The 70939-nt window shown below is 46.9% G+C and overlaps 3 protein-coding genes across 5 annotated transcripts in view; 1 reads left to right on the top strand and 2 right to left on the bottom strand.

Moving 5' to 3' along the window:
• The window catches only part of DOK5 (docking protein 5), a 23828-nt gene extending 11277 nt beyond the window's left edge, over window positions 1-12551 (bottom strand). Inside the window, exon 1 of one of the 3 annotated variants that reach the window (XM_064729850.1) lies at window positions 12355-12551. In XM_064729850.1, coding sequence (XP_064585920.1) covers window positions 12355-12420 — 66 coding nt within the window. In that variant the 5' untranslated portion in view covers window positions 12421-12551. The remainder of the gene's footprint in view (window positions 1-12354) is intronic. The other 2 variants (XM_064729851.1, XM_064729852.1) reach the window with 2 other exon arrangements.
• A 29764-nt stretch (window positions 12552-42315) lies between these two features.
• PFDN4 (prefoldin subunit 4) lies at window positions 42316-44826 on the bottom strand. Its single transcript, XM_064729932.1, has 4 exons — window positions 44594-44826; window positions 43530-43637; window positions 42980-43123; window positions 42316-42738 (listed from the first exon to the last, which is right to left on the bottom strand). Exons 1-4 carry the CDS (start codon window positions 44615-44617, stop codon window positions 42607-42609), a joined length of 408 nt encoding a protein of 135 aa, XP_064586002.1. The 5' UTR covers window positions 44618-44826; the 3' UTR covers window positions 42316-42606.
• A 6572-nt stretch (window positions 44827-51398) lies between these two features.
• On the top strand, window positions 51399-64877 carry LOC135456216 (1,25-dihydroxyvitamin D(3) 24-hydroxylase, mitochondrial). The gene is made up of 12 exons (XM_064729948.1): window positions 51399-51595; window positions 51706-51896; window positions 52160-52253; window positions 52900-52996; window positions 54057-54148; window positions 55312-55423; window positions 56726-56871; window positions 58778-58944; window positions 59114-59192; window positions 60154-60348; window positions 61302-61413; window positions 63812-64877. Exons 1-12 carry the CDS (start codon window positions 51401-51403, stop codon window positions 63823-63825), a joined length of 1494 nt encoding a protein of 497 aa, XP_064586018.1. The 5' UTR covers window positions 51399-51400; the 3' UTR covers window positions 63826-64877.
• The last annotated feature ends 6062 nt before the right edge of the window (window positions 64878-70939 follow it).

The following is a 70939-nucleotide window of genomic DNA, read 5'->3' as shown; positions in this document are numbered from 1 at the left end:
TCCTCAATCTGCTGTGGAACCCCACAAGTTCATGGGGAAATCCTCAATCTGCTGTGGAACCCCACAAGTTCATGGGGAACACAAACCCAAGCTGTGGGGAGCTCCATCCTCCTTCTTTGGGCCCAGCCAGAAATCCTTGTGTGTGAGGAGGATTTTTGTGAATTCTGTATTTTGTGAATTGTGTATTTTGTGAATAAGGGTGCTCTGAACACGAGGAATAATGGTCAATGCAAAAAAGCAGATTATTTAAGTGCAGAACCCAGGACCTTCCTGTCACTTTGCTCCCAGGGTCTAACTGAATTTAAACCCATTTGGTGCAGGCTCTATGGTTTTAAATTCACCTTTTTCCATCTCTCCAGCTCCTGCCACATTCCCTGCAGCCCTCGCAGAGCTCTCAGCTGAGCTCAGCCTGCCCATAAAGGCAGAATCGCCAGCCCTGCCAACTGCTCACAGCCCACTCTCCATCATCACACCTGGCAGCTTCGAAATAAACCCAAACTGCCACCAAAATCAGTGGGATTTCAAGAGCAAAACAAAAAAAATAACCAGACAGGCCCTCAGCAAGTGGCTCACAGCACAAGTTCAGTGATCACAGCATCCCAGGCATCAAATACCATTTATTTTACTTTTTCAAGTCCAAAAAAGCCATTCTCAACCTATTTAGTCGGTTTATCAGTAAACAATTAACCAATACCACAAAATATCTCCCCAAATCTTTCACAATTCATTATCAATCCCACTGAAAACCAGAATATCTAAACCAAATTTCTCCCTGAAACACCCTACGAACCTCAACATTTAGAAATCCCTAATCCTTATATTAATCCTTAATATGGCCAAGTAAAGCAGAAAAAACTCTTCTGATTGTCTGAGTTTTGGGGTTTGAGAATATTCTCAGGCAGGGGGGGAATCTGAATCAGGGGCTGCTGCCCTGGGGGACAACCCAAACCCTGGAGCATCCTGGAAATGAGGGAGGCAGGGAGGCCTGGCATCCTCAGGGAGCACAGAACCACCAACCCTGCATTCCCAGAGCCTAAAATCCCCTTCCTCACCTATGAAACACAAATTATTCCACCCAGTGAGCATGGAACAGAATATTCCACATGATAAGAAACAGAAGGTTTGGATTTAGAAGTTAAAATCTGCATTAGTGTGCCCTGACCCATCAAGAAAGGCTTGAGAAAATCAGGCTGCTCCGGCTGTCTGTCATTTCCTCTAAGACAAGCTGGCACTGTGCAAGTGCCCAGTAAAGCAATCCTGGTGTGAGCAGTTGGTTAACATAACAATCTATTCCTGGGTGAAAAACAACCAGTTTTTACACCATTAGATAGAAAAATGAAAACTATCCCTCACAAACAACTTTTCCTGCATGTCCACATCAGAGTCTGAGTGACCAATCAATACAGAATAACAAATTGTTAATGACCAATAAAATAATTAACAAGAAAGCTCCTGACCAATTGGAGGTCTGTAAAACCGTGTAAAAGGAGTTATGTGAATAAAGAATGGGTTTGTGAAGGTTTGCTGGCTTTTTGGGGTTTTTACAGACCAGGTTATAATTCAGGGCTGCTCAAGGCCCTCAGGGGAGAGAGGAGCCATTCCAAAAGAAGAGCCAAGAAGCATTTACAGCAGAAACCCTCCCTTGGCAGGGACAGCTGAGAAAAGCCAGCCAGGCTGGGGCTCAGTATCAGATCTGGCTCCTTGAACATCGGCTGAGCTTTGTGCAAGGGCACCGTTAATGCTGGGCAGTTAATGAAATTAATGCAGTTAATGAAACTGGAGAGGAGAGAACCAGCCTGGGACTGCCACTGGGCAGCAGAAATAGCAAAGGCTTCCCTGAGGCTAAACCGGGCTCTGGGCAGGCAGCTGGTGCTGCCAGCAGCTGGATTTGCAGCTGGATCTGCAGCTGGATCTGCAGCTGGATGCGATGCAATGATTCACCATCCTGGCAACAGCCCAGTGTGGGGTCAGGGAGCTGCACTGCAATGATTCCTGCGTGCCAGAGCATCTGATTCTCCATGGGGCACTGCTGAGCTCATTAACACTCACAGAGCTCGCTAATTAGGGCGTGGGATGCTCTGGGTGACAGCCCAGCCCTGCCAAGGGCACTGCAGCCACAGCTGGGAGCTGCCCTATGCCTGGGATCCTCACAAACTCAGCTTTTCATCCCCCACAGCACACAAATATCTCTGCAGGACCTGCACTTGCTGTATTTCAGAGCTGGACTCATAATTTTAAGATGACACCTCAGCAGACCCCAAAAAAAGGGCAGAAGTTGCACAGGGACAAACCCTTTCTGCCAATAAAGCAATTTTTCCAGCACTGAGCTGCCACATCCAAAGCCAGCCAGGGGAGAAGGGCTGCAGCTGCTCCACGCTTGAGCAGCCCAGCTGTGCCTGAAAACAGGATAAAAACCTGCAGAACTCAGGGGATGATGCTTGTGAGGAGCTGCCTGCAGAGCCCAGTGACAAACACCCTGCCAGCATCCCTCAGCAGATGGGACAATGGGAATAATGGGAATAATGGGAATAATGGGAATAATCTCCCACTCCCGGGCTGCAGGCACCCTCTGGCACCAGCTGTGGGCTGCAGGCAGCACCAGAGGGGTTTCTGTGATCAACTTTTCCAGAGTTTCTGCCATCCCTGCAGACAGCTCCAGGCGTGCAGCGAGCCCTGGCTCAGCACAGGTAAAGTCACCCCATTGCTCCCCAATTCCCCAAAGCCCTGCAGGCAGAGCTCAGTGCCCGGGGAGCAGCTGTGGAACCCCAGGGATGGGCAGGAAGGAGCAGAGGGAGCTGCCAGGGGGTGCCAGCAGGCTGGGCTGCACCAGGGTGGGCCTTGGCACGGGGAGAGAGGGATCCTGGCACATCTGGAGGGATCCTGGCCTCCCCCAGCACATCTGGAGGGATCCTTTCCCTCTGCTCAGCACACCTGCAGTGATCCTACCCCTCTGCTGGGCACATCTGGAATGGTCCTGCCCCTCTGCCCAGCCCCATGAGGCACATCTGGAGTGCTGTGTCCAACTGTGGGCTCCTCAGAACACAAAGCACCTTTTTCATTTGTTTTTTTGGGATTTTTTTTGTTTGTTTTTTTGTTTTTTTGGGTTTGTTGTTGTTGCTGTTGTGCTTTGGTTTGGTTTTTTGGGTTTTTTGGGGGGTTTTTTTTTGGTTTTTTTTCTTTTGATTTAGAAGAATGGAGCAATATTGAGTTGAAGAAGCACTGGATTGCAGAGGCAGTATTTCCCTGGTAGAATTCCCCCTTCCCCAGGCTCCTGCAGCCCTCCTGCCCTTCTCCAGCTTGCTCCATGCACAAACCCAGCTCGTATGAATTCCTCACGTCCCAGCTGGGTAATTAAAGGCAGAGTTCAGGAGTTCATTCACATTTAGGAAGATCCAAACTCGAGAAAGCTGCATTAAAAGTGTCTATAAAAGCTTTACACTCCTGCATTTACCAGGGAATGGCCACTTGTGTTTCAGCACAAGCACCGTGCCAGGAGCCTGCCACTCACTGGGATGAGCTCATTCAGAACAGATCAATGCAGAACAGCAGCAAACATCCCCCCTCACCTTCCTGGACACATCCACAGCAAATTTCCCTTTGCCAGACAGAGAATTCGTTGAGAGGTCCCCAGACAAGCATTACTTGGCAAGTAAAGGGACAATTTAACCTCTTACACTGGCATCACTGAGGGGAAATACCACTCTGTTTACCCTGTTGATCTCCTGAACTGAAACAAGTGACATTATCAGTAAAACAACAACAACAGAAACCCCACCAGTATCCATTCCAACAGCCTGAACTCTCACTGGCATTTCTGACAGCACTTGATGAAGCCAGACAAAAAGATAATGGAGCAGTCCATCATCTTCCCCAGCATTCCTGAAGCTACACAAACACCAAATTAAGATGTCAGGCTCAAATTAAGATGTCACTCTCAGGAGCAGCCCTTGCATCTGTTACTTTCTCTCAAGTGTTTCCACAGGCTCTGCAAAATGTCATTTATCCCTGATCTCACTGCAGGGCAATGCCCTGCACAGCAGAGGGAGAATTTCACACTGGGGAAGGAGCTGCTGATGAAAAGGCTCCAGAAGCACCACAGAGTGAATTTCACCTGTTTATAATCAGGATTCCTTTCTCTTCCACTGCCTGGGCAATCATCCTGACACACCGTGCAGGCTGGGGCTGTCACCTCCAGAAATCACAGATTTTTCTACCAAAGAAGAAGAAATAGGGAAAAGAGAGCCAGGATCCACAACCAGCAGGCCAGGGAAGTGTTTGGGACAAAGGGAAAAGGGTCAGATTTGCTTTAAACTCGTTACAATAAAATATATATCTTAAACAAGATAGCAAATGGGTAAGAAGCACTTGTTTAGGAGTCAGTTCAGCCCATGGAAACATTTGGAATTGATTGACTTCACAAACTAAGCCCATCTTCCAAAGAACACAGAAGGTGATTTATCTGAAAACAGGCTGCAAAGCACAAAAAACCCATTCCTCCTCCTAAAATGTGCCAGCATCAAAGCAAGAGTTCCATACTCCAAATCATGATCTGTAGTATCTTTTGGGGAAAACCAGGAATAGTTCTGAGGTTTGTCCTTTCTGGCTTTTGGTGGGGTTCTTTGGGAACAAATTAAGACCCTCATCATTCCGTGCTGTTCCCACAGGTCAAACACCAAAAGAAACAAAATGTGATTCCACCAGGGGAGCTGCAAAACCTCCTTGTACCCCTCCAGAGGCAGGCTGATCCCCCAGCCCAGGGGGGACCCCATGAGGACACATGGCACTGTGATATTTCATGAAAAATCCCTTCGCCAGGATTTCCTCTCCTGGGAAGCTTCAGCTTCTCCCTGTTTTGCTACTTGGGAATGTGATTTGGAGAATTGTTTACCCAGCATGTGAAGTGTTTTAATTTAATGGCCAATCCCAGCCAGCTGTGTTGGACTCTCAGAGTCTGTCATGGGTTTTTATACTCATTCCTTTCTGGCTTTCTGATGTATCCTCTCTCTTTCTTTAGTAGAGTTTTAGAATATAATATAATATAATATAATATAATATAATATAATATAAAATATATATTATATATATTATATATTATATATTATATATTATATATTATATATTATATATTATTATTATTATATATATTAAATTATATATATAATATAATATATATAATATATATAATTATATATATTATATATATTATTACATATATATTATAATAATATATAACATAATATATAATCTAAATATATAATATAAATATAAATATATATTCTAAATCTATAATCTGTAATATATAATATATAATATATAATATATAATATATAATATATAATATAATGTAATATATAATACAAATAATACAATATCATTAATATAATATAATGTATATAGTATAATGCATATAGTATAGTAAATATAGTATAGTAAATATAATATAATATAATATAATATAATATAATATAATATAATATAATATAATATAATATAATATAATATAATATAATATAATATAATATAATATAATATAATATAATATAATATAATATAATATAATATATATCAGCCTTCTGAGAACTTAGGGTCAAATTCTCATCTCTCACCTCGTCCTGGGCACCCTCCCAACACCCCAACAGACCCAGACCTTGCCTCTGATCCCCCATCTCTGTGCCCCACAAAACCCACAGGGTTTTCTGCCCCAGTGCCCAGAGGGAGCTGCTCTGGCCTTTGCTGGGATCTCTCCCCTCATCAGCTCCAGGAAAATGCTCCAACCTCCCCAGGAATGTTCTGGATCCCATCCCTGCTGCCACTGACAGGCTCCAAGCAGTAAGAAATCTTAATATCTGTGAATATATTCTAACACCTTATCTGGCAGCTCAGGAGAGCTCTGAATTTCCAGGGGGATTAATATCCTGCAGGTTGCACTTGGTGCCTGGGAAATCTGTTCAGTTTTTCCCTCTCTCCAACTTCCAGACTGAAAGGAGCCGCAGAGGTGAACAGAGTTTTATTAATAAAGCTGCATCAACCGGAGGCACAGGAACTTTTTCCCTTCTCCTTCCCCCTTCCCCCAGCCTTACATCATTCTCCTTTCCAGTTTTCACAGCCCAGGCTCTGAAACCCTCATGTTAACTCGCTGGCACACGTACCCAGGCACCCAATCTCCGCCACCATATGGTTCCAGTCCTGCAGATTGCCTCTCCCCCGCTGTGCCTCTCCTCCCACCGGCTTTCACAGCCCAGAGCTGTGCAGAGCCCGTCCCAGCGCATGGCACCGGCATGTGCAGCACCAGGCTGCTCGGCGAGGCTGCCATGTCGGATCTCAAGATCTCAGTCCTGAGGTGCTGAGCCTCCGAGACCACCCTTGGGGGGCTCGGGAGTCCTGGAATGTTGCCAGAAGTGTCTGGTGGCTGGACTTTGATCCTACACAGGAGACGACAAGGATGAGGGCTTCACCGGGGTGAATGGTGAAGGGATTAGTTAATTAGAGAGTGAGACACAAGGTTTAAGATTTATGTACAGGGGGTTTAGGAGGAGTAAGATGGAGGAATTGGGGTGTGTCCTGTCCTCCTTCTTCTTCCTCTTCTCCTCATCTTCTTTGGCCATGGTGGCACCTTTGGATTGGTTATTACTGAGAGTACACCGAGTTATAAGAATAGAGGTATTGGGGAAAAATGATAAATATTGTACACGTAACAAAGGGTATAAAGATACGTGGCTGCCGGAGGGCAGACAGTGTGCCCATGGCTGACTGCTGAGCAGATCTCTGTGGCTGAAAGAACATCTTTTAGATAAACAATTAATAAACATAAAAACCGAAAGAAGAATTGAAGCCTCTTCTCGTCCTTCGATACGTGGGCTGTCCCAAGGAACCCGGGCCATTTCCAGGCCCCTCAAACAGCCGAGATAACCGGACACAATCCACCCACAATCAAACCTTTCCGCTGGACTGGGCGAGCCCTGAGCTTCGTGCAGCAGTGTCATTATAGGACACAAAAAAACACAAGCTCACACCGCTGTTCTCAAGGTAAGAAAAAAGGAAGTTTATTTTCTGACTCCAACATTTATAGATTTCCAAAAGTGACCGTTAGATTGGAGGGTGACAGTGCCACCTCTCCAATGACACCGGACAGACCAACAGTCCATCAAATCTCTCTTCTTCCATAAAGGAATGCAAAACAATGAGTTCTTTACAGAAAGTGTGTGAGAAAGTTCACTACAAGAATGTCAACATCAGCAGGCTGAGAAAATCTTAAAAAACCAGGGTGACACAGGAGTTTCTCCAGATCTCTAGGCACAGGCAGAAGTTTTCCCATCTGAAATGAGGGTGTGCAGCCAGCACTGGTGCTCTGTGGGAACAGCCCTGGACAGAATTGCTGGGTGTTCCCAGCTCAGCCTTGGCCACTGTGCACAGGGAACTCCTCACCCAGCGCTCCAATAAACACAGCAGGGCTCCACACCCTCCTCATTGCAGGTGAAAGTTTAATAATGCCAGGAAACCACTAAGCAAAGCAAAGCAGGCAATCCAGAAAATGAAGAACTATTTTTTGTGATGGTGCTCACAGGGGTTTTCAGGTGAGGGAAGAGACGAGGATCTGACTCCATGTTCAGAAAACTGGTTTATTATTTTATGATATATATTACACTAAAACTGTACTAAAAAGAATAGAAGGAAAAGAATTATAACAAAGGCAGCTGCCTCAGACTCTGTCCGAGCTAGCTCTGCTGTGGTTGGCCATTAATTAGAAACAACCACACGAGACCAATCACCTGTTGCATCCCACAGCAGCAGATAATCAATGTTTGCATTTTGTTCCTGAGGCCTCCCAGCTCCTCAGGAAGAAAAAATCCCAATGAAAGGATTTTCCATAAAAGATGTCTGTGCCAATTTTTTTCCGCTGAGTTTTTCAATCAGTCCAGAAGCACTCGAGCCTTCCCCAGGAGCAAACAGCTGGCTGCAGAGCTGTGGCAGCCCCAGCTCCCTCCTGGCACAGGCTGAGGGCTGAATTACCACAAACCCTGCAGACAGGGCTGCCCAGGAGCGCCCCAGGGCTGGAGGACACCCCTGACTCCACATTCCTTCCCCCTGATGTGATGGAGATGCTTTGGGCCAGGCAGGCCCCGCAAGCACCGAAACCTGAGCCCCGCAGATCCCATTTCTGTCCTCAAGGAGGGTCACACTACAGAGGGAACAGCTCCAGCAGTCACATCTCCCACCAGGGCTCAGGATACTGAAGGTGAAGCTCGGCCTGGACAGGGAGTTCAAACCCAAAAAGTGAGTCTGGAACCAGCACACATTTCCCTGGTACAGCTCCTCATGCTCACCAGCGCTGCAAACCCCTCCACTTCAAAGATCTGCTCCTGTTCGGATTTTAATTGGCATTTTTAATTGAGCCAGCCCCACCTGAAGAGAAAGCTCAGGTGTGTTCACATCCCAAAAATGGAAAGCCAAGAACAGGTTTTCCACCAGGGAAACATCTCCACAATGCACTCCCCCCTCAGAAAGGTCACATCTGTACCACAGAATGGGGCACGATCTGAAAATCATGAGCACAAAAAGGACTTTTTAGACAGAGAGAAGCCATAAAGCAACAGCTCTGCTTCATGTATAGATTTATATCAGATTTATCAGCTGCCAAAGCACGGGTGGTCCCTGGCAGAACCCCTGCTCCCACAGCAAAGCTGATTTTCCCCTGCCTTGGAGCACTCTGGAGGTGCTGGCCCTGCCCTGTCAGCATTTCCCAGCACACAGCCTCCCGTGTGTCACTGCTAATAATGACACACCAGCCCAGGCAATGATCCTCCTCCCTACAAGGGTGGAAAGAGCCAGGAGAAAGCTCACTCTTCCTGAATAAATCTGCCTCTGCAGAAGACACATGTGGCACAAATGTTGCTATGGAAACGATTCTATTAAATAATATTCAATTAAACTCACACGTCTGAGGCACGCAGGAAGGGTTCAGGTGCAGAGCTAATTAGCCTAAATTCAATTTCGGAATTACAAAGCAGGGCCTTGCAGAGCTGCCACATTCCTTTCAGAGGGGTTTGAGCAAGCTGCTTCTCTGCTCCCCTTCCATTCCAGAGGCGGCCCCTGCACCCCAGGCCCTCGGGAAAGCCATTTCTGAGGGAATCTGCGGCTCCCGGTTCCCTTGGAGATGGAATTGCCACAGAGGCACAGGCAGGGGCTGCAGCCAGCCCGGAGAGCAACGCTGTGAGTGCAGCGACTCCCACTCCCATCCTGCCACACAGGAGCGAGCTGAGATCCCCTCAGGCACCAGGAGCCTGCAGGGTTTTCCTTCCCGATGGTTCCCTGTCCGGTTTTCGGCTGTTTGAAGGGCCTGGAAAGGCCCGGAGTGGCCTTGGGGCAGCCCGCGTATCAAAGGACGAGAAGAGGCTTCAGTTCTTCTTTCGGTTTTTATGTTTATTAATTGTTTATCTAAAAGATTTTCTTTCGGCCCGACAGAGCTCTGCTCAGCAGCCAGCCATGAGCACACTGTGCTGCCCTCCGGACAGTCACCTATCTTTATACCCATGGTTACGTGTACAATATTTATCATTTTTCCCCAATACCATTTATTCTTATTGTCCGGTGCACTTTCAGTAATGACCAATCCCAAAGTGCCACCATCACCACAGAAGATGGAGGAGAAGAAGAAGAAGGACAGGACACGCCCCAATTCCTCCATCTTACTTCTCTAAACCCCCCTGTACAGAAATCCTAAACCCTGTGTCTCACTCTCTAATTAACTGATCCCTTCACCATTCACCCCGGTGAAACCCTCCTGTCCTCATACAGGTGTCGTCTCCTGTGTAGGATCAAAGTCCAGCCACCAGACACTTCTGGAACATTCCAGGACTCCCGAGCCCCCCAAGGGTGGTCTCGGTGGCACCTCAGTCCTGAGGTGCTGAGATCCCACAGTTCCACGGCCTGGGGAAGTTGTCTGAAAGTTATTCTTCCATACTTTGAAGTATTCTCTTCCCTTTCCAGCACCTGGGTGTCCCACAGTGCTCCCCAGCTGTGGGAAACAACCTGTTGGCTGTTTAAACCAAACCAAAATAACAAAATAATTTGTTTAAAAAAAAAACAAATAACAAAAAACAAAAGCAACCTGTTGAAATCAATTGCTCACCCTGTGAAGGAGGCAAGCTGGCAGCAGCCACTGAGTGAGACTGGATTCAGGCTCAGCCAGCCCCAGGTGTCCCATCACACCTGCAGCAGGAGGAAGGGGCACCAAGGAGCAGGGACAGGCTCCAGCCCTGCCTCCAGAGACCCCAGGCTGGTGATAATTCCCCATTGCTGCACATCAGGGCACTGGGCCGGGAGCAGCTCACAGAAAATGCCACAGGGAGAATCTGCAGCCACATCTGCTCTGGAGTCGTGGGCCAACCCTTCCCAAGCTGGAAACTAAGCAGCCCTGAATTATAACCTGTGTATGGTCCGTAAAAAACCACAACAAGCCAGCAAACCTACACTTTGTAGGCTGTAGGTCCACAAAAAAAGAGGAAGAATATTTCAGATAATGCTCTTTCTAGTGATACCACATCCAACTCATCACTTTTGCAGGGAGAGCAGGCTGGAGACTCAAGTCTTGCTTTTAATGCCTTTTAAAAAGGTTGATTTAAGAAGCACCTCCCAGTGTGCTCTGAGTAGAGGAGGCAGAGAAATGACATTTTTACAGCTGTCACATCTCCTAAGAGGGCATCCAGCCCTTCCTCAGCAGCAGCACCCTCAGAGTGGTCTGGAAATAAAGCAAAGGCACCGGCACTGACAGCATTTACAACTATTGTGTGGTTGGATAAACCTTACTCACACCTTCATTGAGCTTTGCTGTTACAGCATGGGAAAACGCATCACAGTTTAATCTTACTCATCCTTTACAGCAGAGCAAACTGAACGCTGTAATGAGGCTGAATCAGGACACAATTGTGCCCAATTTACTACAATGACATTCCCCCAAAATGTCACAGAATCTCGTGGTTTTACAGAATGAGCTGTGCCTGCCAGGGCAGGGATCAGAAATCCAGCCTGATGGAAGAGTTCTCAATGTTTTCTGTTCCCAAAGCAGCCAGGGAGATGCAAGTTCCCAAAACTGTGGAGAAGTCATTGCCCACAATGGGCACAGCAAGCGAAGGGAACTGTAACTGCAGTGGGGTTCAGAGGACCACAGACACTCCCCCGAAATGAACAAATTCTGAACTGCCAACACAACAGTGTTGAATAAACACAATCAATCCGTTTCTTTCCGGTCCTGAGAGGCAGATACACCACTGAAATGTTCAATACACACACAGAGGGTCCCTCCAGGTGCATCCCCCCGGCCAGGCTCCCTCAGGGACACGGAGCTCTCAGTGCATCCCCTGCCGGGACATGGGGGAGCCCTGGGCTGGAGGAGCAGCCCTGGAACTCCAGAGCTCACCCCAGAACCGGGATCACGCCACGGCACCAGAACAGCCTGGAAATAACCCCAATATTACACCACCACCGAAGGGGGGCTGCGGGAATTTTCATGCGACTCTAAAAGCCCCGAAAACACCGCAAAGCTTCAGCTGCCCCACGCAGGAGCCCAAACCCGGAGCGGCAGCAGGAACAGGAGCACCCGAGCGCTCCAGGGTCCGTGCAGTTATTAGGGGAGACAGTTCCTTCATGCAGTTATTAGGGTAGATAGTTCCTTCACGCAGTTATTAGGGGAGACAGTTCCTTCACACAGTTATTAGGGGAGATAGCTTTAGGACTTTGATTGTATTTAGGATTACGAAAACGGTTGCGTACAGGCAGAAGTTGAGGGGAGTAAGTTTAGGGTTGTAGATAATAATGATCGCTATTCAGCCTAGGTGGGAGATGGAAAAAAAAAGCTAGGATTTTTCGAATTTGTGTTTGGTTGAGTCCTATTCATCTTCCTAGGGCCTGCCGGAGATCCCGCACCCCCAGCCCTGCCCTGCCCGATCTCCCGCACCCCAACCCAGCCCTGCCGGAGCTCCCGCACCCCAACCCAGCCCTGCCGGAGCTCCCGCACCCCCAGCCCAGCCCAGCCCAGCCCTGCCCGAGCTCCCGCACCCCAGCCCAGCCCCGGGCACGGCCCCAGCCCCGGGTGCCTCCCGGAGCCAAGGGCAGGACGGCGGCGGAGGCAGCGCAGCATCCCCGGCTGCCGACGGGAGAGAGAGGAGAAAATAAATATACCTATCCACACCTATATATAATGCATATTCAGGTGCCTTCATTGTTCTCTCCTCACCTTTTTGCTTCCTGCGGAAAAACCCACCCAGCTCAGTTTGCATAAAGAGGACAAAGGAGCGGCAGGGGAAAACGCATAAATAGCAAAATGCCCAGCCCTGGGCAGGCACACCGGGCACTCACCCCCAGCCGGCGGCTCCGGATGCGCACGTAGCCCTGCTTGACGATGTCGTTGAAATTGGAGGCCATCCTCGCCCGGGACAGGCGGCGGCGGCGCCGCTCAGCCCGCCCGCATGGCCGGGCAGCGCCGGCCGCACCCGGGAGAGCAGAGCGGAACAGAACAGAACAGAACGGCACCGCCCCGAGAGAGCAGAACAGCACCGCCCCGGCTGGGACAGCACCGCCCTGGGAGGGACCGCACCGCCCCCGGAGCGCCGCCTGGAGCGATCCGCACCGCCCCCGAGTATCCCGCATCTCTCCGCCCCGCTCCGCACCGCCCTCCGAACGATCCGCCCCGCACAGCTCTTTGAAGCGACCCGCAGCACTCCCGGAGCGATCCGGGACGGCCCTGAGTCTCCCGCATCTCCCCGCACGACCCCTGAGTGATCCGCATCTCTCTGCACCGCCCCTCTGAACATCCCGCACCGCCCCCGGAGCGCCCCCGGAGCGATCCGCACCTCATCCGAGTAACCCGCATCTCCCCGCACCGCCCTCTGAACGATCCGCGCCACTCCCGGAGCGAGCCCGCAGCGCTCTGCAAAGCCCCGCACCTTCCCCGGAGCGCTCCGCTCCGTCCCGCACCTCCCCGCACCTTCCCCGGAGCGCTCCGCTCCGTCCCGCACCTCCCCGCACCTTCCCCGGAGCGCTCCGCTCCGTCCCGCACCTCCCGCATTTCCCGGAGCGCTCCGCTCCGTCCCGCACCTTCCCCGGAGCGCTCCGCTCCGTCCCGCACCTCCCGCATTTCCCGGAGCGCTCCGCTCCGTCCCGCACCGCCCCGCATTTCCCAGAGCGCTCCGCTCCGTCCCGCACCTTCCCTGGAGCGCTCCGCTCCGTCCCGCACCTCCCCGCATTTCCCGGAGCGCTCCGCTCCGTCCCGCACCTCCCCGCATTTCCCGGAGCGCTCCGCTCCGTCCCGCACCTCCCGCATTTCCCGGAGCGCTCCGCTCCGTCCCGCACCGCCCCGGGCCGGGGACAGAGCAGTCCCAGCTCCTGCCCGCACTCCCCGTGCGATCCCCGCTGCTCCATCCCGCACCCTCAGCCCATCCCGCACCGCCCCGCAGCCGCGGCCGGCCCAGCCGAGCAAAGCGCCTGTCCCTGAAAGTCTTTCGGGTGCTGGAATTCAGGCGGGATTCTCCGGAATCCCCTCCCAAGGACGAGGGACGGTAACCCGAGCTGCTGCCCCGTGTCCCCGCAGCCTGAGCTGGGTTTTTACGGGCGCTGTGTGGCTGCAGTGAGGACAGACCTTGGATGGGATTGCCCTCTGTGGCTCCAAGTTCTGCTTTTCCAAGAACGTGCAAACAGTGCCAAGCACTCCGGAGATGCAGAGGGGCTCTGGTGGCTCCACACGGGTTACCTGGCTATAAATACCATGGCCTGGAAAAGGGACTGCTCAGCCCTGCATAGCTGCTTTTAATAGAGCCACAAATACAGCCCAAGGAGGTCAGCCAGACTCCAGGCTTTGACTTTGGGAATTGTCCTGAGCTGGAAATCACAAATGGGACAGCAGAGGTGGCAGAGCAGGGACACAGCACAGGGCACACCAGGGAGAGCAGCCCAGCTGGGCTGAGCCCAGGGCTCTGGGGAACAGCTGCCCATATTTATTCAGGTCACAGAATCAAAGAATCATTTAGCTTGGGAAAGGTTATCAAGGGTAAACGACCTCTGATGGAAGTGGCCCTGCCTGGTTTGGATGTGTGGCTCCTTCATTTTGGGCAGCCAGGAGTGATGTGGGTGCTCACAGCCCTTGCTTGAAGAGGTGATTGTGCTTTGTGAGGCTTTGTGAAATATTCATGGTGGAGTGGATTTCGGAGGGCTCTCCAGCTGAAGGACTGATTCACTGGGGATACAGGAGCCAGCCTGCACTCCTCACTTTGGGATTTTACACTTCCCGCTCCTTTTCACTGAGCTTTTCTTACAGAATGCATAAAATAAAACAGCTCCAGCCAGAAACAGCAGGATCTTCCACCCCCATGCACCAAAACACACCAGAAATTAGAGGAATATTCTGAGATGGGTCTGGAACACAACCTTGAGGCCACCAGGTTGATCAGAGGGATGGAGCATCTCTCCTATAAGGAAAGGCTGGCAGAGCTGGCGTTGTTCACCTGGACAGGAGAAGCTTTGGGGTGACCCCAGTGTGGCCTCACAGGGTCTGGAGGAGCTGCAGGAAAGATGGAGAGAGAATTTGGACAGGGATGGAGGGACAGCACACAGGGAATGGGTTCAAACTGCCAGAGAGGAGGTTTAGGTGGGATATTGGGGAGGAATTCCAGCTGTGGCTGCCCCTGGAGCCCTGGCAGTGCCCAAGGCCAGGCTGGAGCATCCTGGATGGAACAGGATGAGCTTTAGGATCCCTCCATCCCAAACCACCCCATGAAATCCCCACACAGCAGCTGCACAAGGCAAAGCCCAGGCTGCAGAATCACCCAGAAATGCACTTTTGTTCAGTACCAATGCTGAAAGCATCAAATGACTTCTAAAGCCAGGATTAAAAAATTACAATAATAAACAAGCCCAGAGAGGCTTGGCTGGGTTTCAAAGACATTTGGAGCAGGGAAGAAATGACAGAGCCACTTTAGATGGTTTTTCAACAAGTTTAGACGTTCCTTTAATCCCTGGCAGGACCTGTAAACACTCTCTGCTGGTTTCATCAGTCACTGGCAAATTCCTGCAGGTAAACACATTCCTGAGAGCTTGGCTAAGTCAAGGTGGATTTAAGCCTGTGCTTATTCTTTGATGAATGAGGATATTAGAGGCCACTTACATCTTCCCTTTGAACAGCATAAATCCCTCACACACGCCACGGTTCAAAGAGAAAATGCACTTTAATTCCCATGTGGGCAATGCATTCCAAGAATGTGCCAGAAAATCTCATTGTTCAGGTTTTCCACTCAGTGCTATCTCCAGAAAAAAAAAACCAAAAAAAAAAAAACCCAAACAAAACAAAACAAAACAAAAAACCAAAAAAAAAAAAACCCCAAAAAAAACCCAAACCTTGTTTCCCACTTTTTAAAATGTAAGTGTGGTTTGACAGGAATCCTTTCCTTTCCCTGGGCTCTGCTGACCATTAGCCCTCAGCACAAGGAAATGCAGCACCAAATTTATCTTCATCCACATTCCAAACTGTCAGAAACCTCTTTAATAAGCTGTCACTGAAACTCTTTTCCTCTTAATGCCAATATTTTTGCTATTTTTTCTGAGGAAGATAAGAGCCAAGGGTCACTTTGAAGCACCAGCCTGTTGTTAATAATTTAAGTGGATTATTGTTATATTTTAATCTCATCAAAACTCTCATTGTGCTGCCCTACAATGAGCTTATTGCTTTCAGCCCCCTGCAAACACAGATCACAGATTTTAACTCAGTTTTCCCCAAAATGCCATCCTGACATTTGAAAAGGAAGTTACATTTCTCTTATTTATCTGCGGCACGAGACCCTTGGCTCTTCCTAAGAAATAACAGCAATAATATTGGCAATAAAAGGAAAATAATTTCAGGATATTATTTCATTACAGCTGAAATCTGCCAAACATCTCTGGGACTGTACAAATTAAAGGATAAAAAACCACTTAATTTCAGGAAGCAATATTTACCATGAAGTTATTTCCTAGGACTAGTCAAGCTGATGCTTAAAAAAAAAAAAAAAGAAAAAAAGAAAGTTTCTCATTTGATCACCCTGAAATGATTTTCTGGAAATCTATAACACAAGTCAATATTATTTTTGTGAAATGCTCCCCTGCCATTTTGCCTCCATAAGGTGAAGATTCCAACATTTTTCTGCTTTTGTTTTGATTTTCCAGAGCAGTTTGGAGATGATCACATCACCGTGAGTTGTGCTGCCTTTCCCCAGTGCTCAGAGGTTCCTGGAATGCAATATTTCAGCCACAGGATGTCCATGAAAAGCATTTGGGCATTCCAGTGTCTCGCTTTGTTGTGGTGTGAGGTACATTTTTGACATTTCCTCCTGATTTCTGCAGTGGGAATTGTGAATTTGGATGAGTTCTAGCCCTGAGGAGATACAGCAGGTAATGAGTGAAATAAGAGGCTCTAATTCTTTATAAAAATGGATGGGTTCTCTCGTGTTACTGCAAACTTAGAAATCCCTTATTCTCCTTCTGCAAACTGCTGCCTTCAATCATTTAATTCCAGAAAAAGGCAAAAAAAGAGGAGTTCATCCCAATTTCGTTCAGAATGCAGAGATTTCATTAATTTTGCCTCATGACTGTGGCTTGTTCCCCTCTGGTGCAAACTCTGGATCCTCAGCATGAAACTGCTCAGAAATTCCTTCCCCACTTACGTGTCATGGTGCTAATTAATTTTGAGTGAATGAATTCTGCTGCAATGAAGATTTCTCAGGTACTTTCCCCTGCTGTTCCATCTCCTCCTCCTGTACATTTCTCTCTGTACATCATCCTCAATCTGTTTCTGGGTGTTCTGTTTCAATGTCCAGCTCTGTCAGGCTGAGGAGCTGTGCTGGGTCACAGAATTTAGGAAATTTCCATAAAATTTGGCATAAATTTGAGCATTCCCCAGTGGAGTGAGGGCAGGACCTTGGTTAAAACATCTTTATTCGCCCTGGGGATTTTTAAATACACCAGGTAGAAAACTGCATTAGTGCAATGCACCCAGAATTACTATGCAGATATCAGTCAGTGCCAAAACATGAAAATTCATGAGGCTGAACATTTAACTGATAAAAAATCCCATCCTAGCAGCAGCAAGGCACAGAGCTCGTTGAGCAGCAGGAACCACTGATAATCAATATTTAATGACAATAAATAATCAATTAACGGGGCTGCCATGTCACTGTGCACAGAGCAGGATTCATCCCAAGAATTCTGCAGGGCAAATCCTTTATTTATTTATTTATTGCTACAGGAAATTTACACTCAGGATTTTGGGGGTTTTTTTTGATCTTTTTATCGCTGTTAAGTGAGTTTTGAAAAAGGAGATGTTCTAACTATAGTCCTTGCAGATGGCACTTGGAAAAGGCACCCGACAGTGCCAGTTTACCAGGCAGTTTGTTATCTTGTGCTGCCTTAGGAGCAGGAGATTTGGGGGCTGCATTTTGCCATTTCCTTGGGGCAGGGTTAAATTTGCACGAGCATTTGGGTTAAATAAAATAAATCAATCAAAGGAATGAATTGGAAAAGAGAGAGCATTCCCCAGGACTGCAGGGAGGAAAAGCCAAAGATGTCCCAACCCCTGGGGCTTGGGAAGGTGGGAAGGGTGGAATTTGTGTTCCTCCCTTTGCAGGAAACAGAATTTTGCTAGAATGGGTTTCAATCCTGTGCCAAAAGCACAAAAGCAATGCACAAAGGGGGTTCAGGGGTTCTCCATCCCCTGGAAATCCTCTCTTTGCATCTTTCCTGCAGCTCCTTCAGGCCCTGCAAGGCCACTCTGAGGTCACCCTTGGTCTGCTGTGCAGGTGAACAATCCCAGCTCTGCTCCATCCCTCTGCCCATCCTGGAGCCTCCTCTGGATCTCCCCAGCAGCTCCAGCTCCCCCCAGGGCTGGGTGCAGGATCCAGCTGGGCTCTCACCACATGAATTCTCCTCCACAGTGAATCTTACCCTGCAGGAATTCACTCACACAGGATGAAAAACGTCCCTGCCAAAGATGGGGACACCAATAATGACATCCAGGCTGTCAGGGCCACCAGCAGGACTCCTGGATCTGGAGAGGTGTCACCCACTGATCACTGTTCTGGCAGCTTGCTCCCCTTTTCTGGACATGCTGGAGCAGCACACAAGCCAGCAGTGCAGTGACCCCTGGATGAAACAGGAGTGACATCTCATGGCACACATGGAGCTGTTTGGGGGACACTCTGAGTCCCCATGGCACTGCCAGGCTGCTGTGAGGGCATCAAACAGCTCCTGGGTTAATTGGGATGGTTAATTAATTGGGAGGGTTAATTGGGAGGGTCAATCTCACCCCAATGGATGCTCCAGTGGATGGCTCAGCCAGGACCCAGCTCCCAGCCGTGGTTCAGCTCAGGGATGCTCGCATGGAGCCGTGGCCATCAATCAGGGATCAGGGTTTGTCCCCATGGCACTGGAGCTCTGCTGTCACCTCCTCCACCCTGGGACCCTTCATTTCCCAAACTTGAACAAATGTTACTCCCTTGAACAAATGTTATTCCCTCTGATGAGAACCAGCCCCTTCTGTCAGCCCTCCTTTGGGCAGCTTGGCTAAAAAGCATTTCTGGGGAATATTTAATGCTGCCAGCACATTTTCTGCTTTGTTTCAAACTGTTTGCCACTAAACAAAATGTATAATTGCAAATCTAATTACACAGATTGTCTTTATAAATGTGCTTAGCAACTCGGTGTTTTAATGAGCAAAACATAAACCTATTATTGCTATTATTCAAGGTTTTGTGACATTTCTTACTTTAAAAGCGTAAACAATTGGTGATTTGGGTGGATAAAGTTCTTTAGTGGCTTTTCTCCTGGAGCTTCTTTTCCTGTGTCCAATTTTAATTAAGGAATTTGACTCCACTGCTTTGTGACAAACCCTTGAAATCACTGACTGGAAAGAATAAAATTTATATCCATTGAAATTTTTAAGTGCATCTTAGACACATCCAGGTGTTGTTGCCGCTTCTCAAAACTGGATTGAAAAGGTGAAAACCTGATTTTTTAAAAGCCCCAGCCCATTTAACATCACCAGTTGGTTTTTATTCATTTTATAGATTACATTTCAAGGCATTTTAATTTCAGAATAACAACAGGACCCTGCAGAACAGCTTGGTTTGAAGCATCTCTTAGTTACCAGAATCAGAATATGTGAGGGAGTTTTGATTTAAATCTGCCCATTTCTTAAAGGGCATCTCAGCCCAGACCACCTCAGCAACCCCAGAAAACATTTTCAAATGGACTCACTGCCATATTTTGCTTGTCCCTTAATTTCTAGAAGAAAGGCAGGAAACCTGTTTTTATATAATTCTATATAATTTTTTTTTCTCTGTAATTCTGTTGATTTTCTGACTCTTGTTGTGGTTAATGCTAGCAGCTCAGCAGGATGCAAACCTGATCTGGGCTCAGTCACTTCCCTGATCTTCAGCAGAAGCACCACAATAAACTCCTCTCACATGGGCACTTTTTGGTCTAAAATTCCCAGCCTAATCCAAAAGGAAGATTATCCTTTCACTCAACAAGTGGCAGAGCAGAAGATAAGCAATCGTGGCAGCAGATTAGAAAGACTCCAAAATCTCCTTGTAAAATAAACTATTAAAGGCTTTGATATGCCCTTATCTGGCAGGGAGAGATTGCCCAAACATTCCAGAACAGAAACAATTGCACTGCAGGACTGCAAGGCAAAGCAATAAACTCCGGGTGCACTTTTGGAGCTGAGTCAGTAAAAAACAGCTCAGCCTTTAAGGAAGCACAAACCACACATTAAAAAAAAAAAAAGTAAAATCAGTATTAAATAAAATATACCTTGAACATATGGGAACTAAATAGCTCCTTGTAGCTTAATGCAAAGGATTAATATTTTTACTGATAAATACTGATAAAAAGGGGGCAAATAGAAAGGCAATACTGCCGTAAAGCGCGACTGTCGTAAAACTGCCGTAAAGCAGCACTGTCGTAAAAGGGGCCGTAAAGCGCGACTGTCGTAAAAGGGGCCGTAAAGCAGCACTGTCGTAAAAGGCCGTAAAGCAGCACTGTCGTGAAAGGCGCCGTAAAGCGCGGCTGTCGTAAAAGGGGCCGTGAAGCAGCACTGTCGTAAAAGGCGCCGTAAAGCGCGACTGTCGTAAAAGGGGCCGTAAAGCGGGACTGTCGTAAAAGGGGTGGTGCTAGGACGCGCGACTGCCGTAAGGGGGGCGGGGCCGTAAAGCTCGAGTGACGTAAAAGGGGCGGGGCAGTAAAGCGCGACAGCCGTTTAGCAGCCTTTAGCAGACACTTTTGGGACACAGTTTTTTTTAAAGCACTTTATTTGTATCTCCTGCCGGGCCACGGCTGCCGCGGACGCAGTCCCAGTTTGCAGGGCGCTGCTTCCGCTGTTTGCCGCAAGGGGGGTGCCCGCAGCAGCCCCCCCGCCGAGCTCCGCTCGTGCTGCGGCTCCGCCCCTTGCCGCCGCTATCAGTCTCCCGCAGGACACGCCCCCCACCTCCCCTTAGGACCGCACGGCTCCGGCAACCGCGGTTCTGCGCAGCCGCGGGCCCCGCCCCTCCCACCGCTCCTGCTAGCCCCGCCCTCGCCACCCCGTTGGTCCCTGCTGTCCGGGCTACCGCGGGCCCCGCCCCTCAATCCCGCCCACCGGCCTCTGCCGCGGCCGTGCCGCTCCCCGCGAGTGTGGCCGCTGCTGCCGTCCCTCCAGGTCCCCCTCGCCCCCTTTGCCGACACCGCGGGGCCGGCGGTGGTCCAAGCCCCGTCTTTGCTGCTGCGTCTTTGGAGTCCCCCGCAGCTCCCGGCTCGGCGGTGCCGAGCACGCCTGGCGCGGCCGCGCTGCGTCCCCAGCCGTTGCCGCGGGAAGCCCGCCCCCCGCGCCGGCGTTCAAGCACACGCGGCACAGCCCGAGCTGCCCACGGGCCCCGCGCACGGCAGGCGCTCGCGGCTGACCCCGTTCCGGCACGGCACCGCGGCGCCCCAGCCCCCCCCGCCACTCCGTGCCGGCGCCGCGGCGTCTCCGCCGCTGGCTGCGGCCCGTGCCGCGCCTGCCGCCGCTCCAGCCGAGCCTCCCGCCACCCCGGCATCATCTCCCGCTGATGAGGCCGCCCCGCCGCCGCCCGCGTTGGCTTTCCCGCTCCTGCCGCCGCCGCTGCATGGCGGGCCGAGCCGCGCCTTCCCCACCGCACCCTCACGCTTCCCAGCTGCTGGGTGGCGCGACTCCGCCGCCTCCTGCGACGGTCCCGGCGTTCCCTTCCACGACCGCGGCCGCCGGCCGGCCCGCCCGCGCCGGCCCGCCCGCCGCCATCATGGCTCCCTTACGCTACTCTAGTGACGCAACCTACGCATGCGCAGTGCCTAAAAGCCCCGTAGCTGCGATATCCGCGCCTCATACAACCAGAGCGCTGCTCTCGGGATCAGCACGCATGCGCAGTTACTGCACGGTGGCATTGCCCCGCCGATTCCGCTCCACGCGGACTCGTTAGCGTTCAGAAATACAAATCACGAAAATTATTATATGCAGGTGGTTTTATTAAAGAGCTCTGCGTGTCAGATGCTACCAACCCAAATCTGATTCCGACATGCCTTCGGGATGAACGTGTTTTTATATTCTATCGTTATATAACTTTCATGGTAATTATTAAATTTATATTGTTTTATTGTATTCATAGATTTCAGCCGAGCATGGGCTCCTCGTAGCCTCTCTCCCCTTAAACTTCTCACATAGTTTCTCATGATTCTTCTTATGATTATACACTAATTCTGTAAATAAATATATAAACCACAAAAACCCAGTAAAAGAACCCAAAACCAGTGTTCCCAGTACAAACCAGTATAAAGCAGTATAACCAGTACCCGGGTCTATGCACGGCACCACAGCAGGCGAATACTGCAGCGCCCTTTTGGGGATTTTTTGAGGGAATTTTGGGGATTTTTAGGGGAATTTTTGGGGAGATTTTTTGAAGAAATTTGGGTGTTTTGGGAATTTTTGTGGGGAATTTTGAGAGGACCCCCAAACCAGAAGCAAAGGGAAAAAACCTCGAGAAATTTTTTGGGAATTTTGTTGGGTTTTTTTAAATGGGATTTACAGGACTTTTTTAGGGTTTTTTATAAATTTGGGGGGTTTTTTTCTGGCTCTAAATTCCAATGTTTCCATGGGCCTGAGGGGACCCCCGAGCCTGAGGGGAAGGGAAAAAACCTGAGGATTTTTTTGTTTTTTTTTTTTTCTGGGGTTTTTGGGGATTTCAGGGTTTTTTGGGTTTCTTTTGGGGGGGGGGATTTCAGGAGATTTTTAGGGTGGGTTTTTTTTGGGGGGGGGGTTGGGGTTTTTTTTGTTTGTTTGTTTGGTTGGTTTGTTTTGTTTTTGTTTTGTGTTTTTGTTTGTTTGTTTGTTTGTTTAGTTTTTGTTTTGTTTTGGGTTTTTTGGGGTTTTTTTGTGGTTTTTTTTGGTGTTTTTTCTGGCTTAAATCCCCAATTTTGCATGTATCCTTCTGCGTCTCTCCTCTGCCGGACCTTGAGGTGTACTTGCGCACGTACTTCTCTGGAGGGAACCAAACTGGTGTTACTGGGAGCACTGGGAGGGGACTGGGGGGGGACTGGGACTGAGATAACCCCGACTGGGACAAACTGGGAGGGAACTGGGATGTACTGGGAGGGGCTGGGAGTTTGGGGGTACCCAAGGTTCTCACCATGGCCCCAATGTCTCCAAATGTCCCCAAATATCCCTGATGTCTCCAATACCCTCAATGTCCCCAGTGTCCCCAATGCCCCCAATGTCCCCAACACCCCCAATATCCCCAGTGTCCACAATCCCCTGGATGTCCTCAATGTCCCCTGGGTGTCCCCAATGTCCCCTGGGTGTCCCCTTTGTTGTCCACTCACCATTCATCTCATGCATGGCCCTGATGTACCCCAATGTCCCCGATCCCCTCAATGTCCCCAATACCCCCAGATGTCTCCAATGTCCCCTGGGTGTCCCCTGTCACCGTTCATCTCTGGTCCATCACAGAGATCTGACAGTGATGTAGGAATGCTGAATTTCTGTGATGCTGCAGCTCAGCCACGCTCCTGGGTTCCTTAAGGATCATTCATTTCTGTTTTCCAGGACATTTAAAGAAGTTCTTCTCAAACCAAATGTATTTGCTCTCCTCCCACTGTTTGATTCTCAGTCCAGTGCATGTCACTCAGTAAATCACAATAAATGTGAAGTGAATCACAATAATCTGAAACCACAAAACCTCTTTTTAATGTATTTCTAATAAATGCAAACTAATAAATGCAAGCCCAGAATGCCACTCAGTCAATAAAAGTCACCAGTGACCAAAAGGTTGTGGGTGGGAGAGCATTTCCTGTCATCCTCCTTGAAAGGATTGTCAGTGCTGTGCATTTGGAGCTGCAAAAGAGAGTTATCAAAATAGGAACTAAAATCAGAAAGTGTGTTCAGGCACTGAGCTGTGCCATGGCAATGCGTGCTGCAATTACAGTTTGTTAAAAATACATCATTGCCTGGGGCTGAGCCATCTGCAGGGATTCACTCACCTTTGTGCATAGGCCAGGATGCCATCGACCTAAAAACCAGGAAAATTGTATAAAAAAACTGTGTGGGCAGCAGGAGCAGGGCAGGGATTGTCCCTCTGTCCCTCTGGGCTGGGCACTGGGAGGTGACAGTGTCCAGTGTCCAGTGTCCAGTGTCCAGTGTCCAGTTACAGGAGGCAAGGAATGGAGCTGGGAAGGGAATGGAGAATTCCTGAGGAGTGGGAAGGGAATGGAGAATTCCTGAGGGGCTGGGAAGGGAATGGAGAATTCCTGAGGAGTGGGAAGGGAATGGAGAATTCCTGAGGAGTGGGAAGGGAATGGAGAATTCCTGAGGAGTGGGAAGGGAATGGAGAATCCCTGAGGAGTGGGAAGGGAATGGAGAATTCCTGAGGAGTGGGAAGGGAATGGAGAATTCCTGAGGAGCTGGGAAGGGAATGGAGAATTCCTGAGGGAGCTGGGAAGGGAATGGAGAATTCCTGAGGAGTGGGAAGGGAATGGAGAATTCCTGAGGAGTGGGAAGGGAATGGAGAATTCCTGAGGAGTGGGAAGGGAATGGAGAATTCCTGAGGAGTGGGAAGGGAATGGAGAATCCCTGAGGAGTGGGAAGGGAATGGAGAATCCCTGAGGAGTGGGAAGGGGATGGAGAATTCCTGAGGAGTGGGAAGGGAATGGAGAATTCCTGAGGAGCTGGAGAGGGAATGGAGAATTCCTGAGGAGTGGGAAGGGAATGGAGAATTCCTGAGGAGTGGGAAGGGGATGGAGAATTCCTGAGGAGCTGGAGAGGGAATGGAGAATTCCCGAGGAATGGGAAGGGAATGGAGAATTCCTGAGGGAGTGGGAAGGGAATGGAGAATTCCTGAGGAGTGGGAAGGGAATGGAGAATCCCTGAGGAGCGGGAAGGGGATGGAGAATTCCTGAGGAGTGGGAAGGGGATGGAGAATTCCTGAGGAATGGGAAGGGAATGGAGAATCCCTGAGGAGTGGGAAGGGGATGGAGAATTCCTGGGGAGTGGGAAGGGAATGGAGAATTCCTGAGGAGTGGGAAGGGGATGGAGAATTCCTGAGGAATGGGAAGGGAATGGAGAATCCCTGAGGAGTGGGAAGGGGATGGAGAATTCCTGAGGGGGCTGGGAAGGGAATGGAGAATTCCTGAGGAATGGGAAGGGAATGGAGAATTCCTGAGGAGCTGGGGAGGGAATGGAGAATTCCTGAGGAGGCTGGGAAGGGAATGGAGAATTCCTGAGGGGCTGGGAAGGGAATGGAGAATTCCTGAGGAGCTGGGGAGGGAATGGAGAATTCCTGAGGAGTGGGAAGGGAATGGAGAATTCCTGAGGAGTGGGAAGGGAATGGAGAATTCCTGAGGAGTGGGAAGGGGCTCACCTGGAGCACAGGAGGATCCCCAGGGATCTTTTCCCTCTCTGGAGTTCCCTGCCAGGAGGGGACAGGAACAGGGACAGGGACAGGAGCAGAGGGAACGGCCCCAGGGCAGCTCAGGGTGGGCACAGCAGGAATTTCCCCATGGAAAGGGGGTCAGACAATGGAAATGTCCAGGGAGGGTTCTGTGCCCATCCTGGAGGTGTCTCAGGAATTCCTGGAGGTGGCACTCAGGGCTGGGCACCGGGTGGCCATCAAGCAAAAGTCACAAGATACAGAGAGAAAAAACCTCCAATCCCAAACTCAATCTACAGAAACCAAACTATTCTTTTCCCACCCCCACTGTTATTGTAAAAGGTCAATCACTGTGGCAAACAGATTTAACTGGAGTGCCTGCAATGAGCAATATTTGGTAAACACGTCCGTATTTCATGGGTTTGCCCTGCAAACAGCAGAGAACTCTGCAAGCCACACAACAATCAATCTTCTGCAGCATCACTTTGATTTTTGAGTGGTCTGAAGTGAGGGTCTAAGAGCCAATAAAGCATTTCAGATCATCTGGGATCCCTTGCTGGAATTTTAAGTGTGCTCCTCAAAGAGGAGAGTGGTGCTCGTGAGCCTGGAGTTCAATTGGCTTTAGTGGTTTAAACGCAAAGGAAAGTTAATTAGTCATTTTTAAAAATGCTCCATGATAAACATGGCAGCCCAATTTGTATTCAAATATGACTTTTCTGGTCTAAAATAGAAAGCAAAGCAATTAGCCAGCAAAGGCATTAAGTGCTGGGGTTATTCAGTGGATAATGAGCAAATGCAGCCACTTCTCTCTGCAGTGCTGTTTGTCACTGCCTTTATGCATTCCCAGCATTAGCTTTGTTTACCACGATGGTGATTAACAACAGGATCAAACCCCGCTCTCAGCTGCCCTGCAAGACCAGGAAATTCATGGCAGGAGCAGCACTTGGCCCTCTGCAACCCCTGAATTTCCAGCACAGCTCGGGTTGAGCTCTGAAAAGCCTCCTCAAAGTGTGCAGGAAGTGCTGTGAGCTTGACTTGGCGCCTTTTAAGATGTAAATAAGAAATTATCAGAGATCCTGAGCTCAGGGGATGCGCGGAAATCACCGGTGTGTTCATGAGGGAAATGCAGCAGTGATGGAAACAGCAGAGGACGGCCCGGGAGAGAAGCACAGGGCAGAGCTGGGCAGGACAAGGACACCCAAATAAACCCTGGGCCCCTCCTGGAGGCACAGACAGACAGACAGACAGACTGACAGAGTTCCACTGCACCTGTGACATGCCACCACAGTGACACAGGCACCTGAGGGCTCCGGAGGGAGGGATCCCAAATCCTCAGGGATTTTTTAACCTGATTTGAATTGCATTGCTTTTCTTCTCCCGCTCGGAATATTAATTGGGATTTTTTGACAGATCAGTTTGCTGTCAGGGAGATGAAAGATATGCCTGTCAGGCAATGTTTACAAGGCAGTCTTCAAGCTGGGAGAGAAAATTAAAAGCATTACCATGCCACCAGTCTGCAGCCAAACTTGGTTTCACACTGAATATTTTGCAATTAATCTGAATTAGAAGAAATGAAGGGAAGAATCCTTCACCTTGGCTGGAGTTGGAGTTTTTACCTCAGCACATTGTCCAGTCACACTTAAATCACAGATCTGAGGAGAGAGCAAAGTGAGCCCACCAAAACATTGAATGTTGTAAAATCATATTTTCAGTGTTCTTATTCCAAACCCTCCAGAAGTTCTGCTGGGATCAGCTGGAGATGGAGCAGGGAGTGGAATCCTCATCCTCTGGAGGTTCTGGATTCCTCCACTCATTAACCCCAGCAGGGTTAATTGCTTTGCTTTCTATTTGAGACCATTCCAGGATTATCTGGAGCCACCATTCCTGGTTTATTTTATTTGCAGCCACCATTCCTGGTTTATTTGCAGCCACCATTCCTGGTTTATTTCATTTGCAGCCACCATTCCTGGTTTATTTGCAGCCACCATTCCTGGTTTATTTTATTTGCAGCCACCATTCCTGGTTTATCTGGAGCCACCATTCCTGGTTTATTTCATTTGGAGCCACCATTCCTGGTTTATTTTATTTGGAGCCACCATTCCTGGTTTATTTCATTTGGAGCCACCATTCCTGGTTTATTTGGAGCCACCATTCCTGGTTTATTTGGAGCCACCATTCCTGGTTTATTTTATTTGGAGCCACCATTCCTGGTTTATTTCATTTGGAGCCACCATTCCTGGTTTATTTGGAGCCACCATTCCTGGTTTATTTGCAGCCACCATTCCTGGTTTATTTGGAGCCACCATTCCTGGTTTATTTTATTTGCAGCCACCATTCCTGGTTTATTTGCAGCCACCATTCCTGGTTTATTTCATTTGCAGCCACCATTCCTGGTTTATTTCATTTGCAGCCACCATTCCTGGTTTATTTGCAGCCACCATTCCTGGTTTATTTCATTTGGAGCCACCATTCCTGGTTTATTTGGAGCCACCATTCCTGGTTTATTTCATTTGCAGCCACCATTCCTGGTTTATTTCATTTGCAGCCACATTCTGGTTTATTTCATTGGAGCCACCATTCCTGGTTTATTTCATTTGGAGCCACCTTTCCTGGTTTATTTTATTTGCAGCACTATTCCTGGTTTTTTGCAGCCACCATTCCTGGTTTATTCATTTGCAGCCACCATTCCTGGTTTATTTCATTTGGAGCCACCATTCCTGGTTTATTTGCAGCCACCATTCCTGGTTTATTTCATTTGGAGCCACCATTCCTGGTTTATTTCATTTGCAGCCACCATTCCTGGTTTATTTGGAGCCACCATTCCTGGTTTAATTTATTTGGAGCCACCATTCCTGGTTTATTTTATTTGCAGCCACCATTCCTGGTTTATTTGGAGCCACCATTCCTGGTTTATCTGGATCCCATTTGCAGGTGCTGGGCAGTAACTGGATGCGACAGGAGGAGCCCCCAGGCCCATGTGAAGCACTGAGGCAGGATAAAGGGGATTTTCAGCCCTGGTTTGTGTCTGCAGCAGTGCCCCTGGTTTGTCAGCAGTGAGTCAGGGCTCCTGACAGGCACAAAGGTCGATTTTCCCCTCCCTGAGCAGAGGAAACTGAGGCTGCTGACTCAAAATCACATTTCCAGTCACTGCCTCGGCTGATTCATCATCAGTGTTGTCCCAGCTTGAGCACGAAAAGCTGGAGGTGTTGGGAAGAGAGAACAGGGGTTTCAAATGCTCTCAAAAATTAATATTTGGTGTCTGTTTGAGAGCATTCGGAGTAAATGGGAAGGGCAGGTAGGGAAGGACAACACCAAGGGAAGAAGGAGTGGGAAGAGAAATCTGGTGAGGTTTTAGCTCAGAAAAACTCCTGAAATCACAGAATGGTTTGGGTTGGAAGGGACCCCAAAGACATCCAGTCCAACCCCTGCCATGGCCCTTCCACCAGCACATTTTGTGGTTTTGGTTATTGGTTGGAATTGCATTCCAGTTTAAGCAGCCCCAGCTCCTTTTTCTCCCACAGCCTCGCTAACATTTCCTGGGCTGTGTCGCCACAGATTTCAGCAGATTCACAGTTTGGTTGCCACGAGACTTCCCAAAGTAAAAAACAAAGCTAAAATCCCTCTTATGAGAGCTCCAGGCATTTAAAGTCTGTGTTGCAGCTCTGAATACTGATATAAAAATCCTTTGGAACACTTTGGAAATATGGGAGCAGAAAACAGAGTCAGAATCCTTTTACCTCAATCCTGGCAATTTTGTGACAAGAGCAAGGGGACATTTTGTGGGGTTTTAAGAACTTAATTTAAAAAGGATTAGCTACCACTACCCAAAATGGTGTTTTAGAGGGAGGAACTCAGGGGTTTGAGTGCCTTCATGCCCCTCTTTCAGCTTCAGACCTCAATCAAACCCAGAGTGAGCAAAATCCCAAAGTGATTTTTGCACTGAACAGAGCAGGTGAGTTTAGTTTGGCACAGTGCAGGATTCTGCACACCCCTTGCAATCTGCTGCGATTTCATACAACAATATTATATACAATATGTATTTTATACAATATGTATTTTATACAACCTGCTGGGATTTCAAATGGCAATATTTGATACAATATATATTTTATAAAACATATATTTTATACAACCTGATCTTATTACATACAGTAATATTTTACACAATATATATTTTATAAAATATGTATTTTTTACAAACTGCTCTTATTACATACAACAATATTTTACACAATATATATTTTATACAACCTGCTCTTATTACATACAGCAATATTTTATACAATATATATTTTGTACAATATATATTTTATACAATCTGCTTGTATTACATACAACAATATTTTACACAATATATATTTTATAAAATATGTATTTTATACAACCTGTTCTTATTACATACAGCAATATTTTATGCAATATATATTTTATACAATATATATTTTATACATCCTGCTCATATTTCATACAACATTATTTTATACACTATATATTTTATAAAATATATATTTTATACAACCTGCTCTTATTACATACAGCAATATTTTATACAATATATATTTTGTACAATATATATTTTATACAATCCGCTTGTATTACATACAACAATATTTTACACAATATATATTTTATACAATATATATTTTATACAACCTGCTGGGGTTTCATACAACAATATTTTACACAATATATATTTTATAAAATATGTATTTTATACAACCTGCTCTTATTACATACAGCAATATTTTATGCAATATATATTTTATACAATATATATTTTATACATCCTGCTCATATTTCATACAACATTATTTTATACACTATATATTTTATAAAATATATATTTTATACAATCCGCTTGTATTACATACAACAATATTTTACACAATATATATTTTATACAATATATATTTTATACAGCCTGCTTGTATTACATACAGCAATATTTTGTACAATATATATTTTATACAATCCGCTTGTATTACATACAGCAATATTTTACACAATAAATATTTTATACAATATATATTTCCCACACCCTGCTCAGATTTGCACACCCAAGGCGCACACTGCTGCTCTCTGGGTGCCTCAGGAGCTCACAAGCCAGCCCAGACAATGCCAAAGCTGTAACAGGTGTGATTTTCTTCTCCAACCTGTTCCTTTTGAGCTCTTCCAGCCTGGATGTTTGCTGTGGGCATGCAGGAGGAAAAAGGGACAATCCAGGTTCCTTGTGCCAGGGGCTCCTGCATTTTCAGCAGCCAGCAGAGGAGTGAGTTCATTTGGAATTGAAATTAGCTCATTAACATTTCCTTTATTACTGGCTCCTGACCAAGCAAGAAATGCTTTCTAATATTGAGAACATGCTGTACAGTTCACTGCTTTACAAACAATTGGAGAAAAAACAATATTGTGATCAGAAAATGAAATTCTGGTTTGGGTTACATTAGGAACAGGAGTTGGAAAACATAGAGAAAGTCGCAGATTTTGGTGAAATTATTCCGTGAGATTTGTGCTCCCCATGTTACCTGCAATATTATATTTCAGTAGTAATTAAGGCAGCAGTGCTTTATGAACCTCCTTGCTTTCCTCTAATTAAGCTACACTGGCATTGCCTGCAAAGAAGAAAAAAAGAAAAAGAAAAAGAAAAAGAAAAAGAAAAAGAAAGAGAAAAACTTTTCTGAGCCTTTACAAAACTCCAAAAAAAAAAAATTCCACTGCAACATGGCCCAGGTGAGATTCTGACTGAAGAAAACAAAATTTTAATTTCTGGGGGGAATTTCAATTAAAAATGGCCAAAACAGCAACAAGGTGCTGGGCACTGGAGGGAGAGGATGGGAATAATGTCCTGTTTGTCCCATGTGCATTCCCTGCCTCCCAAAAACCAACACCTGGAAATGTGGATGTGCTCAAACCAAAATCTTCCCATTTGTTCTGCAGGAAATCCCAGAAATTCCCTGATGTTCTACAAACCCTGGCCCAGCTCGTGTCAGAACTGGGATCCTCCAGAGCTGTTTTATTGCAGCCAGAGGTTAAAAAATCTCCACCAAAATTCCTCCTGGCTGGAGCATCCCAGCTCTGAGATAAGGAACTGAATTCTTCTGGGGGCCAGCTGAAAGGACACATAATTAGATAAAAACAAATTAGGATCCTATTGAATTCTTTTAATGAAACACTCATTTCAGCAGCAGAGTGTGTGCACTGAGGTGTCGGAAATGTAAATGGCTGAAAGCACAATGGGGCATTTGGGAAAATGCATTTTATCCTGGAGTTACATTATCCTGGTGCTACATTATCCTGGTGTTCCATTATCCTGGTGAAGTGCAGAACACTCGAAGGGGAAAACAGATCCTTTCACAAAATTTACACTGGAACTGTCAGAATTAAGAAGATCTCTGAAGGATAACATACAATATCACCGTTTTCTTAGTCAATATTTGACAAAAAGTCTTTTCCCCCCAGTTTCTCAGTGAAGTCAGACTCCTCCTTTCCCTGTTCTGTAGTGTGCTGTGGGAATTTGATAAATGGATGATAAATGGATGATAAATGGGTGATAAATGGGTGATAAATGGATGATAAATGCCCAGCCCTCCCTGCCTTTATTGGGGATCTCACCTTGTTTCAATAATCAAATCTCAGCTTTGATTATTGTCACAAAACCAGGCAAAGCCCACCCCACACAATAAATGTGTTTCCTCTCCATTTCTGAGCCCTCCACTGCAGAAATGAATGTTCTCCTTCAGCACCTGCAGGGCTGGGATTCCAGCAATGAGGAAACTCTGGCAGGAGCCACCTGAGCAATCCTGGCCTGCTGAAATTAAAATCTGCCTCTTGCTCCCAAGGACCACGGCAGTGAGAAAGAGCCTGGAATAAGAATTTAGCTGACAATCCAATGCATGAACCATTTTCTGCCCCCAACAGCTCCTTTTGGATCCCAGCTGTGTTTACAGAAAGCATTCTTTGCCTTGTAAGCTGATTAAGTTTGACCCAGAAGTTAGGGAAGAATGAATGCAGCATTCTGTTAATCCAATTTATTTTTTGCTAACCATCCAGCATCTCACACAGAGCAAGCTGAAGAAGTGGGAACAGCTTAATAAAATATTTCAGCTTGCATTTAGTCTGTGCTAAATTAGAGGAATGCCATCAGAACTGCTGGTACACAGGGATCAAACCCAGCCCAGAGCAGAGCTGCCTCCCTGGATTTACAGACAGCACCAAAGGGAAACAGATTGAGGTGAAAAATGACCTGTCTGGGGATGGAAGTGCCCCTGACCCTCACAAACAGGCATTTCCCCACTCCTCTATTGGGATATTTCATTGGGGAGTGCTGGGCTGTGCTGTGCCCTCTGGGATGGGCAGGGTTTAACTCTGCCTTGCCCAGCAGGGCTGGTTTTAAACAAAAAACAGTGTTTTTAAACAAAAAGACAGTGTTTTTAAACAAAACTCAGGAGGATCTGTGGGGCTGCAGAGGAGTTTTCAAACCAAGGGAGGCACTCAGGCTGGAAATTGCATTTTTGACAGCAACACCTGTAGTGACCCCTCTGGATCTGGAGGAATGGAGAAAGGCAGGTGTCCTGTATTAATTAATAATCTGTTAGTTATAATTAACAACTGGACTTTCAATGCACAAGGAAATGGGAAGCAGGGAACTGCAGGCTCCATCCAGGGTGCAATTTTGGGAGTCCATCTGAGCCTCAAGGTCTCACAACAAAACCAAGTTCCCAACACCCAAACTCTGTCCTTTCATTGCTTCCTTCACCTAATTTTGGAGACCAAACCTCACAATATCCATCACTTGAGGCTGTGAGCGCTCCAGCCTGAAGAAGCTGGAGGAAAAATCCCTTTTTTGAGGCTGGAATTCCTGCATGCCCTGGAGCCCTGAGGGATGCTGAAGGTGTCTAACACCTATTCCAATCCCCACCTCTGATTTTGCATTTATTGGCTCAGAGAACGAAACCAGCTGTTCTTTGGGAAATGAGGGCTGCTGAAAAACCCTTTACCTTGGCAGTAAATTCATCCAGGCTGCAGCTTGTCCTTCCTTTTCCTCCTCAACTCCAATATCCCACGTGCCAAAGCCATTCCTGATGGCTTTTAGAAGTGAGGCATAGCTCAGATCCAGACTGTGAGCCAGCTGAGTAATTCCTGTGCTGGCTTCTCAAGGGTCTCAAAGTGATTTCCTTGTCAGACAAGCAGGAGGCAGAGAGGCTCATTAGTGTAATTATGTAATTTTGAGGATAAACGCAGGAAAATGGGAAATTGAAGGGCAGAACATGGAACAGAGCAATCCTCAGCATCACCTGTGCTTTATGTTCAGCACTGAACATTAACCTCAATCCCTCTGGAAACTGCTCAGGGATTACTCAGTGCTTTAAGTCCTGTGCAAGTCACAGGGAATTTGCAGACTGTCACTGGTTCTTTGCCTTTCAGGGCTGTAGAGAACTTTTACCTGCTTCTGATTTTAAATATTTCAACTGCACACCTGATTTCCAAGAGCCCAGCAGAGATGTAAAGCTGGAAAATCACTTACAGGACCTGGTTCACTGCCTGTTTATTCCCTTTGGTTGGAATAGCTGAAATGCTGTCAGGATAATTTAAAAATATCCCATATAAAAATACTTAAGATGATGATTAACTGTTAGAAATGAGATTGATACCACTTGATTGCTGTGTAACTTCAGATATTTAAAATTCCCCAGATTTGTGCATGCAAATGCTCAGCCCTGTAGCTCTATTAGGAGCAAACAGGATTTATTATGTGAGCTGTCAGCTTCTCTGATCTGTGCATTCACTCAAATACTCTTTGCAGGCAAGTGCAATTACACATGCAAAGTGCAGAGGAAAATGGATTAAACAGGTTTGGAACCTCTCAGGAAAAAAATTACCCCATGTACATTTTAAGCCACCCTTTTCACAGCAGCTGGAATAAATTCTATTTCTTTTAGACGTGTAAAATTCTATTTATTTTAGAAGTGTATTACAGTTGCCAAAAATCCACTCCAAAATGATTAGGGGCAGGGGATTATGATATATTGGTTTATATGTGATTTTGGGAGCTGAGGCATCTCTGAGTTCAAGGACAACACAACCGGGATCAGTTCAAGAAATTATAACTCCTTTATAAATAAATAAATAAATAAATAAATGAAGGAGCAACTCCTTTATGAAAAAAAAATATTTTTTTTGCTTAATTTTTTTTTTTCAAAGCCCTACAAAGATGTCCTGTCCAGCTGCAGCAAAGTTAATGGAAAGCCGGGCTGGAGAATTGCAATGAAAGGCAATGCGCAGCAGCACAGGGGTGAAGGCAGAGTGGGCTCAGCCTCTGACCCAGCACTGAATCGTTCATTCAGTGAAAGAATTTGAGCATTTTCCCAACCCAAAGAGCCCAAATCCATCAGTGGAGAGAGGCCAGGGATGGCTGAGCAGGGTGGTTGTGCAGGTAATGACCCGGGGACTGGGGTAATTAAAGCTTCATTAAAGCTTCACTCAGCTCTTCAGGAACTCTGATCCACTCCCTGTCCCTTCACTGATGCTCTGCTCATTAAACAGCACCATCATTAGCTCATTAACAGCTCAGAATGCAAATGAGAGCAACCAGAGGCGAGTTAATGTCCCTGTGGCTGTGAGGAGAGTTCAGAGCTGGGCTGGTAATTTTTTACAACTGCAATTATTAAAGTGGTTCTGTCGATGAAAGCAGCCCCAAAAAATGAAAATGAAAGCTAACAGGAATTAATATTGCACTGTTAAATAGTTAACAAATTGCTGTTCTGAAAGGTACAGCTCACAGTGCTGGTGGCTCTAATTTCCTGAACCAAAAGGTGCCCTTTTTTCTGTTTTAATACAGAAAAAAACCCCTTCATCAAGGCTGCACCACTCTGAAACACACGGACAGAGCCTGGGCAGAAAAACCTGGGGAAAACCTGGAATGATTCCCAATAATGAAAGAAAAATCAGTTACACAAATGAAAGCAGTGACGCACAAGGATGAGTGCCAGGGGCATTGTCCCCAGCTCTGCAGCCTCCCTGGGCCACAGGAGGAGCAGGAAAGAGGAATTCTGATGGTATCAATCTCATTTCTAACAGTTCATCATCATCTAAGTATTTTATATGGGGAGTGATGGGATATTTTTGAATTATCCTGACAGTATTTCAGCTATTTCAACCAAAGGGAATAAACCAGGTCCTGTAAGTGATTTTCCAGTTTTATTTCTCTGCTGGGTTCTTGGAAATCAGGTGTGCAATTGAATTGAAGTATTTAAAACCAGAAGTAGGTAAAATTCTCCCCACACCCCCCAGATCTGAGCAGTGCCCTTTTCCAGGCTGTTCAGCTACCTTTAAAAAATGGCTCCACTTTTACAAGTACCAGAGCAAAGGAGTTAATTAACAGGGCACTTAATCACATCTCCTGGCACCAATACATCAGCTACAGGTGTCATTTCCATTAACATCCTCCAATATTTATATTTTTCAGGACTCTGTGAAAGTGCTGCTAATGGAGTTGAGAAGAAGAGAGAATTTTCTTGCTGCAGTGAGTCTGTGTGATTAAATGCTCAGGCCCTGGTAACAAATGAATGCAACAACCTTTAAATCCTTTCCGTACAGGCAAATTAATGCATTTCTCACAATAATATTGCTGGGAATGCAGAAAGGCCAGTGCATCTTTGTGACTTTCTCTGCATGAGTCAGATTTACACCGCTGCACTGGGGAGGAAAAATGAGAAAAGGGCTGGGATGACAAGTGGATAAACACGTTAAAATAACACCACTTGCACGGTGCCATTTGTGTGCTGTCAGCACGCACATAATTCCAGAAATTACCGAGGATAAATCCATTCCAGGGGTTCTGGTGCTGCCTCTCCCCATTATTTTTGGAATTTTCATGGCAGAGCCACCCAGAGCAAAGTGCCAGCGCTGCTCCAGCCCTGCTGCCATCTCAGTTTGATGTCAGTGTTACAGTCCCATTGCCAAATCCCTCGTGCTAACAGTGCTTGAGCCTTAATTGCGCTTTTAATCATCAGCATTCCAGCGTGGCTGGGGAAGCTGATGGGAAATGCAGTGGGCAAAGGCAGCAGAGCAAATCCAACAGCACAGGGAGGGAAAGGAAGGCATTTTCTGGTTTGCAGAAATGTTAAATGTGTTTTTCAGCCCATGGTGGAGTGAGAGCCCTGGAAATATCAGCTTTGTGCTGCTGGATGCTCTGTGCTTACTGGAACTAATTATCTACAAATTTATCTGTTTACCTACAATCTAAAGGGCACAGGGCCATCAACTAAACTCAAGCACTAAAAATGAAAAAAAAAAAAAATGAGCTCTGGGCTCGGATTTTTGTGTAGCTGGCTGAGTTCTTTTAAAGCTCTGCATAGCAAATCTCCACCTCACACAAGAAACGTTCTGTGTTTGAAGAAGACAGATTTTTAACTTGATAATTACAACACTTGACTGCAAACAGCAAATCCATCCTATCCACAGGCTCTCTGAAGCCAGCATTTCAAGAGTCTCAAAGAAGTTGCTAAATCACTTCAGTCACCAAGGAAATAAAGGTGACACAGCTGGAGAAATAATGAACTGAAGCTGGGAGCTGGGATGTTGGTGCTGAGATGTCAGAGCTGCAATTCCTGTCTCAGTGCCTGATCTCCTGCAGCACAATTATTTTGAGGAAAGTCAAAATCAGGTTTGAAAACAGTCCACAGACAATAGAATGATTCTCACTACGGGTTTGTTACTGACACTTCCTCCTCCAGTCTTTTGGTGGCCGTGTAACTTCTGAGAAATGAAACTCTGCCTTCATAACTGAGCTGCCAGCTCCAATCACTTGGTTAGAACTGGGTAAAAATACATCTCCCTTCTTCAGATAAAGTTGTCTTTTTCTCACTGGAAAGCAATTTGTTCAGCAAAACTCTAAAAGCTTTTTCTAAATAATCCAAAGGTATGAAGCTGGTCTGGAGGCTGCCCAAAAAGAGGATGAAGGACAGAATCCAACCTGTGTCTGACACTGGGAATGGGTTTGCTTTTGTACCCAGCTAAATTCTGCACTCTACCCCCAGAAAATCAATTCCTGCTCTGGTTTAACTGCCACCCAGCCCAAACTGATACTGCAGGGGAAACTGGAGTGATAAATGGAGGTGGGTTTGACCTTTTCTCTGCAATCTGGCATTACAGAGATGGGCACCTCTGGCTCACCCACAGGGCTGGCTGTGCTGCATCCCCGAGCCCAGGTGGGAGCAGCATCCCTGCCTTTCCTGGGAGCCCTGGAACCCTGGGGCCTCTGTCCTGTGGGCTCTCAGAGCTTTGCTTTGCTGTCAGCCACAGCAAACCAGCAGGAATTCCTGCTGGGAATGCCCAGCCCTGCTGTGCTCCTTCCTCCCTTCCCTTGAGGGTTTTCCTGCCTGACATTTCCCTCTTCCAGTTCACCAAATGCCATCAGATTTGGCAATCTGGATTTGTCCCACACGCAGGGGAAGGGCTGGAATGCTCCTGGTGGCTCCCTGCAATCCTGATGTGCCTCACAGTGATTGAAAGGAAAGCTCCTTCCTCTCCACTGCACTGGGTGATGAGCAGATGAAATCTCTCCTGAGCCCTGTGAATTATCAGGAGCAACTCTGTGCCTTCTTGATAAATCAGATAAAACATCTACTTTGCAACCTTTAATTTAATCTGCAGACTGATACCATATTGCTCCAAGCTTTATATCTTAAAAAAAAAACAAAAAAAACATGAAAGATGGACAGGCTGTGCTAATGATATTTGACAGCTCTTTGTCCTCCAATAACGCATTTCCACAGAGCAGAGATTTCCTGGCTAACATTTGCTGGGGGTTCAGATGATGAATGACAGGCTGGGCTGCAGAATGACAGGGGTAAAGGTCTCCTGTCCCAGGTTTATCACCAGCCCAAGCCTCTCAAATCGAGCTCAGCAGCAGCTTTGTGGGTTGTTTTTGTGTATTTTCTTGTTTTGGTGGGGCACTTGTCAGCAAATCAATGGAACAGACTGGCAGGGAGGAGGTTTGGGTGGGATGTTGGGAAGAAATTCCTCCCTCCCAGGGTGAGGAGGTTGCCCAGAGGAGCCTGTGGTGGTTTTTATTCATTTACAGATATTTTATAGCTTTACCTGTTTGCCTGGCTTGGATTAGGGATGGAGCAGGTTGGATCTGAGCTGCTCAGAGCTGCATCCAGAGCCTGATCCAGCCCAGCCATTTCTCTCTCTCTATTGACATTTCCTCAGTCGGTGTGGGCTCAGAGCAAGAGATAACTCAGGGCTCTGTGTGCATTCCTGTTCTCACAGCCCTGGTGGGAGAGAAAAACCCAGACAAAAACACAAAAGCATGGCCTGAGCTCCCACACCCTGTGTGTCACCTCTGGGGATTCCAGTCGGTACATGGAAATGCAAATTTGCGTTTACTTAGAAATATATCTTCAACTGTACATCTGTCAAATTAACAAATAAATTGAGGAGTAAAATAAATTCTGCGGTTGATTTTCCTACTTGTGTAAAACCAAGTATTGTGACTACAATAAATGTGTCACTGGGACCAAAATTCTTCTACAATGAAGTCCATTTTGTTATTTTAGATAAAAACAGCCATTTTTAATATTTAGGTTTTAAGATAGTAATTTTTAATATTTAGATTTAACTGCACACGTGTTGCAGCAGCATTTTCTGCAAAGGAAAAGTCAGCTCTTATAAAAGCCATCCTGAGCATCTCCAACTGTGATTCCACTCCAAAATGTGATTCCACGACTCCTCAGGAGCTGAAACGAGCACACTGATTTGTTTTAGGCAGCACACACACAACAAACACCTGAGCACAAAACAGACCCCTACAAACAGAGACAAGCTTTAGGTTTAAACCTTTCCCAGGGGCTTTTGATCCCTGATATGTTCAACATTGGTGCTGGGAGACATTTTTGGAAGCAAACCAAAGCTCTTCTGGCTGAACTTTTAACAGCAGGATTAAAAACTGGAGGGGAAAAGTGCTTTCACAGCAGCAGTGGAACTGAATGTTTTATTATTTTCCCCCCAGTGTTAATAAAAAGCAATGTTGGAGTTACCAGCAGTCCTTGGCCATGTGTGCTGGGATTAATGATTTTCCTCTGAGTTGATTGTACCCAAAGGCAGCCAGTTTTATCTCATAAATAAATATATTTTGTGTACTGCAGGTTGTTGGTCAGAGGCCAGGCCTTACACAGGGGCTTGGTTAAATTCAGACAAATCCCAGATACCCAAGAGACAGCGGAAATTTAAACAGAATTTTAAAATCCCCAAAGCAGTGTGTTGTAAGTGTGGTGTGCACAACCCTGTTTGTTACAGAAAAGGCAGGAAAAGCACCCAAGTTTGATGATTTGATGGAATTCTGGACTGTGCTCGAAGGGTAAAACTTGGCAGACTCTAAAACTCCACTGAACGAGGTTTTTCCTCTCCTTGCTGGGTTGAGAAATCCACCAGGAATTTTTCCTTAAGGAATGGCTGGGAGCAGTCCTGGTCCAGCCTGGAGTCCAACACTGAGCACATCCTGATGTTCTCATTTTTATAATTTTTTTATTCCGCTTTTTATCAGCTGGATGGAAGTTCCCTTAATGCAGACCTGTTCCATCTCCTGCTGGGGGAATCCTCCTGGCTGTGTTTGGTGTTCTGTGCAGCCCCAAAGCAGCCAGAGTTTAATTAGAAAATAATTTGGTTTTCTGCATGACTCACACCATCTAAATAAAGACAAAGTTGGTTGTAAATAATTTCTGTCAGGCCTTATTATGCCTATATATATTCATATTTTTTTTCTCTCTCATGAATCAGGCTATTAGAATAACATTAGAGAAATTATCTGAACCACTGACTCATGCAAACCAAACTGCTCAGTTCTGTTGTTCCTACAGAAATGTGGCTTCAGTGTTCAGAATTCAGTCTCTTCTTGCCCTTGGATGTGATTTTATTACCACAAAATTATCAGTGCTTCAGATCCACACCATTTCCTGTAATTACTGAATAATTATCCACCACATTTGTATGGTGGAGTGTAAAGGGAGCTCGGGTCTGCTCTAAAAATTGGGGATTAATAAAGGTTCCACTGGAGATCATCCTGTGGGAAACATTTCTGTACCAGAGGTGCAGAATCACAAACCAGCCTTGCAAATCCCTGAAGTGCAGGAATTGATCCCATGGTGTTTGACAGAGGTTTTACCCAGCTCTAAAAATCTGGGAGCTCCTTGACAGCAGGCACCAAAATGAGCAGAATTTCACCTGTATTTACTGCTTTAACTGCTGCAGCCAAGTGAAAACCCAGCCATGGGTGACTGTGGGACTTGCAAAACAAAACCTGGATTGAAATTTTATTTTCAGATAAAATAAAGCTGAAAAGGTGATTCCATGAGGGATCCTCAGCTCAGTGCTCTGAGGTGATAGAACAGCACTTTGTGACACATTTCATCCCCAGGTGCCTACAAATGTCCCTCCCTTGGCAGCACAGGGAAGGACAATAAACTCTTGGCATTCTGAGCAGGATATTTACACATTGATCCTGCCAATGATTCATCAGGGGTGAACAGAGCACCAGGGCTTGGCTCATGGGCTTCTAGCACAGCTCTCTTGTTCAGGTAAAGGAAACATTATTAGAGATAACAGATTCTAATCCGCCAAAAATAAAAACTCCTTAGAACAGAATGCTGAACAGAGTAAGTGCCAACTCAGGAACAATTGCAGATCTTCATGACAGAAAGGTTATTAAAAAGCAAAACCAGGATGCTGTCAAATAATTCCAAGCAGCAGATGCACCATCTGCAAAGCCACTTCCACAATGACAACTCCAGAATAAAAAAAGTGTTTCCTGCATGTTCTGCTTTACACATATAAAAATACCAAATGATAGCTTGGCACAGGAGCTCTGCAAAATACAAAAATTCAGAGGCTGAGCTGAAAAATGTTGAGATGCAATGACTTGCAGGCACAATTGGCCAGAGCACAGGAGGAAATTGGACATTCCAGGTGCAAAAAAGCCCTCCCATTCTGTAGCAAGAACTAAGCCAACAGGAAAAATGTATCACAGCCATAAAGGGAGAGAAAATAAGGGGAAAATCGGATCTGTGGCACTGAGCAATCCTCCCTAAACACCAGCACTGTGTTTATGGCCAATCCCAATTTTAGGATCAAAGAGCAGCAAGCTCTCCACACCCTGCCATGGCAGGAGGGTTGGAAATAAAATACCATAAAATCATCTTTAAGGTCCCCTCCAACCCAAACCATCCCAAAACCCTTTTTTTTTCCCCACAACGAAGCCACATCACGCTGTGGCCTAGCTGGCAGTGGCAATGATGGGAAATCCCTGCAGAGCTGTGAAATGCCCAGCACAGCAGAGACCCTGGAACTGCCACCACCCAATTAAAGCTCCTTCACTGCCAGCAGCAGTGGCACTGCCAGCCTGGCACGGGCTGGCCCAGCACGGGCATTGCCAGGTCTCTGCTGCCATCTGCTGGGGGCTCCTCGTGTTGGGTCACACTGCAGCAGCTCCCCCTGGAAAATACACCCACCCCTCTCATGGACATGTTTTATGAAAAATGATTTTGACAGGATTTTTCCTCCTGAGAAGCTGGGAGGCCTCAGGAACAAAATGTGAACATTGATTATCTGCTGCTGTGGAATGCAACAGGTGCATCTGGGATTGGTCTCATGTGGTTGTTTCTAATTAATGGCCAAGCACAGTCCAGCTGTCTGGACTCTGGTCACTCACAAGATTTTATTGTGATTCCTTTCCTTTCTTTGCTAGCTCTCTGATGGAATCCTCTTTCTTTGCTGTAGTTTTAATGTAACGTTTTCTTTTAATATAATATACATAATAAAATAATAAATCAGCCTTCTGAAACATGGAGTCAAGATTCTCATCTCTTCCCTCAACCACCCACCCCTCTTTTGTGTTTTGTTTGGATATAAAGACAAATTCAGCCAATTAAGATATTTAAAAATTACATTCAGCTCCTCCTACTGATGGAGGAACAGATTATGGATTGATGCTGACACTGCAACAAAACCTATGAACAACTGTGACATCAATTTGTTACATAAATATGGATTTAGGAACTGTTCAGGAAAATTAGAAATTAAGACTCAGAACTGTGACTTGCAGCAGTTTTTGGGATTCCCAAATACAAAGCAGTAAATGAGTGAATATGGGGGCTCCAAAAGCTTTTCTTCAGTACCAAAGTGAGCTTTAAAGTAAATTAGAGTAAATTCCTGACACCTGAGCTGAGGGTGAAACACAGAGGATGGATTTAGGAGCTCTTAAAAACCTGAACAGCATCACTCCCTCATCATGTCCCCTGTATCACACACCTTTTATCCAACAGCCACTCCCAAATTCCCTCCTTCCATTTGTTTTAAACCTTTTCATGAGTGGAAAACAAAACCCAGAAAGTCCAATACATGCCTGGCTTTATTGCCTTAATAAACAATGCAGATATTCCAATACTGATGCTTTACCAGCAATGTGAAGTCAGTGTTTTCCTGATATATATAAATAAATAACTGCAATAACCAAAATAAGAAAGTTCTTATTAAATATACAGAACTTTACAGGAAGTATATAAAAAAAAAACCAACCAACAAAAAGAAAGGGATGGATTTTCTGTTCTCAAATATAATTGCAGCAATGTTATCAAAACATTAATAACCTAAGGAAAGGTTGGGTGTTGTGTTTAGAAAAGCTTTAACTGTCCTCAGCCTCCAGGTTTATGTTATTCCCAAACTTTGCATAGAGCTGGACTTTGAGGTCAGACAGCACGCTCTGGATGGACTCCACTCGGGATTCCAGCGCCTCAATTTCCTCCTGTAAACTCCTCTGAAAAAGAAAAAATAAACAAAAATCAGTTCTGCACAACAAACTGAGCCAGGTCTGTCAGCACACAGAACCAACAAAGAGCTGCCTCTCCTCCAACCCATCCCAGGTCTGGCTGCAGGATTTATTGCTGGAGGGATCAAATCCTAAACCCAACATGGACTGAGGCTGTGAAAGCTGCAGAGGATGCACAGATGCCACCCCAGTGGCCAGCACACAGCACAGCCCAGCAGCTCCCACAAACCTTGGCCTCCTCCAGCATCTCCTGAGTCTCCTCCAGGGAGTGACTGATGAAGACATCCCCGATCTGGTAGGGAATCAGGTGGGAGTCAGCATCATCCAGCAGCATGATGTCATCACAGGCATCCTCCAGGTTCTGCAGCTGCTTCTGTTTGCCAGGACACAGAAAGAAAATCCCTGTGAGAAACCTTTCAGTGGACACTGCACAGCTGGGTAAGGAAGCCAGACAGGCTGGATTTTGGGAACAAATCCCACCCACCACCAAGATACCACTTTCAGAGCTGGAATTCAGCAATTCAATCCAGCAGTCACTCCTAGTCAGCCCTCATTATCTGTCATTAACAGAATAATTAACTGTCTGGGCAACGGCAATACAGCAGATTTAAATGTCACTAATATCTGATATACTTTTACCATTCTCTACTCCCAAAGTATCAGAAACCTCCTATCAGATCCCAAGCATTACTTAAACTCACAGTAACTCATTGCTGCTAATTTTCCATGTTCCAGCTGAAAACCCAATGAAAAGTTCACGAGATCTGAAGCAAACATACCTTTTTCACTTCTATTTCTTCTTTCAGCTCTGTGATCCTGCTGGTGTTTCTTGCAAACTTGTTAATTTTCTGTTGATCTTCAAAGGTGACATTGACATCTTCTGCAGCCTGTGAGGAGGAGATGTCAAAATAATTATTTCAGTTCTTATATTAGCTTGAGTCTCCCTGCAAGGATACTCCTACAAAGTGATGGCAAACAATCTGCCAGCCATCACATTCTGCTTATGCTCAAAGTGCCTCTTCAAGGACACCACAAATACCCACATTTAGCTGGGTATATCCAATTAAAACATCCTAAAGGAAATCTCACGGCATCCTAAAGGAAAGGTTCCCTAGACACTGATGGCTGAACTGGACACCCTGCTCTGAGTTTTCTCTGCAGAGACACCATGAGCAGGAGCAGTTAGTGACATGCAGAGCAGAATGGCTTCACGCTGACAGGGAGGAGGATTAATTGGGATATTGGGCAGGAATTGTGCGCTGGGAGGGTGGTGAGAGGTGCCCAAGGCCAGGCTGGACACTGGGGCTGGGAGCAGCCGGGGACAGTGGAAGGTGTCCCTGCCATGGAAGGGATGGCATGATGGAATGAGACGAATTTTAAGTTCCTTTCCAACCCGAGCCATGATGATGACTCCATAATTAACTACTCTCTCAGAGAATACATTTCTCCTCACATCCACCCTGACCCTGTCCCTGTTTACATCGAGTCGCACCAACACGGGTTCCGCAAGGCCACCGACCCCGGGGGACAAGCGCTGGGCCAGGGCCCGATCCCGATATTGGGATATCCCGATATCCCAATATCCCATTATCCCAATATCCCGTTATCCCACCACCCCACCCCATGGATCCTATCCCATCCCAGAGCCCGATCCCAGGGCCCTCAGCTCCCAAGCGGCGGCCGCGCCGTTCCGGGCAGGGCTTGACCCGGCCGCCTCCGGTGCACAGCGGCTCGGGGAGCAGCGGAGGAGCTGAAAGCTCCTCAGGAGGGATGGAACCCCGCCGGGAAGGGACCAAGCCCTGTTCCAAAGGACCGAATCGCGCCGGGCCCGCTCCCTGCTCACCGCCTTCTTCATGGTGGCGGCCATGTTGGCGCTGCACCATCCATGAGGGGCTGAACCATCCGCCCGCCGCGCAGAGGAGGGGCACGGGTTTGGGAAAAAGAAGAAAAACGGGGAAAAACTCCAGGAAGCGGCCGAGACTCTGTGAAAATCGGGGATTATCGCTATTCGCAGGGCGGCGGGATGTCCCGAGCGGCCTCGGGACACGGAGTGGGTGTGAAGGCGCCCCCGCGGCGCTTGGTACGGCCCGGTGGGAGGGGCGGGGGCGGCTTCGGGGCGCTGGTCCGCCAGGGGGCGCCATGAGACGGGAATGGGCGGGATCCGTGGGATATCGGGATAATGGGATAGTGGGACATTTATTGGGATATCGGGATAGTGGGATATTTATTGGGATATCGGGATATTTATTGGGATATAGGGATATTTATTGGGATACTGGAATGGGATAATGGGATATTGGGATATTGGGATATTGGGATATTGGGATAATGGGATGGGATAATGGAATACTGGGATAATGGAATATTGGGATATTGGGATGGGATAACGGGATGGGATCCATGGGATATTGGGATGGGATAGGATAGGATATTGGAATGGAATGAGATATTGGGATGGGATCCATGGGATGGGTTAATGGGATGGGGTGGAATAATGGGATAATGGGATGGGATCAGTGGGATGGGTTAATGGGATGAGATGTGATAACAGGATGGGATCAGATAACAGGATATAATAACAGGATGGGATGGGATAAAGGGATGGGATGGGATACTCATTTCTATAATATTGCCTGAAATAAATTTATTTTTGGGTTTTGGGATTTTTTTTCCAGTTCCAAATAGCTGCTCATTTCAAAACTCCTGTTCCAAAGCAGTAGGAAAGGCAGACTAATAAAAGATATTTTGAGTGGCCCTCAGGCTGATGTTACATTTTATTTTGGTGCATCATCATCATCATCACAGTGCCTGGTTTCCCACTGAGGGAAGAAGTTCTTCACCAAATTTCTCCCAGAGAACCACATTATTATTAACTTCTATAAAAACATAATCCCAGCTCTAAACCTCTCTTTTCCTCAGAAAAGAAACTCTCATCCCCCTGGCCATCCTCGTGCTCTTCCCGAAGGATCCTGCTAGGAAAGGGCACAGCCTGAGCCGTGGTTATTTCCCTGGCTGCACTAACTGCACAGTACCCAGAGCCAGGGCAATTTCCCTCAAGAGAAAAGGAGTGGATTTCACAAGAATTCGATGACTCCAAGGCTTTGAAAAGCAATCCTTTTTTCTCCCACATGCTCGGGCAAGCTCTGTGGGGTGAGCCCTGCCAAGAGTAACTCACTGCAGAGCTCTCTTATGTAAATAAAAGTGAAAACAGCTCAGGAGAGCAGGCAGCCAGCGTGGAGCGAGAGGAACCCGCTGAACCCAGCGCCCTCGCTCCTCTCCCGCTTGCACAAAGGACTTGCTCCTTCTTGCTCTGCTCCCCGGGCTCCTGCTTGGCTTCCCTTGCTGGGATCCCTTCCACGCCCTGCCCTCGTCCCACGGCTCCTCTGCGGCTCTTGGCAATTTTCTCCTTCCCTGCTGGAGCCTTGTGCAGCCCAGCTCAGCGGGGAAGAGCATTGCCATGCTTTGCTGCCTCGGGGAGACCTCTGGATTCCCAAACTCTTCTCCCCTTTCCCTAGAGTTCCGCAGGCTTTTGGAGTTCCCAAACTCTTCTCCTTTTCCCTGGATCCCCATAGACCTTTGGATTCCCAAACTCTTCTCCTTTTCCCTGGATCCCCATAGACCTTTGGATTCCCAAACTCTGGATTCCCAAACTCTTATCCCTTTCCCTGGATCCCCACAGACCTTTGGATTCCCAAACTCTGGATTCCCAAACTCTTCTCCCCTTTCCCTGGATCCCCACAGACCTTTGGAATTCCCAAACTCTTCTCCCTTTTCCCTGGATCCCCACAGACCTTTGGATTCCCAAACTCTGGATTCCCAAACTCTTCTCCCCTTTCCCTGGATCCCCACAGACCTTTGGATTCCCAAACTCTTCTCCCCTTTCCCTGGATCCCCACAGACCTTTGGATTCCCAAACTCTGGATTCCCAAACTCTTCTCCCTTTTCCCTGGATCCCCACAGACCTTTGGAATTCCCAAACTCTGGATTCCCAAACTCTTCTCCCCTTTCCCTGTATCCCCACAGACCTTTGGATTCCCAAACTCTGGATTCCCAAACTCTCCTCCCTCTCCCTGTATCCCCACAGATCTTTGGAATTCCCAATCTCTGGATTCCCAAACTCTTCTCCCCTTTCCCTGGATCCCCACAGAGCTTTGGATTCCCAAACTCTTCTCCCGTTTCCTTGGAGCTCCACAGACCTTTGGGGTTCCCAAACTCTTATCCCTTTCCCTGGATCCCCACAGACCTTTGGATTCCCAAACTCTTCTCCCCTTTCCATTGAAGCCCCACAGATCTCTGGATTCCCAAACTCTTCTCCCTTTTCCCTGGATCCCCACAGACCTTTGGAATTCCCAAACTCTTCTCCCTTTTCCCTGGATCCCCACAGACCTTTGGATTCCCAAACTCTTCTCCCTTTTCCCTGGATCCCCACAGACCTTTGGAATTCCCAAACTCTTCTCCCCTTTCCCTGGATCCCCACAGACCTTTGGGGTTCCCAAACTCTGGATTCCCAAACTATTCTCCCCTTTCCCTGGAGCCCCACAGACCTTTGGAGTTCCCATACTCTGGATTCCCAAACTCTTATCCCTTTCCCTGGATCCCCACAGACCTTTGGAATTCCCAAACTCTGGATTCCCAAACTCTTATCCCTTTTCCCTGGATCCCCACAGACCTTTGGAATTCCCAAACTCTGGATTCCCAAACTCTTCTCCCCTTTCCCTGGAGCCCCACAGACCTTTGGAGTTCCCAAACTCTTCTCTCTTTGAGTTTTCTGTCATCTAATCATCCAGAAGGTGAGATAAGAGGAGTTTGGTGTTAAAAGCCAGTATTTGAGTGAAAATACTGAATAAAGGCTCTTTTTGCTTTCATTTCATGGTGAATGTGGGTAACTTGGAGATCTCAGTTTTCAAAGCCATATCAGTTTCTCTTCTGGAGAATGGGAATTACTGTACTTTCCCATCAATATTTACAAAGCTCAAAGATCCTTAGCAGGAAAGAGAATTAAAAGAATAAACAGGGAATTAAAAGTGTATAAACAAACACAAACAAACGCTGCAATAACAACCAGAGCTTGCAAGTTGCAATGCATTTGCCTTCCCCACATTGTGAAATACCTTCCTGTGATATTCTCCTCCTGTGGCACTTCAGCACTGTGTATTAATTTAGAAAACTCAGAGATTTCACAAAAATTTTAAGGCAAATTTAGCAAAAAGCTTTTCCCAACCAGGAGAAAGAGCAGAGGCCAGGAGACAGGAATTGTGTAATATGTCACAGAGCAAACCCCCTGGAAATGCAGGCATTGAGAGTGAAAATCCACTCCCAGCATAAGGCTGTTCCCACTGAGGAGTTATTTTGGTGATATTTGATGTGTTTGAAGTAAACTGCATGAAAATCACTCAGGTCACTTTCCATGAGCTCCAAGGGTTTGATTTGGGAGTTCAGGATTGTTTTTAATGAGCTTCCCAAGCACACCTCAGCCCCTCAAATCCAGGGCAGGAGCTCTGAGTTTGATGGGATTTCCAACTTTTATTCAAATATGTTACAATTGTTTCCCAAAAAATATGACCAGAAATTGACTCAGCTCAGAAAGCATCTCTAAAACTTGGACTAATTCAATATTTAGTGGTGAAAAAATCTGAGCCAGCTGTGTGTATCTGCTCAGCAGATCTCCCACAGAAGCATCCCACTGGCACATGGCTTTCCAAGGAATATTCTCTCCTGACATGCAAGAGAGCAGAAATCAAACCAGGAGCAAGAGAGAAGCACAGAAAAATCAGCTCTTTAGTTTTGATCTTCTGCTGTTTCTTGATCTTTGAGTCTGACCCAAAAATCCTCCTTGCCATAGTGGAGAAGTGAAGAGGGATTTAATTTGCTGCTGTCATTTGCTGTTATATTGGAAAATATTGGGAAGTCTTGTGGATGGATACCTATGGGATGGTGGTGACACCTTCACAGTTCAGGTGCCTCAGTGGAGGGAGACACCCAAAATTCAGCTCAAGAGCACTGAGCTGGTCCAGCTTTTCTCTAGGAACTGATGCCTTGAGAGGCTGAGCTGGAGCAGGACTGGATGGAGCTAAGGAATAAAGCAGAGATTTATCCAAAGGATCTCCTCCATGGATGCACCTTGGGCAGCACCAGAGCCCAGCCAGGGCTGCACCCAAGATGAACCAAAATGGCCCCAAAATGCACGAGGGGCACGGGCTCTGTCCCTGGGATCAGTTCTGCTCCATTTGCACCTTGCAGTTCATTGTCCCATCCCAGCTTTAGCCCAGGCAGTCCCACTCTGCTTGTTTTTCTCTCTCCAGCCCACGGGGTTTGTGCTCTGGGCTGAGATTTGGGTCATTTGTCCTTGGTGCCCAGCTGGGGCAGGAATTGTTTTGTCTCCCTGCTCTGTGCACAGAGCTCAGCAACACTGAATGTGAAGCTCAGAACAGAATCTGAAAAATATAAAAGCTGAAACCTGAGGCACCAATATAACTCCTGATGTGTTCTAAATGTCACAACTGAAAATTAAAGCTTGGGTTTGAGTCTTAAAAAATGAGGGAAGAAGGGGAGGCTGCAAACACCCCTGGACCGGCACCTGAGCAGGAACTGAGGAATGATTTTCTGTCCCGGCTCCCAGCACACCAAATTCCCTGCCAGGGACTTCCATCTGAGCCACGGGAGTGAAGCACAACCCTTTCCATTCTGTCATTCAAAAACAGCTTCAGAGAGAGAGGATTTCACATTAACAGGGTGGTTTCCTCCCCGTAGCTGTGAAGAACACGGAAAAATTGACCTGTGCCCAGTTTAGTCTTGACTTGCCTGTTGCAGAGTCTTCAAAGGCATCGTTTCACAGGCACGAAGCTGTGACCCTTCAAATGAGTTCATTCTCATTCCTTAAATAGGCAGAGGGCACAAATTGTCTCTTCTGGTCTGGTTTCTCAGAACTCATCATGAATGGAGCCTGAGCTGCCTCCAAGGACAGGGAGATGTGTTTCAGGAGCACGGCTTCAAAGCAAACAAATCACAGAATGTGATTGTGGTGTTCCCCCCAAAAAAATACAAACCTTTGAACCAACTTTAACTTTAAAGCCTGCCTGGGAAGTGCTCTGGCCCTGTGGCCCACAGAGGATGATCCCATTGCAGAAAATCACTTGGGAAGGATGTACAGAACTCCCAGAAAGATTCTGCAGTGTATTTCCTTTCCTTTTGTACATTTTCTCTCTGCTGATCTCTGCTGCCTTGGTCTTTGCATTGTTATTAATTTGACTTTGAGACGTGTTTATTTATGTGTCAAATCCACCTCCTGATCGTGCTCTGTCCAACACACCCAGGGTGTCTGCACACTCTGCTTCTGCCAAATCCTCACATGAAGGGGATCAGAGCTGAGTCACAAAAGGCATTGGGAAAGAAGGGAAAGGTAGCGTGGGGTGCAAGAAAATCAATTCCCCATTGCAGCCAAGCTGTCTTTCCTGGAAATCCTCTGGATTACAGGTAGCTCTGTCTTGCAGCAGGATCCAAATTCTCCTCTTCTCTTCTCTTCTCTTCTCTTCTCTTCTCTTCTCTTCTCTTCTCTTCTCTTCTCTTCTCTTCTCTTCTCTTCTCTTCTCTTCTCTTCTCTTCTCTTCTCTTCTCTTCTCTTCTCTTCTCTTCTCTTCTCTTCTCTTCTCTTCTCTTCTCTTCCTCTTCCCTTCCTTCCCTTCTCCTTCCCTTCCCTTCCTCTTCCCTTCCCTTCCTTCCTTCTTCCTTCCTTCCTTCCTTCCTTCCTTCCTTCCTTCCTTCCCTCCCTTTCCTTCTTCCTCCCCTTCTCTCCTTTACCTGTTCTTGCTCCTCTCAGCCTCAAACATTCTGAGCTTTTCTGTGCAGTTTCTGATTAAAAGACTGCGATTCACTCATTTTTGTCAGGATTTAATGGCTAAGAACACTCACAGTGAAGGGAATTTTGCCTTTCCCGGTGATGCCCGCATGACCTTTTCTGGTTACTCAACCAGGGAGGGTACAGGCAGTTCACACCCCACAACTTCTCGTTCCTCAGCTCCCTGCACTTTCTTATTCCGTCTCTTTAAAGTGCAAATGCTGCGGGAAAACTGAACTGCTCTGCGCTCTGCAGGATGAACAGCACAGCCCTTTGTGCTCACGCGGGTGCTCGGACAAAAATACAAATTAATAAAAAAAAAAAAAAAAAAAAAACAAAAAAAAAAAGGAAAAAGAGAGAGAGAGCGCTACGAGACCGCTCGCACGAACGCCAGGCAAGGAGCGGAGCCGCTGCCAGCGCTGCGTCCCCTCCTGCGGGGACCGACCCGCGCATCCCCGCGCTCCAAACCGGTCCCATCCGCGCATCCCCGCATCCCGGCGGGTCCGATCCGCGCATAACCCCCGATCCCAGCGGGTCCGACCCGCTCATACCCGGATCCCAGCGGGTCCCACCCGCGCATCCCCGGATCCCAGCGGGTCCGACCCCGCGCTGCCAGCGGGCGGAGGCGCTGGCGCGGTGCCTTCCCTGCCTCCCTGAACCCTTTCATGACCCGCCTGCCCCGAGGGCTCGGCGGGCAGGGCCGGGGCAGCCGCCCCACCTCACCCCACCCATGGCTCCCATTGGCGCGGATGAAAGTCCAGCACCTCGGGCTGCTATAAATGCACCTATGCGCGCCCGGGGGCCGGCACCGCGGCCATGGGCGGCTGCAGCATCCTCCTCCTCCTCCTGGCCCGCCGGCCGCTCCGTGCCCGCACCTGCGGCCGCGCCGCGTCCTCGCTGAGCGCGCTGCGGCCGGCGGAGACGCTGCCCGGGCCGCCCAGCTGGCCGCTGATGGGCAGCCTGCCCGACGTGCTCTGGAAAGGGGGGCTCAAGAGGCAGCACGAGACCCTGGTGAGGCTGGCGATGGCAGGAGGATGAGGATGGGGATGGGGATGGGATGAGGATGGTGATGGGGATGGGATGAAGATGCCGCACTCAGCGCGGTTTCTGGCTCTCCCCAGGCTCAGTACCACCGGCGCTTCGGGAAGATTTTCCGCATGAAGCTGGGCGCCTTCGACTCGGTGCACATCGCGGCGCCGTGCCTGCTGGAGGCTCTGTACCGCCGCGAGAGCGCCTGCCCCCAGCGCCTCGAGATCAAGCCCTGGAAAGCCTATCGCGACTATCGCGGCGAAGCCTACGGGCTGCTCATCCTGTGAGTGCTGCCCGCAGCATCCTGGCTGTGCCCGGAGGGGCTGCGGGGGTGCCGGGGACCGGGGGATGCTCGGAGCGGGTCTGGGGGTCCCGGGGGTCCGGGGCTGCTCCCCGAGCGTGGTCAGGGCTCATCCCGACCCCGAGCATCCCCCGGTTGTGCAGGGGGTGCGGTGGAGCATCAGCAGTGCGGGTTTGGGGGTTTTCTGCTTTCATTCTTCTCGGAGATTTTCGCTCTCCAACCTGGCTGTTTTTGTTCCGATGCAGGGAGGGAAAGGACTGGCAGAGGGTCAGAAGTGCCTTTCAGAAGAAGCTGATGAAGCCCCGGGAGGTTGTGAAGCTGGACACGGCGATCAATGAGGTACCTGCTCTGAGAAATCCCCTCTCTCTCTGCTCACCTGCCTGCCTGGGGGGCTGGAGCAGATCCGGTTTATCTGGGCGGTTTTATTTATTTACCCCACAGTGATAAACCACGAGCTCAGACCCAGAACATTCAGGGAATAACGAGTACAAACTGATTGCCAGGGTCTGAGACCACAGAGAAACCTGGAGCTGGGGGTGTCCCCACAGAAAAACAGGATTATTCCATAAGGATCCAGGCTCCAGCAAACAGCTTTTCCCTGCTTTTCCTGCATGCTGTAATTTTTGCCTTTACCCCTTCGTTCCTCTGCTCCTCCCCTCAGGGAACACCTCTGTCCTTAACCTCTGTGCTCCTGGGCAGGCTGAGGAGCATCAGTGACAAACACCTTAATCCCAGTTGTGAAACCCCAGCTGGTGAGGATTGCATCCCTGCGAGGGCAGCACGGTTCACCGGAGCCTGTCAAATCCAAGCACTTGTTCACACAGGGGGAAGTTGAATCTTGTTCAAAGAACAGGCAACAAAAGGATTCCTCTCATGCAAGATTGTTATCTGCTCAAACAGCAGTTGAAATGCTGAATTACACCGGATTTTTATTTGTTGATGTCATTTTATTCCCTTTTTTCTTTCTCTTCTCTCCACCATTTAGGTCCTGGAGGACTTTATGTACAGAATAGATGAGATTTGTGACCACAATGGCCAGATGGAAGATATCTATTCAGAATTCAACAAATGGTCTTTTGAAAGTGAGTGTGGTGCACCTGCCAGGGCATTGCAGTTAAAATATGATCAGGGATGAATATTGGCTGATTATTTTCAAACTCTCAGCTATAATATCATGCAAAGAGAGTTGCAGAACAGCCAGGGACTGTCAGTGCAAAATTCATCAGCACAAATATAATTTTCTGCCTAGCTACTTGCATGGCTTACAAAAATTCAAACATTCCAATGATTTATAAATAAAAAAATTGGGAGGGGTTATGGTTCGTTTATCTAGAGTGGGATCAGATAACATTTTTTGTTATTTTTTGCCCATCTGATATTTGTTAACTATCAGCAGGATCGATGATATATTCCAATAACAGAGTGCTGCCTGTAGGCAAAGTCTGCAAAATCCCATTTCCAGTGTTTACACTGGGATTGAGAAGGGCTGGAATGAGTTACCAAGGCAGAGCCTTGCAGAGCTCACTGAGGAATGTGCCAGGGATGACACAGGGCACAGAGTGGCTCAGGGACCCCCAAAAACAGGGAGGGTTGGGTGCAGTGACTGATCCAGCCCTGCCAGACCCAGCTGCCCTTGGCTGCCTCCTCTGGGCTGAGCTCCTCAAAGTGGAGTTTTTGTTCCCACTGTCAGTGGTGATGGATGCTTTTGGAAAGGGAGAAATAAGAAGTGACAGTTAGAAAATAAATGGGGGAAAAGGGTAAGTGGAAAAGGTGCAGCGTGGGATGCTGCCAGTCCTTGCAAGGAGGGGGAATGCTGTGGGAGATGCCCCTCAAGCCCTGCTCTCCTGCCACTCAGTTTTCCTCAGTAAATTCACCAAATATGAGCCAAAACTGCAGTTCTGCTGCTGGTGAGGGGATCAGTGGCACCACTAATTGTGCAGAAATGCTGCTGCAAAGGCTCCAAGCTGGAAACCCTCAATGGGGCCAGGGCAAACAAGCAGAGGTGTTTTACAAGAGCTGCTCTGCCAGGTCTGCACCAAGGAACACCTTCAGAGGGCTCACCCAAGCCATTCCTTGATGATAAACGATGCATCCCACACGGCCTTTTGTTATTAATTTAATTAAAATATTGCCTAACAACAGGTATCTGCCTGGTGCTGTATGGAAAGCGGTTTGGCCTCCTGCAGCAGGACGTGGAAGAGGAAAGTCTGAACTTCATCAAGGCTGTAAAAACGGTATGGGAGGGTCTCTCCTGGGGCTGGGGTGGTTTTTTACCCCTGCTGTTAATGAGAGGCAGCAATTTAAAGGAGAGAGCTGGAAAAAGCAGCTCAGGCTTCTGTACCCAACTGGTGCCCAGCTAATCCTGAACTTCTGCCTCCTTTATGCAATGCCTCACTCTGTTGTAATAAAGTAGGCAGGACTCAGGTTCTCCATGCAGGAAAAGCCCCTTTTTATTTCCATTTTTGTTCAGATTTCACAGACCTCGTGTACAACTTCAATTGGTTAGTAGCTTTCTTGCCAATTACTGTATTGGCTAGTAAAAGGTGTTTTACTTGTCCTTCAAATCTCTCTATTCTTGAGAGCCTGTATCCTTATGTAATATATATATTATATATTATATATTATATATTATATGTTATATGTTATATGTTATATGTTATATATATTATATTATATATATTATATATATTATATATTATATATTATATCAGTGAAGAATGTATTTTCTTCACTGATTCTCATGAGACAGATCCCTGGTTATCGCAGGTGAACTTTTTCTCCCCAAGAATAGTTAATTGTTGTGTTAATGAACTCTCCTTTCTCAAGCTGTTTTCACATAGGAACTTGGAAGCTGTTGTTAGGTGAGGTAGCTAAGCTAATCCATGTTTTATAAGATTTTTTTATGACAACTTTTACCATCAGTGGGACAGGGAATTGCTGCGTGGGCATCAGGGCAGCCCTGGAGGGAATTGTCAGCTTGGCTGGGACTGTGCCTGGCTGTGGGGTTTGCTGTGGGGTTTGGGGTCAGAGCTGCCTTTGTGCTCTGGGGTGCAAACCTGCCTCACTTCAGCCACCACACACAGGCAGCCAGCCCTGCCTGGGATTTTAGCTCATCCTTTGTCAAGGGAGAGGGAGGAACTGCCAAAAACGCCTTGAACCACTCCCAACATTGCCTGAAATCAATAGGATGCATTCCTTACTGAGGAGGCTCCTGGCTGCCCCTGATTTTTTTACCTGGATATGCCCTCAGTAGACTCAGACCCATCCTCTCTGTCCAGGATGGAAAATCCACCAGAATTTTGCCTTCCTGACAATCTCCCTCTGCTCCCCAGCCCGGTGCTGTTCAGGGGTAGCAGGGAAAGGATGGAAAGGGATTAAAGGGAGATTTCCCCCACAGATGATGGCCACCTTCGGGATGATGATGGTGACCCCTGTGGAGCTGCACAAGGGGCTCAACACCAAGGTCTGGCAAGCTCACACCAAAGCATGGGATGATATATTCAAAACAGGTCATTATTTAACCCAAATTTATCTCCTTTCCCTTCATCTCTGTCCTCTCCTTGCTATAATTGATTTTTCCATGCTTGCTGCTGTTAATCCCTGCCTTCAGCATGGATTAAAGCACATTTGCTGTACCCAAACAGGGATTATTCAATGTGGGAGCAGTTTTTGGTGACTAACACCCAGGCTGTGGGGCAATACCCAATTCCCAGGGAAATCCCAGGATTCTGGGAGCCAGCAGTGTCATGGCACCATTTAATCTGTCCTAAAAGGAAATAAGGAAATTAAAAATGTATAATCTCTATAAAGGCAAGGCTATAAATTAAAAGGGACTTCCCTCAACGACTCGTTTTCTTGGGAAACAAGAATTATGCATACAGTAAAAACCTATTTGCTAAAAAAAAAAAAAGAAATTATATCTTTTCTGAACAACTTGTAGCATAGTTGTAAATCCTAAACCCAGAAGTAATTTAAATAATAAGGTTCAGTCTGGCTTTTTGACTATTTAAAGTGATTTTGCCTTCCAAGTTTAAAAATTACTCAAACTCCAGATATGAAGTTAAGTTTTAATTTTTAATATTTTAAAATTTCATTGATATAAACAGTGAGAGCCATAACTAAAGGCTGAGAAAGCTTTTGGAAGGTTGTAACACTGAGTATTTCCCTTGGGTATTTGAGTCCCAAGGCTTTTTATCCTGCCAGCCACATACTCACTTATTTTATTGCTTCTTGGTTTATGGGCTTTAGGAAAGACACTTTAAACCAGTTTTGCTCAGAAAAACCAGTCTGACACCTTCACTTGAAGTGAATAATTCCTCACAGGAGCTGATTTTAACAGCTGGGATACTCCTGAGCAAAACCCATTTCTTTTTATTAAAAAAAAAACCCAGCATGTCAAAATTTGGCATCTCTTTGTGCCTTCCCTTGGTAAATCCAAGGTTTACATTTCCCCTCGGGGGTTCTGGGTGCTAAATCCCTTTGATTTTCTAACACCTTGATCCCCTTTGAAAACCCCAGGTAATAAATTTTACACACTCGTGTTTCTCTTTGTTGAGTATTTCCCTCAACCTGCCACTGATTTCCTCCCCTAATTTAAGAGGGCAGAATTCCTAAGAGCTGAAAAGCGATTTTTGGGATTGAGTTGGTTTGAAAAGTGACAACACCGTCCTTTATTCACTCTGAATACCCTCATTATTGACCCACTGCTTGCAAACAGAGCACATTTCGGCACTTTAAATCCCTGAGAAAAGTGGGTTTGCAGGTGTTTCTGTGGGACTGTGAGTGATTTTCCCTCATGCTGCCCTCCCCAGCCAAGCACTCCATCGACAGCCGGCTGCAGAAGCACTCTGCCGACCCGCAGGGGGATTTTCTGTGTGACATCTACTCGGGGGGACAGCTGTCCAGGAAGGAGCTGTACGCTGCCATCGCTGAGCTGCAGATCGCCGGCGTCGAGACGGTAACCGCGATGGGAGCAGGGATTAAATCCTCCACTTCCCTCCTTGGGGTTCAATTCACCCCAATTCCCTCTTTAGCTGCGGATCGCCGGCGTCGAGACGGTAACTGCAGGGTGAACAGGGCTCAGATCCCTCCTTAGGGTTTACATCCCCCCAATTCCCTCCTCAGCTGCAGATCGCCAGCCTTGAGACGATAACCGTGATGTGACCAGGCCTCAGATCCTCCAGATCCCTCCTTAGGGTTTACATCCCCCCAATTCCCTCCTCAGCTGCAGATCGCCAGTGCAGAGATGGTAACCGCGATGTGACCAGGCCTCAGATCCCTCCAGATCCCTCCTTAGGGTTTACATCCCCCCAATTCCCTCCTTAGCTGCAGATCGCCAGTGTGGAGATGGAACTGCGATGTGACCAGGCCTCAGATCCCTCCAGATCCCTCCTTAGGGTTTACATCCCCCCAATTCCCTCCTCAGCTGCAGATCGCCAGTGCAGAGATGGTAACCGCGATGTGACCAGGGTTTAAATTCCCCCAGTTCCCTCTTTAGCTGCAGATTGCCGGCGTTGAGATGATAACCGCGATATGACCAGGCCTCAGATCCCTCCAGATCCCTCCTTAGGGTTTACATCCCCCCAATTCCCTCCTTAGGGCTCAAATTCCCTCCCTGGGGTTCAAATTACCCCAGTTCTCTCCTTAGCTGCAGATCTCCAGCATGGAGGCCGTAACTGGGATGTGCCCAGGGTTTAAATTCCCTCCAATCCCCTCCTTAGGGCTCAAATTACCCCAATTCCCTCCTTAGCTGCAGATCGCTGGTGTGGAGATGGTACCCGGGATGTGATCAGGGTTCGTCCTCCCAGTTCAACTCTTGGGGTCTAAATCTCCCCCAGTTCTCTCCTTGGTGTTCAAATTCCCTCCAGTTCCCTCCTTAGGGCTGAGATTACCCCAATTCCCTCCTTAGCTGCAGATCCCCAGCATGGAGATGGTACCTGTGATGTGCCAAGGTTTAAATTCCCTCCAGTTCCCTCCTTAACTGAGATCCCGAGCATGGAGATGGTACCCGGGATGTGCCAAGGGTTTAAATCCTCCCAGTTTCCTTCTTAGGGTTCAAATTCCCTCCTTGGGGTTTAAATACTCCCCAGTTCCCTCCTTAGGGTTCAAATCCCCTCCAGTTCCCTCCCTGGGGTCCAAATTTCCCCCTGTTCCCTCCTTAGGTCTCAAATTACCCCAATTCCTTCCTTAGCTGCAGATCGCTGGCATGGAGACGGTACCCGGGATGTGCCCAGAGTTTAAATTCCCTCCAGTTCCCTCCTTAGGGTTCAAATCCCCCCAGTTCCCTCCTTAGGCTTTAAATTCCTCCAATTCCCTCCTTAGGTGCAGGTCTCCAGCATGGAGATGGTAAAACTGATTTTCCAAGAGTTCAAATTTCCCCCGGTTCCCTCCTTAGCTGCAGATTGCTGGGATTTTCCAAGGGTTTGAATTCCCTCCTTAACTGCAGATCACTGAGGTGGAGATGGTGAAGCTGATCTTCCAAGAGTTCAAATTCCCCCAATTCCTTCCTTTAGCTGCAGATTGTTGGGGTGGAGATGGTAAAATTGATTTTCCAAGGGTTTCAAATCATCCCAGTTCCCCCTTCCTTCCCCAACCTGAGCACCAGCACACCTGGAAGTGAGCTCATCCTGAAGCGGCCTCAGTGACCCAAATGCAGATGGATTTTGACCTGAAATCCCTGGATTTTGACCTGAAATCCCCAGATTTTTAATTCTGCATGACAACTGGGACTGCTCATAACCCCTCAGGCTGTCATAACTCCATAAAGCTGTGCCCAGCCAGAAATGTTGCTTTGAATTTTGGGCAAATTCTTCCTTCTGTGCCTACAAAAGGAGAGCTTCACCTTTCTTTCTGCTCTGTTCCAGACAGCCAACAGTTTGCTGTGGGCTCTGTACAACCTCTCCCGCAATCCCCACGTCCAGCAGAAGCTTTTCCAGGAAATCCAGAGAGTTTTGGGTGCTCAGCAGAGCCCGAGTGCTGAGAGCCTGAGGAGCATGCCCTACCTAAAAGCCTGTCTGAAAGAATCCATGAGGTAAAATCCTTCAAAACCATCCCCAAGTGTTTCACCAGCTTCTTTGTACAAGGGAGAAGGAATTTTCCAGCACATGGAATTTTGTTCATCTTGCTGATTGAGGGAAAATATGAGAGATGAAAGAAGGGAAAGTGCTGGGAATTTACTCAATTCTTCTCTTTCCCTGCAGATTAACCCCATCAGTGCCTTTCACCACCCGCACCATCGACACAGAAATGGTTCTGGGAAATTACATGCTGCCCAAAGGGGTAAGGCAATTAATTCTGTTTATTGGGATGGTTTTTAATTTATTAATTGCCCTTTAAACCACAGGAGTTGCTCATATTTCAGTTGCAAGCTGGCTTTGCCAAAGTACCAGCCCCAGGACAAGGAATGAGGGATTCACCCCAAGGATTCCCATAAACACAAACCCACACCTGCCTGCACTGCAGCTGGACTTAGACAGAAATATTTGCTTGAAATAATTTTGATGAGCTATTCCAGTTGATTTTTTGAGAATTCCTTGACCCCTCCTGAGAAAGCTGCTGGGCTGTGAAAAACACATCCACTTTCTTTTGAAAATTTAAAAAGTTTATTAAAGGACAATAGGAGACAAGGACTATAAAGTAAAGGTTATTATGGTTGGGTGTATCTTGTTACTTAGCTAAGAGTACACTTGTTTTAGAAACACTTTTTATGTACTATTTCTATTACGTTAGTTTGTTGCATATTCATAAACAATTATGCATAGTAAACTTTTTCTTTAAACTAATTTACATATTATAAGAACTGTTTGGTATGGCTCTTGTTTGGTTTTACTTTTTTCAGAGCATGCGTATTCTTTGCTTGTGGGTTTTAGCCTATTTTTATTATTTTTATTTTATTACTTTTAATTTTTGGGCTTTGATCTACACTGTTTTCAGATGTGGGAGTTGATAGTTGCATAAGTGTAGCAGGGTCTTCTTCATATGTTCATTGGATGTTATTTTATTTAAGTAGTTATTTTAACCAAGCATAGCTATTTCACTGCTATATCTAAGCTTAATTAACTACAGAAATAAAAACTATATCTTTATAACCAAGTCACTTTAGCCTCACACATATAGAACCCACTTTAATATTTGCCAAAAGCCAATACCATGATATGTACATATGACATGTGCCACGATTCTCCATCCTCGGGAGCTGGGGGTGGCTCTGTGACCTGTTCCCTGTCCTGCCTTGCTGCAGACGGTGCTGATGATCAACAGCCACGCCCTGGGCTGCAGCGAGGACTATTTCAGGGGCTGGGCAGAGTTCAGGCCCGAGCGCTGGCTGCACAGGGGCTCCATCCAGCCCTTCTCCCACGTGCCCTTCGGCATCGGCAGGAGGATGTGCGTGGGGCGCCGCCTGGCCGAGCTGCAGCTGCACCTGGCCCTCTGCTGGGTAAGCGCCCCAAAAAGGGAACTGGGGGGTTTGTCATCCCGTGAGCACGGGCACAGCCCAGCACGCTCACTGTGGGCACAGCAGGCACAGCCTTCCCAAGGGGTTTTCCTGGGGAAGCAGTGAGAAAGCTCAGAGAAGAGAAAACGATTCTTATCTCTATTTGTGCGCCTGTTGTTTGGCACATGGGGAATGTGTTATGGGGTATTTGCTGTTCCTGTTGTTTGGCACATGGGGAATGTGTTATGGAGATTGTTTATTGCAGAGTGTGGAGGTTCAGGGACATCACACCATGACCAGTATGATCCAGTGAAGCCAAGTTTATTATCTCCCTAAAAAGACTCTATTTATAATAAATCTCGACTGTCCATGTGTCTCTAGCTAATACATGATTGGTTAATCCTAGCTATTCACATGTCTAAATTAGAATGGTGATTGGATCACCTAATTTTTCATGCATCTTGCTGTGGTTGTCTGGCCATGACTTCTCTTTTTCCTTACTTTCCCAAGCTCACTGACAAACCTGCTGAGTCCTGATGACTCTTCTTGTATCTCTGTCAAGGATATACCAACCCCATTTCTGAATATGTCCATTATTCATTGTTTGTGCACGTGTCCATTGTCCATTATCCCAAGCAGGCTGGATTGTGCATCGGCTGACTATGGCCATTGTCCTGCAAGAACTCCTCAACCTGCAAAAAACACTTAACAGTTTATGAGAGTGATTTCTTAATTGGGCACTGGTGATAGTTGGATTGATTGGCCAGTTGGGTCAAAGCTGTGTTGTGAATGTCTGAAAGGGTCACGGGTTTTTCCTTGGTGTGATACAGTATAATAGTAGAGTTTAATATAGCATAGCTGAATGAGGCGATTGCTCAGCCTTCTGAATGAAGCAGCCAGAGCAGGTGATTCCCCAGCTGGGGATGCTGCCCTGACAGCTGGTGCTGTCCCTGCAGCTGATCCGCAGGTACCGCGTGCTGGCCACGGACCAGGAGCCGCTGGAGACGCTGCACTCGGGGATCCTCATCCCCGGCAGGGCCCTGCCCATCGCCCTCCAGCCACGAGCAGGTATGGGCAAACACACACCTGGGTGCTGCTTGGGCACTAAAATACACACCTGTGCTCTGCTTGGGCACACAAACACACACCTGGGTGCTGCTTGGGCACAGACACACACCTGGGTGCTGCTTGGGCACAAACACACACCTGGGTGCTGCTTGGGCACAGACACACACCTGTGCTCTGCTTGGGCACACACACACACCTGGGTGCTGCTTGGGCACACAAACACACACCTGTGCTCTGCTTGGGCACACAAACACACACCTGGGTGCTGCTTGTGCACACAAACACACACCTGTGCTCTGCTTGGGCACAGACACACACCTGGGTGCTGCTTGGGCACTAAAATACACACCTGTGCTCTGCTTGGGCACAAACACACACCTGGGTGCTGCTTGGGCACAGACACACACCTGTGCTTTGCTTGTGCCCACAAACACACACCTGTGCTCTGCTTGGGCACAAACACACACACCTGTGTTCTGCCTGTGCACAAACACACACCTGGGTGCTGCTTGGGCATAAAACACACACCTGTGCTCTGCTTCTGCACACAAACACACACCTGTGCTCTGCTTGGGCACAAACACACACCTGGGTGCTGCTTGGGCATAAAACACACACACCTGTGCTCTGCTTGGGCACACAAACACACACCTGTGCTCTGCTTGTGCCCACAAACACACACCTGGGTGCTGCTTGGGCACAGACACACACCTGTGCTGTGCTTCTGCACACACACACACCTGTGTCCTGCTTGTGGACAAAAACACACACCTGGGTGCTGCTTGGGCACTAAAATACACACCTGGGTTCTGCTTGGGCACAAACACACACCTGGGTGCTGCTTGGGCACTAAAATACACACCTGGGTGCTGCTTGGGCATAAAACACACACCTGTGCTCTGCTTCTGCACACAAACACACACCTGTGCTCTGCTTGGGCACACAAACACACACCTGGGTGCTGCTTGGGCACTAAAATACACACCTGGGTGCTGCTTGGGCACAGACACACACCTGGGTGCTGCTTGGGCATAAAACACACACCTGTGCTCTGCTTGGGCACAAACACACACCTGTGTCCTGCTTGTGGACAAAAACACACACCTGGGTGCTGCTTGGGCACACAAACACATACCTGTGTTCTCTGTGGGCACAAAGCACACAGCTGTGCTCTGCTTGGGCACAAACACACACCTGGGTGCTGCTTGGGCACACAAACACACACCTGTGCTCCTGCTTGTGCAAAAAAACCACACTTCTGCTCTTCTTGGGCACAAAACCATAAACCTGTGATCCTACTTCTGCACATAAACACACCCCCTTTTCTGCTTGTGCACAAAAACACACACCTGAGTTCTGTGTTCCTGCACACTGCAGGCTCTGCTGGCACCTGGGCTGGGATTTCTGTGCCAATGGGAGGGTAAACAGCTGCTGTCTGTCTGCTCTTCATCCTCACAGGGCCAGAGGCATCCTGAGTCTTTATTTTAACAAATTAATGCTGTCCCAGTTCGGTGTTTTATTAGGAACTGTCCTGTATTTCTCATAGCTCATGGCTCTGGACTTAATTTTATATCCACATTTCTGTGTGTGATGCAGCCCAAAAAGGGGGAAATCACCATGTACTCAGTGCTGCAGAAAACAACAGCCAGGGGTTGTTAGAACTTCACTGCAGTCCCAAAGATATTTCCTGGAAAAGAGCATTTGATCTTGGGCATCAATTTGCAGATTAAATAGAAGATGCCTTAGTGTTAGAAGTGTAGGAACTGCTCACTGCAGAGTTTAGATAACAAAACTTCATTTGAGGCAGAAGGATAAAGACAAATATAATTGTAAATAGTTATGCAGTGTTGCAACTTATATATTTTGAATGTAGGATTCTCTTTCTCACAAGTTTATACAAATGAGATAACAAAATAACACATTTGTGCAACAACCTAAATTGAGAAAACAACTCTCTGATCCAGAATGAAATCCTCCAATAGAAATTCAGGACATTTCAATGCTGGGGAAGTTATTTTTTTACCAGCCAACACCACGGGAAAAAAAATACATCCCAGTATAATCTGAATATTCACTCCTTTAACTGAAGTCTGTTCAGTGCTGTTTGCTTTGATAAATATAATATAATGTAATGTAATATATATAATAGAATTAATAGAATTAATATATAATATATAATATATAATATATAATATATAATATATAATATATAATATATAATATATAATATATAATATATATCATTGCTATATAACATATAACATATAATATATCATATATCATATATCATATATCATATATCATATATCATATAGCATATAGCATATAGCATATAGCATATATCATATATCATATATATTATATAATTAAAAAATATTTCTTTTTTTGCTCAATACAGGTGGCAAGAAATAAAGGACAGCCCTGCTGCTGCCTGCTCTTGAGAGAGGGACATGAGCAGTGGGAGCCAGAGCTCTGGAGGCTGCAGGGAAGAGCTGCACCACATCCCTTGAGCCACTGCTGAGCCAGGAACAGCACCAGGAAAAGCTCCCAGAATGTTTTATTGGGGAAAATGTGCCTAAAAGGAGAGGGAAATGCCAAGTGCTGTCATTGGGCTGTGGGGATGCAGGGGTTTAGTGCAGGACCAGCAGCCTGGGGGTGCTGAGCTGCCCAGTTTGGGGAGAGTTCCTCCAGTTTGGGACCAGGCAGGGCTGGAGTGGCCCTGGGAGTGCAGAGTGGGAGAGGAAACTGCCCCAGTCCTGCTCAAATTGCCAGAGAAGGGAGCTGGGAGCCTGGAAAAGGCTGAAACAGGGCTGGGAAATTGGGATAATGAAAGAAATATATTTCCTTGGCATCCTGGGTAGGAGGGAAATAAGGACAAATGCACTTGGCAGGATTTATTGCTTTGCTTTGGGCTTGTGCCTGACACCCCCTCTGCTCTCCCCATGGATTTCCATCCCTCCAGCTCCTGCCCCACCCATTTTATCCCACTCCTATTGTAAAAGCTTTGTGGTCTTTCATTGCATGAATGGAAATGGAACCACTGGAATCCTATGGGTTCTGCCTCTGCAGAACGATGATGATGATCCTGACAGGATAGGTGCATGAGATTAAGAACAGAAAATTGTGCTTCCAAGAACAATTCCGCAGGAAATGAGGACCCCAAACATTTCCAGGGGATCTGTTTCTCATGGAAACTGCAATATCTAAAGGTTCAAATTGTCACTGCCCTCCATGCAATACTGGATTCTGGCTGTTATGGTCGCTGGTTTTACACTTTTGCAGTTTCAACTACAGCTTTATCTCTATATATAACCCTGAATTTATTTTTTTACATGTTGAAATGCTGCAAATTCTTAATACTTGTTGGTCTGTCTCTTGTTTTCATTTGTTCTCCTCTGTTATGCTCAGACATGTAAATGTACCCCCAAAACAATGTATAAAACAATTTTTGTGCATTATCTGAATATTTCTAGGCAGTTTTGTAAGAAAATAAAGAGTTCTATTTTTTCTCTAGAATTAGTCTTTCATTATTTATTTTAAAAATCTTTGCAGCTTTGCAGAAGAGGCTTCTGCCCCCTTGGCACAGTCTGAACTCATTTCTGCCTGGCATGGAGGTCCCATGGAGGGGATTGGGACAAAATAAAATCCATAGGAAGTTCTGAGGAAAGGTGAAAACAGCTGGAATTTTTGCAGAATCAGTAGAAATTATGTGTATTTTAAAAATGCCATCCCTCAGGAGCATTCCTGGCAGGGTGAGGTGACACTGGGAGTAAAGGATGGGAAATCAATCCCCAGGGAGCTCATGCTAAAGTGCAGGCCCATGTGGAGATCTACCCAAAACCCAGGACAAAAACCCCACAAAGCCTCTTCTTACAGCATCATAATTTATTGGTAGTAATATTAATTTAATATTAGAGCCAAGGGAGTTGTGCCAGTATGGAAGAAATGCTAAGACAAACAGTTTGTTGGATTCCAGGCATCTCTCAGTGCTCACAAACATTCTGATGATTTAACCTCAGAGAAAAGTGCTGATATCTCAGTTCCAGGCATCTCTTAGTGCTCACCAATGCCCTGATGGTTTAACCCTCAGAGAGAAGTGCTGATATTTTGATTCCAGGCATCTCTCAGTGCTCACAAACGTTCTGATGATTTAACCTCAGAGAGAAGTGCTGATATTTTGATTCCAGGCATCTCTCAGTGCTCACAAACGTTCTGATGGTTTAACCCTCAGAGAGAAGTGCTGATATTTTGATTCCAGGCATCTCTCAGTGCTCACAAACGTTCTGATGGTTTAACCTCAGAGAGAAGTGCTGATATCTCGTTGAACTGACCTTGACAGCCTCGTTAGCGGCTGTTTCGAAACGCTGATTGCTCCTGGGCAGGAAATCCCAGGTGGATATTTACCGAAGCGCTCGAGTTTTTGCCATTTCAATGCAGTGGGCCCAGGGGTGCTGCTGTCAGGGAGTTTGGGTGGGTTCTGCACCAGCTCAGGCACAAATCTGCGCTCTCTGCTGGGTCACCAGCCACCAGTGACCTGGAAAAGGCAGTTCCGGAATCTTTGGAGTTTCTCTGGTTCCTGAAGTTGGCAGAGAACTTCATTAATCTCCTACCTCGAGTAAATGTCCAGAGCCATTGACTCAGGAAATAGGTAATTATCAAACTGCACAGACAATGAGTGACCAAGGCTTCCACTTCAGGCACCAGCTCAGAGCTTTCCTGTCCCTCTGTTTCCGGATAAATATATCTATAAATATAGCTAGAAATGTAACTAGAAATATAACTATAACTATAACTACAACTACAGCTATAACTATAACTATTACTAACTATAACTATAACTATAACTATAACTATAACTATAACTATAACTATAACTAACTATAACTATAACTATAACTATAACTATAACTATAACTAAATATAAATATAAATATACATATAAATATACATATACATATACATATACATATACATATAACTATAACTATAACTATAACTATAACTATAACTATAACTATAACTATAACTATAACTATAACTATAACTAACTATAACTATATAACTATAACTAACAATAGCTATAGCTATAACAAAATAGAAATAGAAAGAAATAGAAATAGAAATAATAGAAATAGAAATAGAAATAGAAATAGAAATAGAAATAGAAATAGAAATAGAAATAGAAATAGAAATAGAAATAGAAATAGAAATAGAAATACCTGGGAACCCTTTAGCCCAGCAGGATAAATCAGAGCAGCCCTTTGCTGCTTTGGAACGAGGCCCTCATTCACAATTTCCATTTCAACACCACCTCCCTGGGATCATTTCCTCCTCAGAGAAAGGCAGCAGGATCACAACTTTAATGGGATTAATTCACCTCCACACTCCCTGTCCCTACAGGGAAGGGAGTGAGGTTTACCTGTCCAAAAGGAAGTGAATTCTGTTCAGGCTTTGGAAATTAATTCTGTTCAGGCTTTGGGCGTGTTGGAGTTGAAAAGGCAAAGCTGGAGCCAATAATCCATGCTTTTTTATGGATGAGAATGCCAATCTTCAGGCCTGGCAAGCTGGAATTTCTGTTCCTGCCAAGCTGATGTGCCACAGCTCTGAGTCAGTCCCTGCATGGGGATTTAGGGACCTTTCCCTGCTCCCATTTTGTCACTTTTGCTCAGGTTTGTCCCCTCCAGCCTGGGAAGGACCTTTGTGCTCAACAACCAGGGGCAGAATTCACACCTCTGTCAATACTTCAATTAATGGTGCAAAATAACCCAAAATCTAAAAAATTAATTCTGTGAGTTGCTCCCAGCTGAAGTTCATTTCAGGACAAATTCATCCCATGCCTCATTTTACAGATGTGAAACTTCATTTTTAATTCTATGACACTGCCCGTGGGTGGGTGGGTTTTTGATGCATTATCACCTCTTAGAAAAGGAGAAAGTTGGACAATTTTCAGTCCTTTGTGGCACATCTCTTGAAAATTCATGGAAGAGCTGTAGCTTTAGCAGAAAAAGCTGGTTTTGGCTTCAGATAATTGAAATAAGAGGTTTATTGGGATTGAAGCAGCTCATTGATCCCTTATGTGAATTCCCCTGAGAACCTGAGCATTGACAGCTCAAGGTGTGGGTGGCTGCATTCATTTTTTTTTAATGTCTCCTTTCAGGTAAGGCTTGGAGAAAAGTGTGAATATTACATTATGAACTTGAGCATTGTGCTTATTCACTTCTATTTATTGTTGGCTGTTTTTGAGTATCAGAGTTGAAGAGAGTGAAAATCAGAGTTTTTCTTTCCTGCCTAGAACTTCATTAATGCCTCATCCAATCCCTGTATGGATTTTATCTCCTATATTCCCACACTCTTTGCTATGGGAATGTCAGAGGACAGACTACATCGAATTTTAACTCCTATCCACAGTTTTTATCTCAATTCTTTATCTCAAGATTGTTGGAACAACCTAACAAGTCAAACCTCAGCTGTAGGACTTGGGTCCAGAAGGAATTTTGAATAACTTCACATTGTAGGGTTTGGATGGAGCTGAACACTCCTGGAGCAATAATCCCTGACAGGAAAAGCAACAACGAGGCCTCTCCACAAAACAAAATATTTTTCTCCGAGGGACAATGTCAAAACAAGTGTGGAATGGAATGCATTTAATAACCAGGGAAAATGATCCTCTGCTTCCTTGGGCATGTTCCTCTCAACAAGTTCAAACTCTTTGCCTCTAATTTTCCGAGTGTTGGGTGAACTCCAGGCAGTGGGAAGGGAAGGGAAGGGAAGGGAAGGGAAGGGAAGGGAAGGGAAGGGAAGGGAAGGGAAGGGAAGGGAAGGGAAGGGAAGGGAAGGGAAGGGAAGGGAAGGGAAGGGAAGGGAAGGCACTGCACCCAGCAGGGCAATAAAGGGGAGCCAGGAGTGCAAAAATTACCCCAAATTGGAACCTGCACGTCCGTGGCACTTTACCCTCCACTATCAGCTCCGGAATGGAAATCAGAGTCTCATCTGATTCATGCTGAGGTGAACTGTGCTCCACAGAAAAACAGGAGATAGAGGAGCAGGGAATGCTCCAGGTGTGCTTGCAGGTGGAACTCCAGCAGCTCGGGGCTGGCTCAAGGTGAAGAAGGGAAAAACATTCTCCAGATTTAATGGAAACAATGGAAGGAAATGTTTGAGAAGCCTCAGGCAGAATGGGTTCACTTACCCAGCCTTCCAAGCTGCCTCAAAAATCCCCTTTGTTATCTCAGTGCCGCCAGCAGGAGCCCGGGCAGCCCTGCAGGTGAGGGCAATGCCCGGGCCAGGCTCTGTCCCATTTTCTGCAGGGCAAAGGTGCCAGATATCTGCTCAGGGGTCAGCCAGGAGCCAGCTCAGCCGTGGGCAAAGGCCAGCCCTGCCTGGGGGGCCAGGCAGGGACACCCCAGCTCAGCTGCACACTCCAGACCCCTCCTCACACTGCAGGGCTGGCTGGCTGTGCCACCACGGAGCACAGGAGAAACCCAGCTGGGCCCAGACCTTGGTCATTGTCAGTGGGAGAAGGAGGAGAACAAGGAGGAGTTTGGGAGCAAGATTCTGGGCAGAAAAACAGGATAACTGGGATCATCCCCACCTGCTCTGCTCAGCTTTTGGTGCTCTGGAAGAATCCTCTCTTCCCTCTGGCTGTGGTAGAAAGAACAGGAAGGAAAAGCTTTAATGCTCCTTGTAACATTCAGGACTTCAACACAAGTGAAAAGCTTCAAAGCACACTCCACTAAAATGAAATAAACACAGAGGAAGACCAGGAGATATTTTATATGCAGGCAATGATATAAAGATCTCAAGTAGCTGAACATCCTGGACATTCTTATTGAAAGCTCTCACCGCCACTGGGGGAGGCACTCAGTGCTCTGGTTTAGGTGATAAGGAGGAGATTGGGCAGAGGTTGGACCCTTGGAGATCTTTTCCAATCTAAATTAACCTGTGATTCTGTGATTCAATACACACGAAGGGAAGCTGGCTCCATAAGAGATCAGGCATTTGGTTTTCCTACAAAAATTCAATATTTCAAAGTTCACCTCTAAGTGTTCCTGGAAGGGGTGATAAGAAGTGCGGGCTGAGGGAAACATTTTCAGGGCAGTGAAATATCAATTTATCAGATTTATTAGTTCCAGAATGAGTGGTGCATCCCACTTGTCTGTTAAATACCTATTTGTATTGAAATCCTGAAAAGGATTTTGGGGCCAGAAAGAGCCATAGAGTTACAATAAGAACTCAAACCCATGATTGTAAGGATGTTTGGATCTATTTATGGATGATGTTTTCACTTAGACACCAGTTAATGGGAGTCACTGGGAGTGAAATTCTCCTGAGATGGAGAGAGCTGGTCCCTGCTGGGAGCTGCTCACACCCACCCCAAAGGAGAAGGGAGCTGGGGGAATTTTTCAGGTGTGGTTTGCTCACCTGCAATAAAAGCCCTGTGCAGATTGCAGCTCCCCAGGGAAGGTGCTCCTCCACAAAAGGAACTTTGTGGTTCACAGACTGATTATGTGCCCTTGTCCTTCACCCCCTTTCGTGACAGGGATCCTGGGACTTTGACCCTGACCAAAACCTTTTTGTGCAGGCTGGGTTTTAGCAGGGTCACAGGGCTGCTCTGACTCAGCTCTTGGCTGCAGAACTGCTGCAGTCAACAGCAGCAAGGTGGCACCAATTTGTGTCTGGGGATGAGACCTTGGGGCTGGGAAGGGCAACACCAAGCCCATGTGCAGCCAAAGGAACCAGCAAGGTCCCAAAGGTCTCTGTTAAGAGAACTTCAGGTGCTGAATCATTTATTTTGGGATGCAATCCCTCAGGTTCTTCAATATTAAAGTGAAATTAAGCCACCCAATACCAGCAGGACTTTAGTTTGTTCTAAACGCTAAAATTTCACTTTGGATACATGACAACTTCTCAGGAACTTCCCTTCTGGCTGGAAGGAGAAAAGAAAGAATTGCAAAAGGTGTTTTTGTTGCTGAACAGTAGCAAAACAACTTCCCAGCACAGGGCCAGGCTCTGAGGGAAGCTGGCAGGGAACACAGGGGAAGGTGTGCCCCAAGACACGTTCCAGACAGGACAGGAGCTCCAAGTGCAGGTGATTCACAACCCTGCAAACTCCTCTTGCCCAAAGGCAGAACTGAAAGGGAAACTCATTGCCCAGAGAACCAGAGCGTGAGGCAACAGATACCCACGGCGCTGGGGGAAGTTTTATTTGTGTGTGGAGCCAGGTGAATGGGAGAAAGGTTTAAAAATAGCACCTTGTGCTGCCTGCAGCAGGAGCCGGGCAGGGAGGGACGGGCTGGTGCCAGATGTTTGATCTGCGCTCTGATCCAGCAGCAGGTGCCCTCAGACACAGAGCACGGAGGGATTTCTGCATATTCAACATCCCCTGGGGAGGCTGCTGCTTCCCCCAAGCCTCTCTTGGCGCCCAGAGCGGTGCCAGGCTGGAAAATATTTATTTTTTTGTCAAAATGGATTTGTGGCATGGTGTGGAGAGCTTTAATGTGGAGAGCTTTATTAATAGTTGGTTAGC

Source organism: Zonotrichia leucophrys, chromosome 20 (genome assembly GCF_028769735.1).
Source record: "Zonotrichia leucophrys gambelii isolate GWCS_2022_RI chromosome 20, RI_Zleu_2.0, whole genome shotgun sequence".
In the NCBI taxonomy this organism is placed as follows: domain Eukaryota; kingdom Metazoa; phylum Chordata; class Aves; order Passeriformes; family Passerellidae; genus Zonotrichia; species Zonotrichia leucophrys.
The sequence above is the reverse complement of the archived record's forward strand: the minus strand, read 5'-3'. Positions and strand labels throughout refer to the sequence as shown.

Excerpts from the sequence above, each read along its gene's own strand:
- PFDN4 (XM_064729932.1), bottom strand. The coding sequence starts at position 44,617 with ATGGCCGCCACCATGAAGAAGGCG. Across the intron at positions 43,638-44,593 it reads CCGCCACCATGAAGAAGGCG|GCTGCAGAAGATGTCAATGT; the intron begins GTGAGCAGGGAG and ends TCCTCCTCACAG. Across the intron at positions 43,124-43,529 it reads AAGAAATAGAAGTGAAAAAG|AAGCAGCTGCAGAACCTGGA; the intron begins GTATGTTTGCTT and ends CCTGGCAAACAG.
- LOC135456216 (XM_064729948.1), top strand. The coding sequence starts at position 51,401 with ATGGGCGGCTGCAGCATCCTCCTCCTCCTCCTGGCCCGCCGGCCGCTC. Across the intron at positions 51,596-51,705 it reads AGAGGCAGCACGAGACCCTG|GCTCAGTACCACCGGCGCTT; the intron begins GTGAGGCTGGCG and ends GGCTCTCCCCAG. Across the intron at positions 51,897-52,159 it reads GCCTACGGGCTGCTCATCCT|GGAGGGAAAGGACTGGCAGA; the intron begins GTGAGTGCTGCC and ends GTTCCGATGCAG.